The sequence below is a fragment of the Cygnus olor genome, chromosome 4 (assembly GCF_009769625.2).
Source record: "Cygnus olor isolate bCygOlo1 chromosome 4, bCygOlo1.pri.v2, whole genome shotgun sequence".
Lineage (NCBI taxonomy): Eukaryota > Metazoa > Chordata > Aves > Anseriformes > Anatidae > Cygnus > Cygnus olor.
The window spans coordinates 63,009,119-63,062,591 of record NC_049172.1 but is presented as its reverse complement, the minus strand read 5'-3'; the positions used below and the strand labels follow the sequence as shown (position 1 = coordinate 63,062,591).

At 38.2% G+C, this 53,473-nt stretch overlaps 1 long non-coding RNA gene across 1 annotated transcript; it reads right to left on the bottom strand.

Moving 5' to 3' along the window:
• Positions 1-12,022: 12,022 nt before the first annotated feature.
• Positions 12,023-43,100, bottom strand: LOC121069016. Its single transcript, XR_005819196.1, has 3 exons — positions 42,900-43,100; positions 13,545-13,674; positions 12,023-12,124 (listed from the first exon to the last, which is right to left on the bottom strand). It is a non-coding gene; the product is annotated as an uncharacterized LOC121069016 (long non-coding RNA).
• Positions 43,101-53,473: the final 10,373 nt, after the last annotated feature.

Sequence of the window (53,473 nt, the reverse complement as noted above, 5' to 3'; positions counted from 1 at the left end):
GGTAGAATAAGAATTCACATAAATGTACTTTACCTTCAATGTCGGCCTTATCCACCCAGTGCTGTTGGCACACGCTTATACTTCCTCTACCTCCTTCATCAAGTGCAATCACTGTTAAAGTTACTCTGGAGATATGCTTGGCAGCTCTCGAATCCCGATGTGAAGCAGCATTATATATTTTCCAGCAGTAACACCTAGGCTTATAGGTTGGTTCCAAAAGTGAATGTAGTGGTGATAGTCAGTTGTTTCTGTTGATGGATGCCTCTGAGACAGCCCTGCTCTTTGATTACACTCCATACTAGATTGATTCTTGAGTCACTCATTTTATATTTTTTTTAATTTTCCCTCTAACTAGAATGAGAAACTGAGAACATACATTAAAATAACCCTTCTCATCTTTTAATTTTAGAGGCATATATGGCATTTACAGGCATTTGCTCATGCTATGATACAGGCAGATAATCACCCCCAACTAGTCTCAAAAAGACTACCAGTTGTATTAGGAGTTGACATATTCTATCATCCAAAAGTGAGAAACTATGTAAAATTTTGGAATTATTCCCTAATATCTTTCCTGCTGAAAAGAACGCTAGTTGTCTTTGTAGCAAGATGTTCAAAAGTGTTAATATTTCTCCTAAGACTCTAAGGTTGCACTATTTAATCAGATTTTTCTTGACATCTAAATATACATTTGCATGATTATCTCCTGCTATGGAAACATAATTTTCATTCTAGAACCATGAATTAAACTCAAGCCTATCAAAATGCTTTATAAACATAATTTCTATGTAACTACCTGAAATAATACTGGAAAGCCTTCAATATTGAACACTGAAGTTAGAAAACAGAATTAAGTTGATTATATAATGTTTGCATTGCCACCTACTTACTTAATTGAATACTCCTTTTTTTCAGAAAACCTAAAATTCCTTAAGTACACATTTGGATGCTAGATTCAATAAGCAACAATTCAAAAATGTATTTAATCTTTTTTTTTTCTTTGCTACCCACTTTTCAAACTTAGCTCAAAGTACAGAATATTAGTTTCCTCAAATATATCCAAGGAGTTTTTTCTTATGCTATACTGAATTTTGCAAACCTAAATCCATCTTCACAGTGTCTCCAGTATTCCCTGGTAGCTCAGAACGGGGCAATCTGACATACCTGCCTCAACTGGTGTCCAAATTCCAGGTCAATTACACTAGGTCTAGCTGGGATAAAGTTAACTTTCTTCATAGAAACCTGGACAGTGCTATGTCTTGGCTTTGTAACTAAACAGTGTTGATAACACACCAGCATTTTGGCTATTGCTGACCAGTGCTTGAACAGCACCAAGGCTTTCTCTTTTCCCTACCTCCTCTATGCCCCACCCAGAAAGTATGCTGAGGGTACACAAGAGACTGAGAGCAAAAACAGCTGGGTATTCTGATCTGAATTGACCAAAGGGATAGTCCATACTGTATAATGCCATGCTCAGCAATAAAAGTGTGGCAGCAAAAGAAAAGGTGGAAGATTTTGTTTTCCAAGGCAGCCTTTGTTCAGAGACTGGTTGGCCACTGGTCTGTGTATGGGAGGAAGTGAGAGACTGCATTTGAGTCATTTGTTGTTTTGGGTTTTTGTTTGTTTTTGTTTGTTGCTTGTTTTCATTTTTCCTTCTCTTATTAAACTGCCTTTATCTCAGCTCATAAGTTTTCTCATTTCTGTTCTTCCCATTCTCACACGCATCTCACAAGCAGGTGGGGAGTAAGTGAGTGGCTGTGTGGTACTTGGCTGCTGGCTGGGGTCAACTCACCTCATAAAACTATTGGATGATGTGAGAGCTATTACAGGACCACTTTTCCACACATGCCCACATGAACTATAGTAATGTCGAACTGGTATAACATTTCTCCTACAGCATGTTCTACATTCTGTTCCTCTGCTTGACCAAATTAGTGACCCCTGTTGGCCACTCTTCTTGAGCTTCCTTTCCATGAAGTCAAGAGTTGAAGTTGTCCAGTTTTTTAAGGAACAGGACAGAATTCACTCACCAAGAGGTGGAAGCATTCTAGATTTCACAGTATAGACATCCACCAGTGAGGCCTAAAAATCTTGAGGGGGGGAGAAAGAGGTTTAATTTATTGGAAACTAAATACAATTAGCCCAAACTTGAGGACTGAATTCTACGAGCCCTTAATACTGAGAAGATCCAGATACATTCCAGTAAATACTGGAATCTAGGTCTGTAACAACCACAGAACCTGGCAATGCCAGCTACTGTGCAGCAGAGATACAGACTATTAGAGATATATATTAAAGTATTCTATACAGGTAATTTGCATCAAAACTTTTGATTTGTTTTATTTTAACCAAAGGCTTAAAAAACAAAAAAATTGTTTGCTGCTATCTAGATCTGACTGTAATTTCTGTCAGTCACCACTTCCAAATTTTCAATTTTTTTGGAAAGTCACAACAAATGTTCAAAATACACTAACAACTCCAATAGTCTGGCAGGTAGCCATTAGATCTGGCTCATATCTTCATAGTCAGGAAAAAATCCCAACTGTTTTCATTCTTAAACTATTTTAAAACGTAGACATCAATAGGTCCATTCCATATCACAGTGCTTTGCAGTATATGGGATTTTGGACATGGAAAAAAAAAAAAAAAAGTTAGAAAACAAAGACCCCCTATTTCTATCCTCTCAGTTTTAAAATATACATTACTATAACAATTTCTTCAAACTCTTTTCATGCATAAAGATTAGGCTGTACATCTGGGAGACACCTAGTAGGACATTACTGATGCACCTCCTAAAACTACTCCAATGAGTGAACAAATTAGAAAACTATGAACAGCTGAAAGAAAATATATTAGCAGAAAAAAAAGGTTAAATCCCTTAAGTACTTCTTCATACTGACTAGCTCAGCTGGTTTAATGCCAAGTGAAAGATAATAATACTAGAAAAGTAGTATAGATCTATTTATTTATTTATTTATTTTTAAATGAGGGAAACCTGTATTTATTCAAGATTCATAATTCATTTTTTGATTTGCAAGAGGAACTGGAATCAGCACCACATAAAAGTGATCTAATGAAAGTTTCTGGGTCTGTCAACTTACATAATAAAGAAGCAAGGCTTGCAAGGGAAGGTAACACCTTTTATTATGCCAATATTTCCTCCTTCTATGTGCCATACTTCTCTAACATCCTTAACTACCATAGCTACAACAATGTTTATACAACAAATGAAAGATTATTTTTTTTATTGATAACTAAGATTTACTAAGATTATTGTAGGAGCAGAGGGATAGGGACAGATTCAGTATATGTGCAACTATAATCAAATACTTTCTTTAATACAAAATTCCCCATTGATTTCTGCATGCATAGTGCCACTAGCAAGTCTGCAAACCAGACACACACAGAAAAAAAAAAAAAAAATAAAATTAAACCCTCTCATTAATAGAACCAGAGAATAGTAGAATACTTAAAATTCCCTCAGATCCAAATGCTTTCTTCTTTGACGGCTTAGAGATACCACAGGCTGGAAAGAGTACAGTTTTCTTGGCATTTAACATAGTGTATTAATTGATCTTATAAAGGATGTGAGGTATAGAAAGGCCTCCAGACCAGCAGCTCATTTCAAAAGGAATAGTTGAAATATCATATTGCTGGCTTGGAAGACTTACTTGGGAGCTGCTGTTTTGCAACAGACTGTTTTTGGTAAGTAAACCAGCTATGAAGAGGGAAAAAATAGAACTGAGAACTCAAGCTGATGTGGAACAGTATGAGTGTGAAAGTTCGGTCGGTACATACAGTGCCGCTGCTTCATTTAAAGAAGAAAACAGCACATGGGGAAACTCTCCTCTTTGCCCATCAAAGCACTTCATATATTCACAGTGTGAATTTACACAAATATTTATGTAATGAAGTACAGCAGAGCAGTAGCAGTTAATATTTGTTACATTCCAACAGAAAAAAAGAAAAGGTAGCATGGACTAAAACTAGCCTCCCATGATCAGGCCATCTCCCTGTTTTATTCCTACTTATTTTATTGCAAAGTTTTTCATAATGTCCCAGACACCTTTCACTTTTTCCTCCTTTGGAACAATCACGAAAAACAGATATAGAAAAAATGACCCAGTCTATGGTCAAAAGGTAGCCTCAGGATTTTGGTTGCTTTTTTGTATTTGTACATCTTTTTAAAGCAATGAGAAAAGATTTAAAAATGAGAATTGAATGTTCAGTGACATAAACAACTTATAAAAATCACATTAGTTAATAAATTTCTTTAAAAGAAGTGCTGTATCTTTTGTATTTGTTAAGAAATTCAGCCTGCATCATGGACCTGTAGTTCTTTTTTCATTATCAGGGGATAATATAATTGATTTTGCATGAACCTTTAAGAATTACTATTTCCTGTTCAGTGGTTTTATTTTCAATTTGATAATGAAACACCCATAAAATTTCACGTTTTATTGGGGAGAAGGGGTTTAGTACTAGCACCTGGCAACTATATGAAATGCATACTCAACTAAGGATTAAAAATCAGCATTCCTGCATTGTTTTGTTTTTTTTTTTTCCAGTCTGCCATTTATCCATGGGGTCATGGAGATCAGCCTGCAAACAGGCGGTGGAGGTGAGGGCGAGCAGAAAAAGGCTCCAGAGCAGCTGCTCGAGAAACTATCTTACAGATGGAGGTGGCTGCAGCTGAGACTTCCTACAAACCTCTTTAGCCTTGAGCTGTGGGCACTTAGGTTTGTAGCCACTTAACCTTCTGAAGAAAATCAAAAAAAAAAGAAGAAAAAAAAAATCATAAAACATGCATTCTAATAGACCAGATCTGCTGAGATGTAGTTTATTAGCATCTATTATTAATATAATTGAAGGAAGAAAAAAGAAAGAAGAGCAGTTAGAGACAGCTTCTTGTGCACGTTCATAGACAGTTCTTAAAAGCAGATATAATGAACTCTGCTCTCCATCACTCCTACCATGTGGGGCTCAATGTAACTATAAAACTGTTGACAATATATAAAAATAAACTTTATAAAGATGTCTTCTGCTTACCTGCCCTAAATATTCAACACACAAATAAATAGATTGTGCAACATTTCATATGAGCAGGGATAATAAGAAACATAAACAGGAGTGGATAATTTTTAAGGTTTCTGCTAATTGTTTGTTTGTGTTTATTTCCAGAGTTTTTTGTGTTTTTTACCTCTGCAACCCACGGTACCTATTTTCCAAGTCCTCAAGAACTCAGTTTTATTTTAATCACAGATAGAAGACTGTGTTGTTTTCAAAAACAAAGGTGTACACTGAATCTTTTATGTTATACGCCTGTCTACTCCTGTGGCCAAGTACCTTGCAGGTATTATCACTTATTTGTTCAAGTGGTGAGGAAATATTAAATATCACAAATTCTCAGCAGAGATGGACAATAATTATCAACAGATGGCTGGCAGTAGGGTTTTGAGAGAGAGAGAAAGAAATTTCTCTTCCTTCCAAAACACCTCTCTATAAGAAGACCTAAGCAGTTCATTGGTCACAGTTTGGGTTAAAATCAAATTTAAGTTAGCTACCTGTGTTCTCCCCCCAGTTTTTGTGCACCTTAGCTCCTGCTTATTTAGCTGTGATGAGCAAAGCACAAATGCTGTGCCTCCTGCCTTTCTCATGATGATGATATTTTGCATTTGGAAAACCCAATAACTTCTCGTAATTTACACTGCTATTAAAAATAATACCACTGTTGGATAAATAGACCTGTACAATTTTGCAACACTGTCTTAAGTTTCCATAACTATGCAGCTTAAAAGACTCCCCAGAAGATGTGGAAACATTCCGCAGGACAGATCGTCCACCAAAGTTACTGATGAATTTGGGATAATTTATTCCAGGCTCTCTTTACATATGATATACTTTGTTTTCATGTGAAACATGTAGCTAATCACACCACTAGGCCTTGAGCTATCTGCTTCACAAATCAACCCTTCCCTAAATGTTTTTAAGGCTTGTCTGGTTTGCAAACTTCAGGAAAAAGTAAAGATGGTAAAAATCATCTTACTACCCATCATACTCAATTTTCATTTGCCCTGTGTATATGGAGGACTCCATCTGGGTATTGCACTCCAGGCCCTTCAGTTAGAAACAGTATAGAAGACCCAGAAAATTAATTCATAAGACTAAGTCCAAGGGATCTCTCCTTGTGTTTCTGCAAAGCAAATAATAATAATAATAATAATAAAAACACAAAAATAAAAGCCACACATATGTATTTTCTCTTATTAAATCTGGTCTTTATTTGTGAGCTGCTGCAGAGAAAAGTGCATTAGAGGCCATTATAGGAAGAGGACTTCTGTCCAGGCCTGGCCTCCATCTGTCCCTCCCACAGGGAGGTGTCCCTGGAAAGCCTGGCCTGATCTGGTCCTGGCTTTGGCTGTGGCACAGGCACCGGCTTCCAGGCCTTGACCTGCCACCACAGGGAACCCTGCCACTCCTGGCCCCCTGGGAACCCAGAGCTTCCTGCAGCCCTCAGAATTATTTAGATTTAAGATCTTTGATGAACATGGGATTTGGTCCCCAAACTCGCCTTCACTCCTTCCAAAGTTTGAGATGCGCTAGGAAAAGCACAAAGGGCCTTCTCATGTACACAACTGAACAACAGAAAATGCTACTGGTAGGAGGTGGATTTGCAATAAAATCCACCAGGACTGAAGGAAGTAATGTGAATTTTCATTCCTACACACAAACAAGTAATCTCTGTAGAGCATTTTGTTCCTTGCCAATCTTGTTTCACACAGAGAAAACAGCCTGTAGATTAGCAAAAGCTGGATGCAACATGCAGGAAACAGCAGTGTGACATGAGGAAAAACATCATCACACAGTATGGACAGTACAGGTGTAATGGAATTGCTGACAAATGAAAAAAATACCATGAATGCCATCTCCAGCACTGAAACAGATAATAACAAATGAGTAAAGAAGAAAATTTCAGTTGGTACTGATATTATTTGGAATACCACGATCAAATACTCACTGTCTGGCAAATGCTTTTTCTTCTGCTTAATGTTTATAAAATTTAGACATTTACTTTCTGTTAAAAAAAAAAAAAAAAAAAAAAAAAAGGTTTTCACAGATGGTATAGGAAACAACCCTAAGTTTTGTTTGCTATCCTTAAGAAAATATTAGTAGATTATGTTATTAGAATACCTTGAGTTCTGGTATTTTTATTACGTAGTATAATTTGACATGCCAAACAGTAAAGTGTGGATGCCCATTATATCATTTAGAAAACATGGTACCATCTTTTAACAAATTTTTCTTCTTCAGAACTACCTCAGGAATAGTAAGTGCTCCAAAGCAATTTGAGACGAAAGTTTTTCATGGTGAGCGTGACAGAGCATTGGAACAGGCTGCCCAGGGGGTTTGTGGAGTTTCCTTCTCTGGAGACATTCAAAACCCGCCTGGATGCGCTCCTGTGTGATGTGATCTAAGTGTTCCGGCAGGGGGATTGGACTAGATGATCTTTCAACATCCCTTCCAATCCCCAACATTCTGTGATTCTGTGATTCTATGACCCTTATATTACTTATTTTGTATGGACAGCCCACACAACAACTCCCAAATCATTGCAGGAATTCAGCTGTACTTTTTCAAATTACTGAAAATAAGTTCCTGAAGTGCACTCTTACTTGTTGTCAACAGCTTTGCCACACAGCATCACACAAAGTATTGCTCTGAAGCTGCCTGGGAGATGGCAGCATTTTGCCTTCCCCAGCCCCAGGTGTTCAGCACTGTGCTCTACTCACACTTGCAAGTCCCTTTGCTGAGACACCCCAGAGCCATTGCTCTCCATATGGGAAGTCTGATCAGAGCAGTAGACACTTTCTAAGACATCCTGCACGCTGCAGCAGCTACCACGCCATATCCACGTGTGTATTCACAGCAAGAGCTACCACCCTTTTGTGCCAATGGTCTGGCAGAACCAAAGTGCACATGACCAGCCAGGCCTTCCAAGCCCTCACAGGTCCCCCATTTGCCTCACTTATGTTCACCACAGGGTGGGTATTGAAATTGCAGCTGACTTCCAGTCCTTGCCCACCCAGGAGCAAAGAAGAGTTGACAGCAGGAGCTGCAAGCCCTGGTAATGCATTGTAATCAGTAAAGTAGTCTGCATTACCAAGATTAGCCAGCTTTGCAGCACCAACCTCTCCCACCTGGGGCAGATCTGAGGAGCACGTCATCCAGAGCACCTCAGGTCTTCAGGAAGTCAGCCTCTGGTTTTCTTTCTCTGTTGCATTCACCTCATGCTTTGTGGAATTAGGCAACTTTATTCAACAAAACACAACAAAAAATCTGAAATTTGTATTAATCAGAGTTACAAGGAGCTTTTTACCAAGTACAATTATTCTCTTGCAGAGTCAGACTGGGGACATAAGCACTACACCTGTTAGGCTGGTAGTCTAAGGGTGACAATCATTTTAAGATACAATTTTAGACATAGTGGCTGAAATATGTGTTGATTAAAATCCACATGACATTAACATCAAAACAAAAATAAACTAAAACTCAAAGTCAAGATCAAGCTTAGGTAAAACCCTCTTCAGTTGTTTCGTGCTTTGTAAACAAGACTAACAAAAGGAGATTCCCTTCTCTCCCTCATTTTATGAGAAATCACTGAAAACGTAAAATCTACCTGCTTTTCTTGCAAAAGCATTGCATTCCCTTCTGCAAAACACTATAGATGATGTATTACTGTGGATCAATAACAGAACTGTATCAGTAAAGTTTAAGTACCTCTGAAGTTTTACAGTTAGAGCATAAGAAGTCAAAAATCAATAAGCAAGTAATATTCAACAAATGAAAAATTCAATCAACTTATGTACAGGATCAAATTTTTTTTTGAAAGATAAGATTTTTTTATATTTTTTTTGATTTGAAAGATCTCAGTAAATAATGTGCCAACACACAGTGGCTATCAAACCACACTTTGGGCAGGTCTCTGAAAAAGTCTCAATAATATTTTGTGTTAAATTTAATTTTTTTGAATGTGTCACAGAATCATTTATTCTTGCTTTCTTCTAAGTATCATAACCTCAAATGAAATGTTAACTTTTTTTTTTAATCAGCACTTTTTCCCTAGCTGATGATAAAAGGAGTTTTCATATTTTTATTTTAAAAAAAAAAAAAATCAGTTTTAAAATGTTCTTTAATCACTTAGTTTGGTATTTTTACACGTGTTTCAATAAAAAAGTTCTATCCAATGAATTCCCTTCTAAAAACACTAGTAACTTTGGAATTTGAAGGTCATATGGTTAAATGAAATGCTCGTTGCATTGACCAGGGAGGGTAGAATAAGCAGATGTGAGCAGTAGCAGATAAAAGCTGCACATTCTGGGCTTTATGCAAGCACCCTGCACACATACACACACTCAAACATGGATTTGGACTAGAAATGGCCAAAATCCCTGCCTGAGGCAAACCAGCCAGGCCTGGAAGGTTTTTCCCTTTCACATAAAAATAGTAATAATGAATAAAAATATTTGGAAGGCCTCCAATGCCTCATACAGCATAATTTCTGTTTCTCTTCCCCATGTATACCCACAGGCTTGCCCCAGCTCTATGGTCCCTGTTCTCCCTGGTTTCTCACCACTCTTCATATTTGCACCACTATGAATGAAAAGCAACGTTCTGAGTTTTAAGTGCAAAGGAAATCTGTGTTCTTAATGTCTTCTTACCTTTTCTTGGGGTGCTACATTTCATCACTCAAAGATCCCATTAAGGGCAGCAGCGTCATCCCACACTTTGGACATGAGGCTTGGAGTTAGGTCACTTTTGTATGTGTGTTTCCCCCATTGCCTCATGTGACCTTAGGCAATTAAAGCAGTATCTGGTACCTCAGTTTCTCATTGTGCTAAACCCTGGAGGAAACATTACTGTGCCAATTGCCATTGAGATCAAAGAACAGTTTGCACAAAGCAGGAATCCAGTACCTGAATCCTAAATTGCAGCTGAACAAGTTCACCTTTCTTCTAAAACTGGAGGCAACTAAATATTCCAGCTGCACCCCTAGGTGACCTGGAAGCTCTTAAAAGAGGCCCATTTCACACATTCTCCAAACTGAAGAGCTGCATAGCCGTTTCCTGCCTCAACTCGGTCAGTATTCAGATACCATCCACATAACACCTCTTGAACAGATCACCCTCCCCTGGATAGAAAACTTGTGTGGGCACCCTCCAAGGTAGAGGAGAGCACTGGGCACAGACTAGCATTTTTCTAGGCAAATGCTCCAGCATCCATTACCATCCATATTTGTATTTCAGAAGAAAGAAGGCTGCTTCTGCTGACTTTTTTTTTTTTTTTTTTTTAAAGTAGACACTAGCACTAATAAGAGGACTGGATACCTATTTGCAGCCCTAAGTAAGACTTCTGAGTGTTATAGCAAGGCAAGATTTCAGGCTACCCTTCACCTCCGTGTTCCTTATTGTATTTCCTTTGTATTTGCTGATGAGATGGAGATGTCATTCTCAGGTGTTTCATGCTGTCAAAGAGTTGAATAGAGAGTTAAATGTTAGCAGAGAGTCCAGCAGGATCCTGGGCTTTTCTGCAGAGCCGTAGGAGCACAAAAACTCCCCAGTGATGAGTCAGATTTTCCAGAACCTAACTCAATATCAACATCCAGCACGTATAACAGAAAAGTGAAACTCCCTGAATGTGGACGGAAAAACATAACCACATAACACTCTGACTTAGAATATGTGATTTTTTCCTCTACCATCTAACCCCAGTGACAATAAGGTCCTGTTGCCTCCTCACAGCTACAGTTTTATCTGTACAGCTACAGCTGAACCACAGTCATCAATACAATCATGAGTCCTAACTGAAGAGATAGACATTTGGTTTGTGGGGCTGCCATGCTGGTTCAGCTAATGTCTCAAAATATGATAATTTTCTCAACTTCATGTTGAACACAAGATAGTGCCTGAACATTGGAACTAGCCAAAGTCCAGCAACGATCTTAAAAGATGTGACAAAACTCCGAACTGAAAATAAATTAGAACTCCTTATAAAAGCATTGTAAAGTTTTAGCTAGGCCATCTGAGCCAGGCCATAGCTATCCAGCTATCAGGCAGGCAGATTTTGCTACTCTTCCATGACTCCAGTCCTATAATGGTGATCAACTACAAAAATGAAAGGCAAATTGGTGTGAGTATTAATGCCTCATGATGGATATAATCACTGTTTCTGTGTCTTATTTCTAGTATGAACTAGAGTGCCAACTAGATTGTCCTGTGTAGCTCAAATGGGGAATGAAACCAGCTGCTTTCTTCATCTATGAGAACCACAAAGGTCCATATAAACACATGACAACCTATAGGACTGTAAATGTATTATTCTTCAGGGCTTGAATAAATCTTCATGTTTAAAATAGAATTAAGCATTTTCCAAACATGCATTCATAAATGATTCCTATTTAATCAGGAAATGAACAATCAGTAGGGATTCTGTAAATTAGCAAAAAGAAAAAATAGCGTGAGAATAAACTTAATACAACAAAGCATATGTGCTGCTCTGACTCCAAAACTCTTCTATGAACGTGTGACATATTCTCTATAGATGCTTACACAAAGAAATATTGAGTGCTGTCCATGATTCTGTTTAACTACCATTAAAAAGCCATTATTGAATAACACAAACAGCTTAGTTTCACCTCCTCTAAGGTTGGCGTTGTTCTTGGTGAGGTTGTGTGTGTGGTTTTTTTTTTTTTTTTTTTTTTTTTAAGTCTGAAAAGAGGACAAGACACGGCTATACTGTGTGGCTGCTGGACAGGAGGTGCCATTGTGGCTACCAGAGTTTTATTTATACTTAACCCTAAGAAGCAGTCCTTTAACCAATAGCCTTCTCTATCGCCTTTCCACTGGAAATTTAGCACCATACTTTGCCCTATTCCCAGGACAGTTCTTAATGGCTGTTTCTTGTTACAGAGAAAAAGCTTCTTCTGAGTTGGTCATGTTCCAGTGCTACAAGTAACAGCACTTACCAGGGACTTAAACTGCAACTGTTTGATGCTCAAAGAAGATCCACTGGTACTGGCAAGTCTTTATGGCAGCTTGCTGGTGTTGCTTAGAAGAATGATTCATTTCTGAAATAGTCAAGTGGGAAAAGAAAAATATAAAAAATAATAATTAAAAAAAAAAGTTGTATGTTGGAAAAGAAAAGAGTTTTTGTCACTCGCTTTAGACATCTAATCTAATTTTCAACATATGTATACAGTAATAGTTCTAACACGATTAGCAAAGTGTCATAAAGACACAGTTCCTGAGCAGTTTTAAACGCGCGTGCACACACACACAGCTGGCAGAATCCGTTATTATCAGAGTGAATAGCATTAATCATTTTTAATGGTCAATCTGTTACAAAGAAGTTCTAACTGATTACTCGTGTAAAAGAAAATAAACATCATGCATACAAATCTTGTTTCTAAAAAACTGAATCACTTTTGTCAGGTATTTAACTTAAACCAGCAAAACAGACCATCAAGAAGGCAGCATTTAAATGGATGCCTGCAGCGATGGCCAGTCAATGGCCTCTTTATTTGTTAAAGATGGATTATTTTAAATAAATTACAGAGCACTTTCACTGAATAAACAGAGTCTCAGTGGCTGTGGCATGCTATACATGCTTAATTGAGCCACAGAAATCCTAAATGACTACTGAGCTGTGTAATCGCCTTTGATTTTGCTGATAGGACCTGATTCTTTAGGCAAAAACCAAGCCATTGAGGGCTGAAAAGCAACCCTACCTTGAGGAAAATAGAAAGTTTAATCTGGAATATATACTTATAATATTTCGGAAACCACAGGGATGGAGTGTTCCAATAACTGAACACAAGGCAGCTTCAGAAGTGAACGATCTGCGTGTCATTTTTATTTGAGCTTGATATGTTAAACGTCCCAAATGTTTATGTTGTGTAAGCCCACTTAAACATTGCAAAGTGCAACAGATTCATTGGCAAAATAAAAAGTATAGCTTTTTCAATCTTGCTTGCTGTCTTTTCGCATTGATATAGCACATAATGCTCACGTATGTACCCAGGGGTTTTCTTAAGTAATGGTGTAATTCGACTGCTTTTTGGAAACCTGTTAACGTGATTTATTTTGAGTGTTACCTATAGGATGAAGTAAAATATTAGGTCAGAAATCAGGAAAAGATACTTTAACCCTTCCTGATCATAGTGTTTATTTCAAGATTGTGTACTATTAACTCCTTAAGTCATAAGTCCTCATGTCACTTGGCCAACAAAAAATCCCATCTAAAATAAGTCTATATTTAGTGTACAAAACTTGCAGGATGGGATCCCTCCTCTGACATAAATGAATCCTGAGCTAATGACATTTTGAATTCATTTTGACACAAGTCATTACCTTAAATAGCATTATTTCCATTTGTTAGTGTCTCTGGAAAACAGTTTGACACTGAGAGTCAGTTTGAAAGCTACTTTGAACAACAAGCAACTAAAAGATAAATTATTATTGTTAGGCACTTCAGTAATGGTTGTGTACCTGGATTTTCTCTGAAGAATTTCAACACCTACAGCTTTTTTCACTAGGTAAGTGCAAAACCGCTTAGCTGTGAAATGCTTCTATTTCTAGCAGAGCACAATGAGCTGCATTTGCAGTTTCCACAATTACACTGTATATTTGGGAAAAAAAAAAAAAAAAAAAAAAAAAAAAAAAGATATATGAGTTTAACCATGCTGGTGAAGCACGTGCCAGCAAACTTCCAATTAGAACTGATAATTATAAAAAAAAATGCAAGTTTTATCCATTCATACATTAGTTTATCCAATAATCCCAGAAAATACATAATATTAGCTATTCTACAGGATTCCTATGAGCCCTGTGCCATTTTTGAAAGTAAGACCAGTCTGCTTGAGTATCCCAAACCGGACAACTAAGGACGCTCATCAGGCTGAAAAGCTTTGGGCAAAGCAACTAAGCTGCTCCTTTATGATTTCTGGAACTTGGAGAAAGATGGAGTAGAGGAGTTTGAAGACGCCCTTGGTGCAGTTGTGGTTATTTACTTGGTATTTTTCTTAACAGATGAGACAAGATCCCACTCTCATGAATGTCAGCCCTTCCTGGTGGGAAACAGCCTGGAGTTTTGTCTGCTGCCTGGGCCAGAGCAGCACAGTAGGGATGACACAGGGACCAAGCACAGCTGCCACAGCTCTGCTTAGCATCTTGGCACCACTTTCTCAGGGAGAGAGGAAAACACTTAATGCTGCTCCCCATTGAGTGGGTTTTAGTGGAATTAATGAGAAAACAGATCTGGTGCTCATAGCTGTGTTGACTTGTGAACATAACAATGGGAAAAATACCCCGAATATGAGAAAGCTTTGCAAGTGCAGAAGGCTCTGCAGGTCTTTCTCAGGCTATTCATACCAAATCGGGGCACAATTATTTCTGTTTTCTTTATCAGTATGCTTTTTTTCCTTTTGCCACAGAGACACATTCTCAGGAGGTCACAAACCATGTAGAAACTGTGTGGCAAAAGTGGGTGTAAAATTCAAATTCCTACACAACTAAGCTTAGTGCCATGCAGCCTTTCCCCATGCCATCCCAGGGATTACAGGTCCATGTGGCAGCAGATGACCAAATGTGGGAACTTTCCATCCTATGAGTCCTATGGGAATAGCATTTATGCCCGTGAAGCTGAATTGACACACTCCTATTTCCTTGGTGGCTTCAAACATAATTTAAAGTAATTTGGAATGGTTTCCCATAGGGCCTTTTAAAATATATTTTTTTTCTGTTAAATATGGCTGCATGCTAACCAGTAACCCTTTTGACTTTGCATGAAGTCAACTCATAGAGACATCTGGTGAGATTCAAACATTCAAGCACTTTTTATGGATCCCCTTGGCCAGTGAGCACAGCATCCTGTAGGGACATTCACGGAGAGAATCCCTGTGCTCTCTCCATGGGCCAGAAGGGTTCAAATAATGAAGACACTGCTGACATATCTGTTTAGGAGAGATTTGCGGAAACAGGAGAGAGAATGGTCATATCTCACATGAGAAATCTAGGCAGACCTAAAGGCAATACAAAACAGAGACCTGCAAGTGGTCCGCATACGTGTAAGGAGAAATATGATATAACTGGTTAACTGAGACTTACCTAAATCAGGAAACAGGCTTGAACATTAAAATTCTAAGGCACAGTTAATAGAAAAGACTGAATTGGACACAAGGGAAACAGCTATTATGGGTGCGGAAGTATGCTAACTCCAGGAAAAGAAATACTGTAGCCAGTTCGACTGCTACAGAAAAAGCAGCTGACACTATGAAACAATCATAAGAAACTTACAGCCCCCCAGGGACTGATGACAGAGATCACAAAATGATTCTGCAGAGGACGGCCTGTAGCAAGCTGAAATAAGGGATCAAAAGACCACTTAGGTATCAGTTATCTTTTAAGTGAGGGAACATTTGTGAAGTTGCTGCAGAGCTTGGTGGGTCCAATACCTTGGAGATAGCCCATGATTTGTCTTTTTAAAAAGTGAAAGAGTCATGAACAAAAAATTAAGTAAAGATGCTATCATTAAAAGTACTGTGCATAAAAGCAAGTGGGACAAACTCATCCATTCTTGGCATGAGCAGAAATTCTATTAAATAGATTTTTCTATTAAGTACCTAATACTCCCCGTAAGTCCTTATCCATGTTCAGATACTGGTACTGCAGCCTGAAGGCTCCAACTGTGCAAGAGAGTGCTTTACCCCTTCCACAAATCAAATCCTAGAGCAAACATTGTGAGATATATGAAGAAAGATATGCTACCTATATTTACATAGTGTCTTTTCGACCAAAACATTTGAAAGTGCTTAACAAACTAGTGATCAGCACAGATGCCCTCACAAGTGTATTCACTGAGCAAAAGGTCACAGATATCCTTACATGAGGAAGAGCTATAATTAATTCCTGGATGGAGGAGGAACGCTGATGCTTCTCAAGCTGCCTGAAGAAGAGGGACAATCGGTAAATGTTACTCTCCCCTCATGTACTTCCCTGGCCAGCGTCAGACTCCACAGTGTTATAAGTCAGTCAGGGAGTCAAACTGCATAAAAACAAACAATTCATGGAAGATATGCTGGGATGTGAAGTACAGGAGCAATGTTCTAAATAATACACCAAGCACCGAAGAAAAATATCACTTAATCATATCTTACAGTTGCTCAAGATACCTTGCAGTAGAACTTACAATAGCAAGGTCAAGCTCTTCCCTTTGTTACTGCAGAAGTCAAGCATTCAGATTTTCAAAATATAGTCAAAGTTATTTTCAGTATTGCTCATTCCAGCTCCTGTCTTCGCACATTGCCTGCCAAATCCTTTCCTTATTCTGCTGCATGGTGCTCTATGTGCCCTTTTCTGTTTGAGTCAATCTTGTAAAAGATTTGCTTTGACCTCAGAAAGAATGAAAAAAAAAAAAAAAAAAAAAAAAACCTACACAAATGAGCCATACCCAAACAAGGGCGTTTATATAAGCCTTCTCATCATTGACTTCTCAGTCTCCTGGTAAGGCCATTTTGTGTGCAATAATTATCACAGCTACTTTTAATCTTTCCCATATTTTAATGGAACATAAGTCTTTGATTGTCATTTGCTGTCATACATACATTTTATCTCCTTTATTTATCACCATTTTCTGCTAACAATGAGCAGAGCAACACTGCAGTCTGCAGGTATAAGTGAATTAATAATTAGTGCAGACCCCTTCCCTCTGTGCAGGCTGCAGGTAGCATCCTGTTTCAACCTTCAGCAATGCAAATAAGCTGATGTTGGCAATATATCACGAACTGCTCACCAGTCATTTCCTTAATGACTTGCTAATTTTCCTCCCCATATCCTCCACATAACATACTGGAACCTCGTATGCCTGTGCAGGCCAGAGCAACTGAGACTGCAGCCCATGTAGATGGCCCTATGATTTTGTTTTTATTCCAGTTCTTGTTTCTCTGTTTTCCCCTTAAGGAATCTGCTCCCAGTTTTTAATTTAATCTCTGATGGTGGCCTAAGTATAATTCTTCAGATATTTAACTTCCTTATCTACTGGTAATCTAGTTCTTCCTGCTAATCAGCAGCTGCCTGAACTTTAAGTCAAAAAATAGAGATGAGTTTTTTATTTTCTGTTCAGCATTTCATCCTTCCTTACTTGGTTTACTCAAGTAAATATTATACAGCTCCTAGACTAATATATTTTTTTAATTTTTTTTTTGTTTTTAATTCAGAATGAAAGAACTTATATCCTTGAATTTACCCCCAGAACATAACTTAATACATGCAGAATACAATGTAATCTTTCTTGGATTTGAATACTACTTTCAATGAGCTTTAGAAGCATTAATAGCTGAAAAGTACCATTGTATCCCAGGGTATGGTAATCTCCTTAAACTTCCAGAAATAACAAGAGTATTGTTTTTCTTTTGTATCATAACACTGGGATTTACCAGACTAATACAGTAGGACTCTCATTCCGAAAATCACATTCTCCTATTTATTGACTGAAACAACTATGCTGTGCAACCACAAAACTAGAAACTCGAGGATGTTTTGCCTCAGTAATACTACACGCTCTAGATAGAAAGCACTTAAGGCTGTCCTCATGGGGTGTGCATGTACAAAGCTACAAAGCAATAGCTTAGAAGCCACTTCTCTGTTGACAGCGTACTTGCTGATGGCATGGCCTCGGGTTTCAGAAAATGGAAGACGTCTGCGGTCTAACCAGCTCCAGCCTACACAAAAGTAGCTGTCAGCTGCACAGGGACTCTAGTACGTAAATCTCATACTTGAGGGCTTAATACCTACAGGGTGTTTTTTCTTGGGCTGGTGACCAAACTGAAGAATATCAGCAACAACAAATTATTAAAAAGTCAACCTGCAAGATTTGTTGCAATATTCAGGAAAGCAAAGTAGTTTATCTGTGTTTGTTTCATTTAAAAAAAAAAAAAATATTTTAAAATAAATAAATATTTTAAAATAAAATCTATGTGTCTTGATCTCCCTTCCCATACTAGGTGGTTAATATGGTCACCTGGAAAAGAAGCAAGCCAGATTCGAGCCTTCTCTATTTAAAGGCTCAGGTCTAGCCAGCTGAACTATGTGTTATTCCACATTTGCATCTGCCTAATGAAGGCGATACTTTTTGATTTTCACTGGGACTTACAAGCCTTGTGTTTGCAATGTGTTAGCATCTCATACTATGGTGTATCTGAGCCGCCTTTCATTTTGCTAGCTAAGTTACAAATTTAGCAAGAGCAGACTCAATTTAGATGGCCACTGCAAATTTTTTTCACATTATCTATGCACAGTAGTACCATCAGAGAAGGAAATGCATTCGCGCAGTATAACTATCCTGCTACAAACTTGCTTAACAAATAAATTCCCCTTAACAACTTAATTCCCCTGTGCTACTCAGATCACCCAAGTCTCTTACAAGTCTCTTACTTATTTATTTACTACTTAGTGTGCTTTTAAAGAAAGCTCATCAGTGAAACAAACCACACTAGGGTACATGTTTGAGTGCTCTATTTATTTATATATATAATTTTTTTTTGAGGTAACCTAAGGAGATGGAGCATAGCCAGGGAAAGAACTAAGAGAATGGACAAGAAACATAAGAGAAACAGAAAGAGCTGGCAAAGGTGAAGACAAAACACAAAGGAAAGGAGCTGGCAAACAATAAATGAGAGCCAGAAATACAACAAAAATTGGTAAAAAAAAAAAAAAAAAAAAAAAAAAAGACCAAAGTTTATTTTATTTTAAATTAATAGCAAAAAAGAACCTATAAATGTGGTACAAATTGCTCAGTGCCCCATACAGTGCCAATATTATGCCATTCATTATACTTGCAGGTGTATTATTTCTAGTTCCCTAGATTGAAAAAAAAAAAAAAAAGAAAAGAAAAAAAAAGTTCTTTCCATGTATTCTGTTGCATTTTACATTTTTTTCACTGCTATAGTGCCAAATGTTCTTATTCTTCCCAACTCAATAATAACTAATCATTTTCCTGGCTGCAGACTGAGAGCATGGTTACTATTTTGTGCAGGTAATTCTTCCATCTACATTAAAGGACTACTCTAAAATTTTGATCCATCTGTAGTCCAAGCTCTTTTCTAAATGTTTATTTTCCACCATAAGAAAGGTTTTCCTGTTAAACCTTATTCCTGTTCCTAATTCCAAACCTGTTTTCCTGCAACTGGGACAATAACTTTATTACGATCAATATTATGTACTTTCTTCTCAGATAAAATTGAAAAAAAAAAATCAGCACATCAAAATTAAATCTAATTCATCAACATCTTCCACATACACCCACACACCACCTCACACACACACCCCCACACACACTTTCAACCATTGCAAACATGCTGCTATTGCCTGATTTCCCTTGTGGCTACTCAACAGCAGATGTGGAGAAGGTTTAGACAGAGATACTAGTGTCCCAAGTCTAGCAGTAGAGCAAATGGTGCTGGAGCGAATTGCTCCAAGTACCCTGGTACTTCTCATCCCCACCCTTTCCTCCTCACATCCACTGACAGAGAATCCAAACAAGTGTGACTGGACTTTGGATCAAGTTTAACAAGCTGACTTTAACAAAACTTCTCAATGAAGAAAGCAGTCTAGCTCCAGATCTAACATTATCATCTTAACATCACACTCCTCTGGAACTTGTGACCAGGTTGGAATGGCAACAATGTGAAGTGGGGTGGTATGTTGAGTTAGTTCCCTAAGCAATAACTCAGGGACTGTCCCTGCTAGGCACCTGTGCTGTCCACAGCCATTCTGATCCCTAAGTGAGATCCCATGTCACACACCCTCATGTGGGGACACCAAACCATACGCACACTGACTCAAGAAATCAGCTGCCCAGAGACTCGCCTATTGCTAGAAGAGCTGCTACAAAACCATGTGAATACTGCCGAACCCAAGTTGTGATCTTGAACAGATATAGTCTATTCAAGGAAGTTCTTGTTAAAAGTGCAAGCAAGTTGCTGGCAAAACACTAATGGTAATGATAGTCTCCATTGTCAGTAGTTTACCTATTAAATTCAGAGTATTAAACAGGCACCTAACCCTTGACAAAGTATTTATTTCTGTTTTAAATCTGTGCAATCATTTAATTACTGGTTCTACCAGATGCCCAAGGGGCATTTTCTACACTAGCAGTCCAGAGTCCCTGCTTCAATGAGGCTGTCATCCCCCGGGTTTGGGATGTATTTAGCTTCTATCAGTCTAGAAATTTAAGATCATGGTGATTAATGAGGGATTACTTCTTCTTATGTCATGCTTTAATCCTCCAAACTGAAATAAATAATAAACTAATATTTTTACTGCCTTGCTTTTTCTTGCACATTTTAAAAACACACTGCCATTAGAGTGTGGAGAGGGCCAGGCTCATTTAGCCTCTTTTGCAAGTAAATGTTTTAGACAATGCTCCAAGAGAAAACCTTGTAATAAACCTCTTCTTTCTTTACCTTTTCAGGGCTAGGATAATTTATCCTCTATCAAATGAACTGCTATCATAGTCATGTCCAGGAGAGAGAGATTTTCTCAGACTCCATCCTACAAAGTACAATAGTATGTAAAGCATTTTATGAAGCAAACAAACTACATGTTAAAATTTGGCACTATGCTCTGATATAATGTAACATTTGCATCAGTAGAGAAATTACAGTTATTTCAATGATATGTTTTATCATCAGATGGACTGTAGCTCAGTGCTAAGCTTTCTTCAGTTTGGTAACATTGTACTTTCCCAACTTCTAAATTCTTTTACAAGGAGTTGGTACATTGAGGGGTGAAGTAGAATTTAAATTCAGCTTCCTCTTGCTATACTTGAATGAACATAATCATGACTAAAGATCAGCCTTGCATCTTGCCTCCATTCATCCATACTCTTGTTCTGACTGCTCAGGAGACAGAAGACCTTATTACAGCATTTTCTACTACTAGGGACTATTAGAGGGGTAGGTGGTAAGTCTGTCACCTCCTTGTGTATTAATAATTATTCTGCGGTCAATACAATAATTACTGAAGTAGTAAAATAATATCAGGAATACATATTAAATATATATATACACTGATTTTCTGGCATGTGAGGAATTTCAATATTTTCAAAAAATTCCAACCACAATAAAAAGCCAGACTTCAAAAAATCCTATCAATCAAGTCCTGTGAATTTGACCAGCCAAAACCATTGTTCCAAACTTAACTGCAGTTAGATTTGCTAATATATTTCAAATGCAATTTGCTATTGTAAACAACCTTCAAAGCCAGAAGAGCCATTTTAAATGAAAAATGAAGTTGTACCTTCCTGACCCAACACTTCATTCACATTTTTTCAAAATAAAATTTCATTGACAGTCTCATTTCTCCACCAAAATATACCAATTCAGCCAGATTAATGTTTTTTGATAAAAAGCCAGTTCTGACTGGAAGGAATGTCCACAGTTTTCAATTGCAATAAGGGTGGGATTTTTTTCACTTTTGGAAAAATATGAGCCATACAATCATTCCCTCATCTGTTGTTTTCCAAGTCTCTCACTCTTGCTTGCACAGCTATACAGATACACATGTGCATTCACTCATTCCCACAGATCACAGACATCTTTGCCCCCTTTCCTCACCCATCCTGTCTCCATGCTGTTTCAGCTGAGTCTTCTGCAATGGCAGTTTTAGCCTTTTGCTTCATCCACTTCCCTGAACAAAATTGTTTTTCCACAGCAGTTTTAGTTCTTACTGCAGGTCTGGTTATTGTCTTCTTAGTTCTTATCTTACGTACGATTGGCCCCTTGTTTCCAGATAACTTTATAACTCCAGTGAACTATTTCATTTCACAGCAAATAGACTAAAAACATTCAACAGCAGCTAGAAACTAGAAATAAATCCCACACAGATTGACCAGTCTGCTTTCTGCAGACCACCAACAAATTCTGTCTCGATTTGTGAATGTTCTGGATTTAGACCTTGTGAATTGCTGCCTAAACAACACAGGGTTTGACTTCTATTTATGTCCAGTATGAATCTTGGCATTGATTCCAAATGAAACTGGACCTGGAATCAATAAAAATAATTTAATATGGCCAAGTTTTCAGAAAAACAGAGCTTTTGAATCACAGTTGTGGTTGGCTGCTATCAGAATCAGAATAGAAGCTACACGGTCCCTGAGTCTCATCCAGTTTTGCCTTTCCTCCATTCTATGCTGTTACAATAATCAGTATCTCTGAAAATAAATTACACTCTAACTTCTTTCATCTTCCAGAGTCACCCATTCTGGCTAACAGAATTATGCAGAGCAGAAGGAAGTATCAGGTCCCTTACACAAAGTTGTTTCCTGGAAGGCAATTTTTGCATTTAATTTCAAGATCCTTCAGCACAACACTCATTTCTCCATTAAAATCACGGAAAGAGAGAGGAAAATGTTTAAGGTTTGCAAACCAATGCTATGACTTAAAATCTGGCTGTGCTAGTCTTCCTGTTTCCCAGGGGAGGATTAATTCGCTTCTTTTCATTCTTCCCTTTTTATTATTTCAATTGGAGAATATAAAAGTGCTATTGAAAGTTTTGAAGGATAAACACTATATGTGGTAACTGCTTAAAATAAGAATAAAATTTATGGAAAGCATAGACATTTTTATCACATTAATGTGACCTATTAATGATAAAGGAAATTTCCTTCATCTAATGAGCTCTATGTTTATAAATGTAACAAGAGAGGATATTTTAATTCTTACCATAAATCTAAGGAAGTTTAAATCTTAACCCCAAAGTACTTAATATGCTTGATTCTGTATTTAAGGGAAACGCTGTTAACATTTATATTGTTTTTGTTACCTACAAAATGGAGATTAGATATTTCAATATTCATTTCATTTTATAGATTGTTTCAACAGAGATTCCAGAGAAACCATCTGGTAATCAAATTGAGATAAAATCATAAATGCTGTAAAAGAAATGGTTGCAAACTTCTCTACTAACACAGCATAGGAAATACAGGGAATTACAAATGACCAGAAAATCACAGTCTTATAATATGAATATAGCTAAAACGTTTGGTTGCCTTATTCAATCCAGTTTTATATTAAAGCCAAAATATTCACCATCATTGAAAGAATGTCCACAGTCCATATGGAAAGATAGAGTGTGATTATTGGTGCTTGGATCTTCAGCACTGTCACCAAGGGCTGCCTTTCACACCCTATATTAGCCAAGAAGGAATTCTATCAGGTACATCTCAAAGTTTCCTTAAAATACTTATTTACCATTTTGCTACAGTAATGAAGGGTGCAAGGGACCTTGCCATGCTCTCATGTCTTACATGACCAGGACTGTGCCCATTAGGTGACAAAAATACAAGCAGACCCTCCCTCAGGACCTGACACATTGTCATGTGCCAGTAAGGTCCTGAGGAGCTACCACAGATGCTCCCATACATTTGGGGATTTGGCCAGGCTGAGGGAAGGAGCAGGATGAGCTGATGAAGAGATTTCCCAAGTAAATCAAGGGGAACCTCATTAAAACAAGAGACTTTGTGGCAGGGGAGAGGACTGAGATATGATCAGATATCCATTTCCACATTTCTAAAGTGAGTTTCCATCATGTGAAGCTTTTAATCATGACTTCTTAAATCTGTGAATGACTGAAAAGTATACCCTTGACAGGTCCTGAGACAGATGCTCCTAGACTGATGTTACTAGTTACCTCAACTAGATAGTTTAAAACCAGTTCCTGCACTGTTGTTGTGAGTTAAAGTTATAGTTAAGCCCCTAATGCCATCATGCCTTCCAGGAAAACCTCAGGAACTGTAGCAGAAATTTCTTCTGCCAAAAAAGAGCCTCTTCATAACCAGGAATAATGCCAGGTCATTGATGTTTGCTGCCAACGATAAAGTGTACTAGGGAATAAATAAATAAAAAAAAAAGAGTACAGAATCTGTAAAAATGCAATGTCATATGTCCTCATCCAAAATCTTTTACTGATCAGAGAACATATGCCACATTTTTATTATATTTCAGGATTCTCTCTCCACTTAAAAATGATAAGATTTCATAATTTCCCGATGCCATTTCCCACAGAGTGACCCCTTTTTCCCAAAAAGCCTGTAAGACTAAATGAATGATACATTTTACCGTCCACAGCAATTAGAGTGTATGGCCTGAAACCAAAATTTTCTGTTTTAGATGCAAATATTTGTATAATTTAAAAAATAATAATACTTAAGAGTCAAAGTTTTATAAACAACTTGAAAAAAACGATTGAAGAGGGTGTTTTATTTTTAATTCAAAGTCCAAATAAAGAATAAGTATACTTTACCTTTCTCTATATGTGTATCTCAGCCATCTGTTAAGAAAAAAAAAAATCAAGTTCAATGGTAATTGGCAGTATAAGAATCACATTCCTTCTGCCCTTTGCTCAGGCACGATGCCACATAAGTTTGATGCCATAAAATTTAATTTTTTCATTTTGAATGATTTACAGTGGAGCAGAACTTATAAATCAGAACAGTAACAGGGGTTATGAATAGGGATGTATGTTTTTCCAAAATGTCTAAATGAAATATTTTGAAACATGGTAAAAGAAGTGCACAGTTCTCCACCTGGCAGCCATAATTGAAGTTAATAACGCTTGTTTAGACATAAGGAAACTCTTTGACACCTAGACCTTTTTTTTCTTTCTTTCTTTCTTTTTTTTTTTTTTTTTAATAAAATGATCAAACAATCATCATCTAGTCTTAAGAAATCAAAGCAGTTAGTTCTGGCAACATGTTATTTGAAGGCAGTCATGCTTTCAGCTGCTTCCAACTGTACCGAATAATTCTGAAAATACATACCAATTTCTTAGCACTATCTCCTATTTTAATCACTTACAATATTGTAAATCCTCTTGCAGCACTTAGGAGCCATTACCGTCATGCCAGTGACAGGCAATATGAAACACATCATGTGAAAAGGCTTTGATAACCTCAGTATGTACTATTGATTGTGCAGCATTTCAGATGCATGTTTAGACTTTCCAGTCTCTTTCTTGTGCATGTCACAGCTGTCAGCTGATGGGATACAAGTGCTTATTTTCCCAAAGCTAACAGAAACAAGTCCTGTTTTTGTCTGTGAGGGCATTCAGAAAAAGTAACCCCATAACCAAATATAGTTCCTCTAAATTTACAACAAATTTTCTTTAAGAGAGTGAAACCAAACTGGTAGAAGTTTTGAGGACCCCTAAAAATGCCTGAACAGCAGAGCCCTGCAAAAACACTGAATCACAAAATGCAACTACTAATTCATTGTGGGCCTGAATTTCCAGTGTTCATGGTGAACTTAAGGACAAGTGTGCAGAAAAATATTTCACTTCCCATAACTCTTGTTTTCTGATCTTGAATCTTCAGCCCACCAGACTTGTTCACTCCTGAAAGCTGTGAAATACTTTTTCTTTACTGCAACTTTCTATGTCCTCTAATTGGGTTCTTGGTAGGAGATAATCTAGCTCTTTTATTAGCTGCCCTTTTACCTCTTGTATCCCCAAGGGCCAAGAAAGGACATTGGGACTTCTGAGGGTTGCCTGCTTCTAACCACCTCTGTCTCCTCAGGTAGAAATCTTCCTTACTACCAAAAAACACTGCTGAATAAAATGCCAAGGAACAGATACCTCATGAATAAAGACGGTGCAGCAATAGAAGGAATTGTCCTCATAATTAAACTTTAGGACCTTGTTTCACACAATATGGTGCACTTCTAAAGCCCTCACAGTTATGCTGGGACCACATCAACCTCTTTTTGAATGTTCCATCTTTATATTATATGGACTTAAAATTCTCACTGGGAAGAAAAATACTCGTTTTCCTAGATCTGTTAAATATTCATCACTTAAATGCTTTACGACTGCACAACTTCAACTGAAGGTGACACTTTAATCAGGATAATTTAGAATAAATGACCTACCTTGGTTAAAATCTGTCTTATTTCTAGGCAACTTCAAGCCAGTTGGGAACACAGTGAACCTAACCAGTAATAAGCCACTTGATCAGAAATGTGAATGCCCACCGAGGAATTCACATTAAACTGAGGTAGTTAAATTGCTGCAAGCTCATGTACCTGCAAAGCCTGAAGAAGCACATTCATAAGGTTGGTTTCTGCATGAATGTAGCCCATGACCATCAGCACGGATGACTTAGAACCATGATAAGCTTTTTTTAAAATGTTGCCATGGGTCTGACCCTGCATAGATTGGTCAGATAAAATTCCTGTGGCTTTCAAAGTGAGAGCAGGATCTGCAGCATCCTGGCAGCCCAAGTGGGTACTCAGAAACACGAAGAGGCAGCAGATGATGATGTCATCCGCCAGGACCTGCCCTTATAAACCCAGGAAATACCAATCAATTTATATCTCATCATCTTAACCCTGAACTTCTAGGAAATGGTTTTACCCCATATTCCCTCCTTTTCCAAAATGTTGTCCTGTTCCCTCTTAACTTGATTTACTCTACTTATTTCAGCTGCTGACTTTGGCACTTTATTCCCAGCTCTAACCAACCACAGTATAAAGACATATCTCTGAGCTGCTCTGGTGCAGAGCACTGGGGAACTCATTCACATCACCTCTAGCTTAGGTGAATAACCCTACCCTTGTGAACTGGGTTAGGCACATTTAACAAACAGACTCAGATCCTACAGGCACAGATGCCCACACCTGCTAAGCCTAGAGCAAAAAACAAGGCTAAAATACTATCAGTACTTTATTCAATGTTTGGTTTAGCTGTTTTAAGTGGAAGCAAAAACAGTCAAAGGGAAAGGCAGATTTTGCAACCTCACAAGCCAAACAAGGCACTGACGTGTGGCTGAGGGAAGCCCTGCATTTTGTTACTTGAAAGCTTTCCTTAGGTTTTATACAATTTGCACCCAAAAATAAAACACTTAGTGCATGTGCATAAAAGTCACAGTCAGATTCCTCAGCTGGGCAAGTGAAGCCTTTTTTTGTTTGTTTTTCCAATTTCAACTACAGAAAACTCCTCCTGGTATAATTCACTTCAAAGTCTAAAATTTGTTCCAGTGATAATTGCTAAATTTATGTGTATTTAGAACCCAGTACTTAAATAAAACAGCTACATTGGGTGATTATATATAAACACTGTGCCAATCTCTTTGAATAGGAATGTAGTAAATTACTACTGATTACACAAATACTGATTAAAATTTGAAAGCAAATAAATAATGAAGAGGGATGTTATTTATTTGTCCAAATGCTCTGAAGAGTGCAGTCATGCCAAGCACAACTTCCAGTGAAAGCAGAGGATGGAAATACGGCGTTATGCTCATGGATGGCCTGGACTGAATCATGAAGACAGCAGTGATCACTGGTTTAAGGTTTGCTCTGTCTCTCTGTGTCTCTGTTTTTCCTTGTTACCTCTATAACACCAAGAGCTGAGCTCATACCAGGAAAATTCTGACATTAAATTGCACTCGCAGTTCCTGTTGTACTTACTTGGGTTTTCCTTTTATACAAGTTGATAGAAAAGCAAAGATGCAATGTACTAAAGCCAATGGAAATATTCTCAAAATCTTGGGTATTTCTCCCCCATGCAGCACCTGGGGGAGCATCTTTGAACCCTTTTAAACCCTTTGATCCCAAATGCAAATCTGTCTCTGGAAATGTTTCTTGTGTCTTCTAAATATTCTTTTTGAGCTGATTTACTGGGATGGATGTTGAAATTTGTATAAGTTCTGCCTAGGACAAGGCAGATGATTTAGATACTCAAGTATAAAAAATTAAACTAACCTGATGCACAAGAAATTTGGTAATAATAGTTAACATACACGGGATAAAATTAGGCCAATGCAATCATGAATTGCCAATTTCTATGAAACTCATCTTCTAGGGTCTTAATTGGCACAAGGTCAGTATAACCACATTGAAAACAGGGACATTGTGCTGATTTGCTTGAGTTGAAGCAGTTGAATAGTCTTACAAACAAAAGCCAGTATCTTTGACCGATACACAGTCAGACACAGATGTTTTATGCTGTACCTCTACATTCAGCAATGATGTTTGCACTTGTGCATGTCACAAACAATGCTGGCTCATAGGGGTCTGCAGGGCTCAAGACAGCATTTCTGTATATCTCTCTATACCAGCATACCCTCAGATAACTCAAAGCAAGGTTTCATTGTGCTCCACATAATGGGTGTATCTCTTCTTAAGTGTATTTAGTGCTGCTATATCCTTCCTGTGTCCTTTTAAAAGCAGCTTAGAAAGGCACTCCATGTTCCGTGCCAGAAGAAATAGCTACTGGCACTTTTGTATTCATGTGTCTAACAGTTTTCTTTCTTTTATTAAATTTTGCAATTGAATAATCCGGTACACCTTTTTGCCAATTGAGAGAGAAAAGGTAAAACAGATGAGAACCTGTGGTTTAGTCACAGATACCAAATTTCATTCACAGATTTTCACACAGATTTTTATTAGAAACAGCACACATCTTAAAATAAAGGATCTGCTCCTGCCTATCAGCAATAGAACAGTCAGATTCAGCTCACGATGGAGAAACCGTCCCATTTCACATATGCTTAACATGGATATCTCTAATAAACCTGGACACATTGCAGAAACAAAATCCTCAGTAATGGTGTCACACAATACAGACTTTAATTTCAGATGTGAGCATTAAAACCTAGAATTACATATTTGCTATTGCACATGAATTACACTAGTTACTGCATAGTTTCTATATTCTGTATACTATTTTCTCATCCCACATAACCTACTAGTTCAGCAGAAGCAACCCTAGTATTCCATCAAAAGAACTAAAAAAAGCTAAAGATTTAACTGAACTAAATAAACTAAAAGAAATAGAAGATTAATCTCTATTTGTTACCCTCTCTGAAGCTATACTAGCTTCAGAGAGGTGGTATATGGATCTCTTCTGTATAGTCTGTAGGGAAAATTAGGATTAAGTCCAATTTCTGCACTATTTTACGTTTTTCAGCCCTGGAAGTACTCACCATCCCTGCTTTTTAACTACATCATTACTTAATCAAAATATTTCAAATGTAGTAGTAGGAATAAACAGAACTAAACTGAAATGTTATGGTGTCTAGCTTTTCTGTAGCTCTCTTTGTCTCTTATTTGAAAAAAATTACTGTGGTACAATGCAGATAACAAAAATATGATGTCATTGGGGAAACATATGCTTATTTTTAAAGATTCTGCTGGGAGTCCTCTGTATATGTAGAACTGCTCAAACTGAAACTCAGGTTTCGTCCAGTTGATTTCTTGCGAACCATAAAACAGATTTCACTTGTCTCTGGTGTTATTTGTAGAAATACGTATCAGTGAGATCAGAAAACTATTATACATTCTCTTTTTTAAACATGTCCCAATAAGCAGTCTGTTATATTTCTGGTAGTGCAGCATATTAAGTTACCTTTTAAGTTTCTGTCAGTTGGGAGCTCCTTCATTCACAGGAGAACCCCAGTTTAGCTTCAGGCTAGAACTTAGCAATAATCATGTTGTTTTAAGGCTCTAATTTAGACTTTCTATAAATTCAAAGTGTTGAGTTAACCATGTTCTGTTTATTTGTGGAATATTTTCTGACACCTTGTTACACAATTAATCTACAACCTCACTTATGACCCTGGTCCAAAGAATAGAGGCCTGACATACATAGCGCATGCCACCTGTAACATAATGTATTCTTTCACTCTTATCCCACTCGTAGATACTAGTTTCCTGAACAAAAATGGTCAGGCTGAAAATCAGCTCTTCAACACTGCCAGTAGAAACAAAAATGTACAGAAGTGTAAACAAGAGAAAAGAATGGATGAAAGAAATCATTAACAGCCCATATCTAAAGTCTCCAATTCCATTTCAGTGGGTAAGGATTTTGACTTGGGCTTCAAGTGGATCAGGACCCACCAACATCCAGTGGCAACTTGGGGTCTGCATCTCACCCTGCCTGAATGATTTTACCAGTAGCTCCTGCAGGCAGGGGTTAGAGACTTCTGCCACGTGCATGACCTTCAGCCCTTTCCATGTCTCAAACAACAGAAAAAATAAACAAACGGAAATCTACTCCATCCCCTCATTAACATAACAGACCCTTATTTCAGTACAGACAATGCACAAATGTAAAAAACGAAGTGGTGAATTATGGAACTGTTTGCATAATGAATAATAGTAAAAAAAAAAATCAAAATGAATTGTTCTCCATTTTTCAGGGATTTCCGTCTTTTTTCTCCCCTTCCTCCCCCCAGTAGTATATCCCATTCCAAACAGCAGAGATTAATGGTCCTATCTTTCCAGTGAGATCCAATCTCAGCTGGTGTTGTTGCAGTAAACAATGACATTAACAGATACAGAAAAAGACTTACAGTCTCCCCTCCTTTGACAGTTTCTTCTTTTCATCAGACATTTGGGCAAAACCACTTAGTACCCAGCATACTGGTTGCTCTTTGTAATTTTATCAAATGCCTACAGCTAAACTTCAATAAAGAAATAATAATTTTTGTTGTTGTAAATAGCAACTGTAAATAACAATAGAAGTTAGTGTTTATAATGTACTAGCAATAATCATACAGTGCATTAATAAACAAACAAGCTACCAGTTCTGGTATGCTTTAAGATCACCCAGAAAATTGAAAAACTCTCCAGTCAGTACTGAATCTTAATCTCTTCATCCCCTTTAGCTACTTCATTAAGCTCCATTCCCTTTTATTTTGTATTAAACTATCTAATACCTCATTCTACCAGCTAGAGCTACTGAGAGATCTGTGTGAATAAGAAAACTGTTCAAGCTAAGTAGCAGCTCAATATTTGCCCATCAGGAAAAGGAAATAATCAAAGCCATCCCCACATAAGGTACTTTAGTGCAGTACAGCAAGTGCATAATAATGTATAGCAGCTTTTGTACATGCATGACAAATGAAGCAAGACCTGATGAATTGTGCAGCAGTTCTAAAATGGCCTGTAATTTCCCTCATATGTCACTCTATTAGTTGCTAGCTCCAGAACTTGCCACATAGAAAAATTACTTGTGATTTGCTGAGTAATAAATACCCATTTATATTCAACAGAAAAGTTTCCATCTCCCAAATCTTGAAATGTGCAAAGCCTCAGATCCTATTATTGCTTCTAGATTGGGATTCTGTGTATGTAGCTTAACAATCACAAATTTTAGCAATTCAGGCATACAGAGAGAAAGCTCAGACAAATTTCCCTAGAAGACCAGTGAAGTAAAATGTGATCTCGTAAGGGTTCCTAGCTCCAAGTTCAGAGAAATCCAAGGCTGCAGACTCTGTCCTGAGCAGTTCTCAGACTTAACAGTGCTTTGCATGACACTGCTTGAAATATAAACCACAACTGTCACAGACCATGAAAAATCTGCTGAAAGGTTGCAATTTTTGTTCTAATGTGCCTAATGTGCCCTCACATGGCAGTGTCTTCATTTGAAACTAAAGCTCTCCTAATGGAGTAATGAGTAGAATCTACAAATAAATAATTAAATAATTAAAGCCACAACTTTAACACAAACATTTTTTTTTCTTAAAAAAAGACAAGGACTCCATGAAGTTTACTACCATCTTGATGGTTACTATTTCTTTCATATGAAAGATACTCGAGTGCTGCAATGGTGAATAGCAACCTACACTTGACACACCACAACATGAAGCAACTGCAAGCTGTGCCCAAGCAGGACAGTTGTACTCGGCCTCTTCTCCTGAATGCTGGAGCTCAGGCAGCGATATTTATTTGTGAAACTGTGTACGTGACCCGAACCGTGTGACATTTTAATGATCCAGCAGGTAGATTTTTGCTTGAGTTGTGAAAATGAGCTTGTTGGAGCATGGTCATAGCGGTCCAAGAGCAGCTGCTCCTCAGAGGTATAGGAAAACTTTTATTTTGCAGGCTAGTCTCCTTTCAGTGAGGCCCTCTCTTTAACCTGCAGGGATCATGCAGGAAACATAAAAGTTACTGAGGCCTTGCTGACCTTGTCAAGGCCACGTGTGGGAATTTTTGAAGTTTGCGTTGCTCCAAAATTATAGCAATTACTAGAAATATTCCAGGAAAAAAAAAAAAAAAAAGACTTTTTTTTTCTTCTGCCAGTTCAAATTTCCCAGCTGAAATTGCCATTTTCATCTGCTAGTGCCTTAAAAAAATAGAATTATAGACACTTTTTAGTCACTGGATAACAGATGTTATAAAACAGTGTGGCACTCAGTCATAATTAAGTCAGGCCTAATATGCATCTGTCAGAAACCATTGACCTTTGCCGATGATGGTAGGGAAAAGGCTTTGATACTCTATCACACATTTAAGGATTTTTGAAGGAAAAATGTCAAAGGTTTGGGTGTTCTGGCAGGAAATTACCTCTTGCGTTCCTAATGACAAATGTTTTTAGCTTAATCTAAGTAAACAATGAAATGGTGATACTTCAATTGGGATTTCTAATCCAAAATATCATCTTTCCTATGCTTTCCTTGCAAAGAATCAAGGGATTGTAGAATTTATGTAATTTTTAAGTTGACAATCTGTCAGAGCAAAGGAATAAAAGCTCCTAATACAACTGGCAACTTTCAGCTACAGAATGTGGAGATGAAGGAAAGCTTGAAAAGGGAATTAAAAAAAATAAAAATGTTTTCAAACAGCATCTAACTATGTGACATATCTTACATGTTTTGGACAGCAAGAGGGCTGACTACTCAAAGCTCCAAGTATCGGTGGCTGTCAAGTATCAGTAGCTCAGCAATAGTCAACCTATTGGAATTTGTACCACAGTTTATGCTGTTGTATTACTCTTAGTCTCTTACCTTAATTTCAGCACAAATTGAATGTTGGGTGCCTGCTAGCAATGCCTGTTTCCAAAGACTAGAATCTGAGCTAGAGCTGCCCTGAATGTACAGCAAGTTAAATGATCACACCCTGCTCATACAACATCATGATGTAGGCACACTATGAGCAAACACCTGTGAGGACTGGAAGGTGGGAAGCAAAAGTGGAGAGAGGGGCAGAAAGAAATGCTATGCCATGGCTAGAAAACTAGCCTAGCATCTCTGTGTGATCTCAGCTTCAATTTCCTGCCTGACCAAGGCTCCCAGTGTTTTCTTGGCCAAAAAATTTCTGCTCAGATCACAAAAGTCCCCAGGCATTTGTGGATACAGGCATCCAAGTCCCATAGATATCAGCATAATTGGAGGATTTACACCACAAAACTCCCTTATGAGCCCAACCCTTAATATCTCTCTGCCTCAACTCTCTACATATAAAATAGTAGTAATACTCTCTTTCTTCAGGGAAGTGTAGAAGGATTAATGAGTTAAAGACGAAGAAGAGTTAAGGGAAAACATTAAAAACTTTCAACAGAGAAGGGAAACATTATTTTTCAAGACCTACAGCTTTGAGAGAGCCACACATAGTTTTCATGTATCAAGAAATTGCAAAGAACACTTTTCAAGTCTTATTTAGATTGTCCTTTAGTTTTAAAGTCTTATTACCTTCTCCTTGAAGCTAAACAATACAGTAACCACCTTAAAAGAATCAAGCTATGACCACCTTTTTCTTGTGCATAAATTAATCCATAATCTATGATCCTATGATTTCAGTATTTTACATAAATTTATACAAATTTAACCTTTCCTCAAATTATTTTTTCTGTCTTTCAAAGGTGTATCAACTCAGCTACCACAGTCCTAAATATCTTGTGGATTAACTGGTACACAAGAAAAAGGTGGTGTTGTCATAGCTCGATTCCTTTAAGGAGGTTACTGTATTGTTTAGCTTCAAGGAGAACAGAAATTTACTTAAGCCCACACAGAAACTCCGGCTTGAAAGCTGTACAAAAGCTATGACAAACAAAGAGCTTATTTGGGAGATGAAGGAACATAATCTTTTCCCAGTACATCTGCAGAGTAGACTGCAAGACAAGTGTCAGTGAGCAAAAGATCAAATAACATCCCTCATTGCCTAAAACAAATAAATAATCTAATACCAAGGATTAAAGCTCAGAAAATTTAATATATATTTCTTCTTGGTCTTTGGAAGAAGTGTATGTGGTAGCATATAATGTTTAGCTTCATGAAAATTTGCCCCAAATGCAGGGTTCTCTGCAAAATCAGCTTTTCAGCTTCGGAATAGCTTTTGCTTTCGTATTCCAGAAAGGAAGCCAGTGCTTCCCAGCTCTGCCCTGGGAATGCCATTACTGCACCTACCTAAACAACAAAAAAACAGAACGGAAAATAAATTCACATGGAAGAGAGGGCAACAGAGAAGCAGCAGCCCCAAGACAGGAAAATAAGACCACCCCACACATTCAGAAGTAGAAGGTCTTGTGTTAAAGACACAGTGCCAGGTGATTCAGTCATCATTTACTTTCTGTGGTTTGACAGCACATAATATTACTTGTTCTATTGAATTAAGAGGACTTTAATGATATTTAAACCTCTTGCTGCTACATTGGCAACTTTAAATTTTGAAGCACATTTATAGCTTTTTTGGAAAGACAGAGAAAATCAATCCAAGTAAGGAAGTGGTGTTCAGAAGGAAACCCACGACTGTGCTCCTGATTCGGCATTTATGCAATGAAACATAGGTGTTTCCATTAATCTTTTTTCTTTTCTTGGCTGTGAAGAACTACTGTAAAATTTACACCACCTTTATTATGAAGCACCAGACCTTCCTTCTTAAAGTTATTTTCCAATTAAATTAATGGGCATGGTAATTCCATCTGATAGCAATTTTCTGCAGCTTGATTTGAAAGGGTAACAGAGATAATACTTTCTCCAGTTAAACATTACTATATTGCATTTCTTGCTAATTCTCCAATTTCCAATTTTAATTAATCATGACAATGCTCATTACCAATGTCTCATGTTTAGAGAAATCAGCCCCATCACCCAAGTATGTTCTTTACATCAGGAATATTCATATTTTATCCAACCAGACACACAAAGGACTCAAACTGGGAACTTTAGAGCTGTCCTTACGGAAGAGACTTTTGGCGGCTCACCTTGTCTTGGTGCAAGACCAGTGTCTCACAGCTGCCACACTCCCTTTCCCTCTTCCAGTCTCCAGCACCTACAGCCAGAAATTGCCAAAGAAGGCTTCAGTGATAATTTTTAACTCCAGATGAATCAAGGCTTAGTTACTTCCACTATACCATTGAAAACTGGCTGCATTTTACATTGTTTTTTATCTTCCATTGTCCCTCATCTGTCCTTTTTCTCTGTGTAGTGTTACTAAAGAACATGGGTTCCGAAGAACATGGGTGGACACCCTTTGCATTCATTCTTTATGTTTCCTGTTCACATTTCATTTCTTTATTAAATGCTCCTTTCTTTCCCCTCTACTTTTACGAGCACCAAACCTCCACACTGATCTCCAAAGACAGCAAATGGTGTGGAAATTTGGACCCAAGCCTTGTGAACAGCTTCTATTTCTCTTATGGTCCAAACTAAATGCCCTGATCTGGCAGGAGTTCAGAAATCCAAACAAGAGTGCTGATCCCGCAAAGCTCCAGCACATATCGAGCTGCGAGGAGGTGAACGGGCTGTTTTGCTGCCACGGACCTGCTCACCAATTCAAAGCTAAGTGTGCATCTAAGCTGCCAAAGGGAAATTACAGTCAGAGCTCTCTTTCACTCATGCTAATCCCTCATTTCTGGAACAACATCTTACTTTCTGCCTGAGGAGTGGGTCCACATGCAGATGTCACCATCCCTCGCCTGTCCTCTGCTCAGGGTGTACCCAGAGCCATTTGGCTGCAGACAAGGATTAAGGGCTACACACAGGACAGAGCTGTCACAGCTGACAAGGAAGCATTGGATGGAGTTGACCTTACCTCCAAAGGTTGTTTTGCTTTGTTTTGATTTTTTTTTTTCTCCTTATGGAGGGTCTAATATTTATCTGAACATTTGGGTGAACACTCAATGCTTTGTCAGGACTCTGTATGTATGCTGAATTCTGAAGGACTTCAAGTGTACCATGAAACTGGAAAAATTCAGTTGCATGCTGAGAGAGGTGGCTAGGATAGAGGGTAAGGTCACAACCAGGAGTGATAGAAACTATAAATCTTGAAAAATTGTTGTTTGACCAACAAATATTCTTCCCTTGATGTCCATTAAATTTTACAGTGCAGGCAGTGCTTGAAAACTCAGAAGTAAATGTGTTTCATCCAGCCCAGCCCTGATGGTAAGCGCTTGGGGGGGGAAAAAAAAGCCTTCAAGAAAGATGGTGAAAGGCTTAAATCTGGACTTAGATGTTTCTTCTTATTTACAATCTTGCAGATTCAGAAATAACTGACCATTTTTGAAGAGATGAAATTTTCTCCAGGGAACAAACACCAAAGCTTCTTTGTCTGAGCCTGGTGAGCACTGGGAACCCAAAACTGCCTGGAAGACTTTACTGGCCAAACTGTGGTTTATACCCCAACTCTGATGGGTAAAGAGTTAGAACTGATGGGAGAAGAGTTAGGCTGGTGAAGCTTTTAAATACCTCATTGAGGGAAGGCAGACTCGGTTTCCCACAAAGGCACTATGCTTAAGAAACCATCACTTTGTTCAGACAGTTCAAATTTCCACTGTCCACAGAAGTAGCTGTGATGGTACAACTCTCACAGGGCTGAATTCTCCATGTACTATTGTCCCTTTATAACCTGAGCAGGGCAGGAGCTATGATCTGTTCTGTTGGCACGTCTCATGGCTGTGGGTGAAGGTTGAGTGCTTTGGCTGGTATTTGCTCTGAGAGCTACAGAGCTGTTAGCTAGGTTACCAACCACAGCAAAATTGTGGAGGTCTTTTCCTTTTCCAAAAGCAGTCATGGGAAAATGTGCTTAGTGCTGAGGCTCTCACGTGAGACACGCTTTGTCTTGAGACCACTGGACATAGGTTCCCTGAAAGACTCAGAGAGCAGCTCTGCTTTCTTGTAATGTTGTCAGAAAGTAGTTCATATTGCCCCATTCCTCCACATCCTCTCAGCTTCAGTAAGCTGTTCATGACCTGCATTAGAGACATGGGTGGTAAATGAGAAGTAAGGCTCAGTGTTGATAAATCTGAGCCAATTTTGGCTGAAGGGAAGAAAGTAGCTAGCAAACAATTCGAATTAGTCATCTTTGACTGACCGCACCTATCCCCTCTGACAAGTATGCAACCTGTGGGGGCTTATATCTCCACCTGCTGCTCAAAATTTATGTAGCACCAGCTACCTTTTTTTTTTTTTTCTTTCACTGTGGCTGAGCTTTGACCCTTTCACAGATAAATGTAGAAATCTGATCAGCTTGTAGCCTATAGCCATAACTAAGAGAAAGTAGGTGTGAGTGTCACACTGGGGAGGTGAAGATGAACCCCAGTGGTACAAAGGAAAATCATTAATCGGCCAAAGAGCATAAGTTACATGCAGCTTGCCCAAGGCATTTCAAATTTTCATTAAGTCCTAAATAATAAAAAGCTTCACACAGTTCCTAATGCCATCACAACCATGTAATTGGGTTACTATGAGCAAAACATACAGTATATGAGCATATACATACATACATACAAAACATACAGAGTATATGAGCAAACATACAGCTCAGCAGATATATGTAGCCCACTGTATTAGGAGCCCTACACATGCACAGATACAGCTGCCACTTAGAGCTGTCCAGAAACTGAGTTGGCCTCCTTTAAAGTAGTATATTAGCCATGAGAAATAGTATTCCAGCAGTGGTCTAGAAACTGTGCTGACTGCTTGTCGGTTTCCAGAGGAACCAAAGTGTTGACACTGACAGGTAAAGCCCCATGAAAGTCTCATACTTACTGTCATGGCACTAGAGCTGTTGGTGGCAGAGGTAACTTAAAATTAAGTCCTAATCCATACAGAAGAGAAGGGTTATTTAGCGAGAGAGAAGTCCTTTATTTTTTTCTTGCCTTTGGGCTGGTAGGCAAATCCAGCGCCTTCACTGGTGAGAAGATGCAATATTACACTGGTGTTGCAACTGCAAATGACAGAAACGTGCAGAACAACTGGGATTCAGGTCTCAATTTCCCAATGACTTTCTGCTACAGTTTTCCAAGCTGGGCTCAGATTTCTAGGTTTCTCCTGGTTTACATGTCCCTGAAAATCTGAAAAGCAAGAACAAGCAGAAAACTGGCTGAACTCTAACAAGTAAAAAAGAGGAACTTTTATAGCCCTCTTCAGCTAAGGTGCAGACAGCAGTTAACCCTAAGTTTCCCTCCCCTTGCACACAAGGGGTCATGGATAATCACTTATGACTAATTGCACACTTGTGTCAGGGAGATGGCTTTTCACATCTGGTTCAGATAATCCCGCAGTCCTGAAATGTTCCACCAAATGTTGCAAAAAAATACAACCTGTGCAGTATAACAGCTGGTGGATGACCCGAGCCTGCAGACTGACACCTAATAACACATTTGCACCCTGCAAGAAGATCTTATTACACTATGGTCATTTTACATGATGAAGGATTATCATCTTCAGGATGAGAATTCCACCTTTAAAGCAGAGCTATAAACATTCAAGGATATGCTGACTGAAGAACTGACCAATGTGACTTGGGGAGAGGGGTCAGGACAGGAAAAAAGATCCTCTTTATAAAGTTTGAGTAGCAGCTTCCCAGTCAGGGGGCTGAACTTTCTGACACATCCACAGCTTCAACCTGCCTCACTATTTTTACTTCATAAAGTACCACCTACACACCTAAAAAGTCATCTTCCTAATCAATCTCCCCCACCACCCAAAAAAAAAAAAAAAAAAAAAAAGTCAGAAAGATTAAGAGTAGCTAGATGTGGCATTTCAAATACATGAAGATATGAAAAATATTTTTTTACTCCCAAGAAATAACTGTTGCAGGTTGTCAAATTGCTTTGCCAAGATATCCTCTACTTCATTTACAGAGGCTGACAGTTTTTCAGTCCACCCTCTCACAGTCATTGCAACTGTTCATTAATAGTGAACTAATTATCTCCCACTAAAACTTTTAAACTTTGTTTGAAAAGTTGATTACATATATGACTGTTCTGTAGGTATGGTACAAGCAATATAAGAAGTGATACACTCACCCATTGCTGACTGCTGAGTTTGAGTTCACAGCACAACTCTTATTCCTTATGTTACCTTCAGAAAAGTGGCTCTCTATACCAAATAGACTCCTCCAGGACACTAAATTTCTAATACAGATATGTCCTTCAAGAGCAGGTAGAATTATTTTCCTGATCTCCAAAGGTATGAGCAATAGGTTTAGAGCATCTGTCTCCCAAGGTAAAACTGTAATTTTGTATACAATATATCCAAACATGTCTAAAGGTTTTTGTACGGTATCATGGATAAGTGAGGAAACTGATGTGAAGAATGATGTCGGTGGGTTGTTTTTACACCTTCAAGGCCCCACATGTTCAGTCTAAAGATGTGGGGTTAGTATATTTAATGAACCATAAGCACAATGGATATCTACAGGAGAAGTATCTCCAGAAATGTTATGTACTGTTCTGTATTGCATATGATATAGTAAGCCACACAGTTCAAAGTTGCTGCGCCTTTGTAAATGTATTATAGGAGTACATTCAAACTGACCAACAAAAACAACTGTTGACAATATGGTAGGCCTCACTGCTTTAAATACATTAGGATGAGAATATAAGAACAGATACAGAAAATTTTGTACCAAAGACTAAAGGATTTTGTGGAAGTGAGTTGAAATAATGTGCAAATAGTCTTGCATATTAATAATGAGGTAATGATAATAAAGAGTGGAAATAATGTGTGCTTCTCCCGTATTGCAATATAGGGAAAGACAAAAACTAGATCTTTTATACATCTAATTTAGTAGAAAAAAATAAAATAAAATTATAGCAGAGAGGATGTAGAAATTAAATAAATCACTAAAAGTGAAACAGACATAGAATTATAGCCTTCAGTTCCCTCTAGAGTGCATTTCATGAAACAGTCCTGCTGGTTAAAAAGGTTTTGTTTGTGTTGCACATTAGGAAGGCATGTATGTAAGAAGTTACTAAAACCTAAAACACAGCCTCAGCTGGTTTTAAGTACCCAAATGGCCAATATGTTGTTCAGGGCACTGCATCCTCAGTACTGTGAGGTCTGCTATGTCACATGTTGCTTAAACATCCCATCCACCTCACTGGCTTCCTTCTAGGAGGACCCTGGCTTCACCTTATCTGCCTGACATGAACCATATGACAGTACCACAGGAGAGCTGTGATTGCAGTGCACCTGGCAGGTCCACTCTCTAGAGAGGGACAAACTCAGATCTGTACTGACACGTATCATATTCCCAAAATGCCTCATCTGGCATGCACTGAAGCTTAATTAAGGCCACACCAATTTATAGGCTTACAGTCACACAGTTTGGACAAATAACAAATTTTCGTTTGAGTGAAGGTCTGAGTCCCAAACACAAAGTGGATGTATTCAGGAGGATTCAGCACTAGAGTAAGGTAAGACCTCTTACTCAAAGCTGGATTATTAAAAATAAATAAATTATTTAAAAAAAAAAAAAAAAAAAGGAAAAACATTGGCAGAGTTCTGTCTTTTCTTTTAAACAAAGGTGGAGTCCAGGAACAACCCTGTTTTCATGAGAGGGCAAATACATTTAAATGGAAAAGGTTCCTAGTTGCCATGCCAGAAACTGTTTCATGGAACTGTAAGACCAGTCCTTCTAATTGGGGAGAGGGATCTGGTGAATGATGCTTCCTTTATAAGAGCAATAACATGACTCTCTCTCAAAAAAAAAATTATATATATATATATATACACACACACATATATACATATTTCTATTAATGTAATCAAGGATAAATTCCACTATTTCAAAGACTTTGTGTTAGAAGAGCCAAAATCTTTGCAAAAACGTTGTTCAACATGGACAAAAGTAGGTCTCCAACACACAAATGGAAACCTACATTAATGAAACCAGCTGGGAGTTCCATACATCCCCTAGCACATGGTCTGTGTGTTCCACAAATCGCGAACCACAGATGTAGGATAAGCCCTAAAAAGTTTATGTTAGGTGAGAGTCCGCTTTATGAGTAGTACTGGCAGGACTCCACAACTCAGATCAGTTTTGTGTAGTGAACTACACTCCTACAAACTAAACTCAGCCCTGAAGTATGACCCAGTTTCTTGGAACTACGCAAGATAGACTTCAAAACCAAACAGCAACCTCTTGTACATTTTATTTAGTTAAAGATATAACAAAAAAATAACTTCTAGAAATGCAATAAGGAAAAAATTATAAATAAATTATAGCAGTTATTTAAGGTAACAAATATTACTGCAGCTGGGACCATATTCATAACCTCAGCTCTTCAGTAGATCCACTGAGGCGGAACATGCCGTCAGCTACAAAGAACACACGTACTTATTCATATCATATTTTTCACTCTACCTCTTATTCATGCTAAAGTATTATAAAGTATTATACATCTCTTGGGCAAATAGAACTTGAAAGGCCATGAAAGGGGTAGCTCCTAAGGCACATTACAGCAGAAGGCTGCATGCAAACACAACAGATCCATTACCAGCTCCTGGCCATTTAGAAGAGCCCCTTTTCGTATTGAAATATATCAGAGTTATAGGTTCATCTCAGAATTACAAAATCTAAAAACCCTACATATCATAAGATTTGTTACTAAAATTTGAAACAATATTTTTGTCTGACTACCGTAAAATATTATTTGGATTTCTTCTGATCCTGGCTAGGTAACACAAGAAAAAAATACACTCCTAAAAACAATCCAGTGAAGAACCTAATAATGATTTAATACAAAATTATTACAAATGAGTGTGAAGATTGTGATTCCTGTCATTTCTGGAATTATACATGCAAATACTCCCATCACCCACAGCGGCCTCTTTATACTGCTCCAGGAGAGCAGAGGCAGCATGAATTGGCCTCTAGGCATTCCTAGAGTTCAGGAGTGGCCAGGAGCCAGCGCAGGCAGAACCGTGGTGCCCTGCTGCACCAACAGGTTGAGAAGACGCTGGAGGGAAGGTCTTGCTCTAATTTACACCCTGGAGTGGGCCAGATTCTTCTAGCCTGCATTTTTTCTGGCACACTTTGCCTCTCTGGAAGCAGAGATCCTGAAACTTAAAATGGCATCACATGCATTTTACTTGAAACTAGGAAAAACTTCTTGATCTCACTTGTTTTTCTGACTTAGAACCACAAAAGGTGGTTTTAAGAACCTTTATGAAATCCAGAGACAGTCTGGAGAACTAAAAAAAAAAAAAAAAAATAGTGCCTAAACCACAGTGCATGTTCTCTTGTGTTGTGTACAATAGTTGTGATATACAATTACATCAGTGGTAAAGTACAGCTAGGAAAACTTCTCAGCTGTGTGCTTCTTTGCTGAGCTAAGCAGATAAAACACAAAACCAGGTTCATGTTCATCCTTTGAGTTTTGTTTAGTGGTATTACTGAGCAGGTCTAACATGGTTTTCTTTCTCCCCTTCAATTCTGGGTACTCTTGGCTGGTAGACTGGGTTGCTGGGGGAATATTTGCAGTGGAAGACAGAATTTTTTCCTATATGTTCCTGTTGAGACCTTCAATAAATTAAATTGGTGGGTTTGAAGTTTTTCTGCCTACTTGCTACCATAAGTCTCTAAATAGAGCCTCTATAGTTTTTTCTATATAACCCATCTTAGTGTTTATAAGGTGGTAGAAGTTGTGGAACTTACCTGCAGGCTTGCCAAGGTCAGTGTATGAGCATAGCCCTGCTTTATTAGACTTTGGATACATTCCCATTTGGAGGTTCATTTTCAAATGTATAAATCTCAGTTGGTAAAATACCATGACCTTCTAGCAACTTCTAAGCAAAAAATCTACGCTCACCTCATACATCAGCATAAATCTAACTCATATCACCTTTTATTCTTCCTTCTTCCACAGCTGGTCCAGCACTCAGTGGGAAACTGCTGAGTTTCACATCTCAGGGGAGCACTTTGCTTTGCAGTGGTTGCCACTGCGCCAGCGCAGCAAGAGCCATTTTTATCTCTGCAGGTTTTGCTAGAGAAAAATATATAAATAAATAGAAAACAACTAAAATGACTTTGAACTCCCAGAAACAATTGCCATAGTAAATAACCCCGAATTAGATAATGTTAAAAATAATTCTTCCTGCTGCTTCCCTTTGCAACTGAAGGCAACAAGAGTTTCATTTTCCTACATGATTTCTACAGAGTTGCTACAGAAACATTAAAAGCAACTTTAAAAGAGCATCTCAAGCCAGTTTTACTCTCGCAGGTGCAGGGAGATGGGGTTTGCATGATCGAGGGCTATTGTTCTCTGCGAGGACTCCTCTCTCTGCTCAAGGAAGAGCGCACAGAGCTTCCACCTCTTTTCCATGCTCCCCTGAACACAGCCATCCCCAAACAAACTCCAGGACAAGAATTTCCTTGGGGGGTGCACTGAATGAGCCTTGTATATTGGCAGCAGACAGCTTGTTTTAGATGACCCTTAGCAAAGCTAACTCCATCTTTGGATTGTGGCAGCTGCCCAGAGGAGGAAAGGTTACGGTCACCTGTGTACTTACTCAAAAAGATACTTATCATAGCAGTCCATGTTGTTGGGTGTTCTTCTCAGGGATGTGCACAGCCAGTTCACATCAAATGCAATCGATTTTATGGAAATTACCACATTACCTCTTGGGCTTGGGCTTTTTTTCCTCCTAGTTTCTTGAGGATGACGCTAGATCCCTTCCTTAAATTACTGATTCTTTTTCACAATCAGCTAAAAATATTGTCCAAAACCATGGAAGAGAGCTTGCATCTGATCCACGGAAGGAAGGAAGGAAGGAAGGAAGGAAGGAAGACAGTCAACCCAACAAGAGTTTCAATCATTGTGACTGAATCTACTCACAATATCTTTTAGGCTACATTAATTCAGAACATTGTTCAGTGTAAAATACATACATTTTTTTTTTAAATAAAAACAACCATGAAAGAGAGGTTGAACATGAGCTCAGGGAAAGGTCAAATAAGTCTAAGTCTCTAATGCAGAAACCATTTTATTATATTTTTCCACAGTACTCAAAGTCCACACCTGCAACAGTATTATAAAGAAAAAATATTGGGGAATAAAAGAGGGAGACAGGAGAAAAATAAACTTTTTTTTTTTTTTTAAGAAAAGATACTGAAATTACAGAAAACTAAGAAAAATTGGAAACCAAGGTCAGAAAAGCAAGAGGGTAAGGGAGCAGATTTTTTATTTGTTTATTTATTTTTATGCACAGGAACAGTTAGAGACAGTTTAAAAGACTGGTTTGTAAATCTCTGCAGGTGCAGAGAGAATAGCAGCAGTAAAAGTGATGATGAGATGGGAGGAGGTGTTGCAGATGGTGGTGTAGCTGGGAGAAGGGGCTCCTCCAGCCCCAAACGAAGGCAGGCAGGAGCAGCTCCACCCCGCAGCAGCCACCAGCTCGCTGCCTGCCCACCAGCCCCATGCTGAGCAGTCAGTGCTGAAGGCGAGAGAAGCCCTGTGCTCACAGGCACACGTGCATGCAAGCAGAGAGCAAAACCTGCAGCCAGGGCTGTTCAAAGCATTCTTTTCTAAAAAGACTTTTCATTTTAGAAATCCAAGCCTCCCACACCATTATATTTCTTCTGCCTCCCGTGAATGCCAGCATATACTCAGGCAGTGTTGTGCTGAGGAACACACTCCTACCACCTTGAAGGAAAAGATTAATTTAAAGCCTCCCAGAATTCCCTAAAATCAAAATACTCCCTGGCTATTACCCTGTCTGAAACATTACAGTCAACTTCTCACAAGCTGTATTACAGAAATAAAATAAGCAATAGCATACGCTATTAATTAATTTGTTTAGAAAATGCCATGCACATTCTAGATGTTCAAAAAAAAAAAAAAAAGAATCCAGTTCATGGCGTAATGACAGCACACTGGATAGAAATGAAAGCAAACGGGGAAAGCAAACAGCAAGAGAGGCACCATTAAAACACAAGGGAGACTTTCTGCATTGGCCAGTAGTAAAGTGGAAGATGGAATAATAGCCCTTCTAGCACTGAATCTATACAGCTATGAAAAGAAATGTTTTAATTTAAGATTAGTTCAATTCACCGTAGTTAAATCTAGCTGAATTACAGAATCATACAAGTCAGATATTTGTGTGTGTGCTGCTGCTTGTGTAATTTACACTCCAGCCCTAAGTGATTACTGGATCAGCCAGCTGACATATGGGAAATATTTGCACAGAGCTGTGACACGGGGAAGTTTGTGGTTTTTTTTTTTTAAAAAAAGAGGGGGGGGAGGATTGGGGAGGGTGCTGTTAGTATGGAGACTGTGCCACTCCAGCTGAGTGAAGCCAAAGTTTCACTTGGAAGTTTTCCCACCAGAACTTCCATCCTCTCAACAGTGTTAGCAAGAAAAGTCTTTTGCATTCATAATACTTCGCTTTCACAGGAAGAGAGACCTATAGCTGCAGAGCAGCAAACGCATCTCCCTCTAAGAATCTGCCCATTGAAAGAACTCTGACAAATGGAAATATTACAAAACGAATATAGGGCTGATGTAGCAACTCAGGTGTTGAGCTCTACTTGTGTCTGCTGGGCCTACTTAGAGGAGAAAACTCCACTGCTCTTGCTAGTGGTGCTGGCAACAATTTCTAAATTTCTTTCCCTCTTCAGCCCGCAACAACAAACTGCAGCAGTATGGGTCTGCAGTGTTAGCAGTCCACTAAGCAAGACTCAGGATTGAGCTCATCACGACCACTGGTCACTAACTATCCCAGGTAATGTTTCCCACAAGTGGCCTCAGGTCGCAGATCCTACCTAACACACACTGTGCAATGTAAATTCTCCCACCCGAGGCTCTGGGGGCTGTTTCAGCTGGAGATGTTTTCTGTGCTTGCTGCCTGCCATGCTGCCGCTTGCTGCTACATGCTGTTGAACCGATGCCATGATTCAGTTCATAAGTGGCTGGCTTTCAGTGGCGGGAGAAGTAACACACATTAACACATTGTATAAATGAGCTGGGCTGTAAAGCCCTTTTAAATCCACCTGAATGATAATTGCTTGTATAGCCAACAAGGGAGAGTCCACGTTCCATTTGTCCTTTCTGGGGTTATTACCCAAGATGCCGGGTTGTTTTGCAGAAGATGCAAAATCTTGTAGCGTGAATTATTGGCTCATGTACATGCTTTGGGCCTGATCCTGTCCATTTAGTCAGCTTACCTTGCCAGGACAGCCACAGAGGAGGGTGCTACCAACCTCTCAAGCTAAGCCTGTGCCTGACTGATTTTGTGTTATTGAATTGGTTATATGAAATTGCTTCTCCTCATACAACCAACTTCTAATATTGAGAAGAAAAGAAAAAAAAAAGAAAAAAAAAGCGCTCAAAAGACTTTCAGTGTCCTTTATGCATTCAAAAAAAAAAAAAAAAAAAAAGGATTCATGATTCAGGTTAAAAAAAAAAAAAAAAAAGATTTGACACTTCATATATGAGATGAACCAAACCAATTCATGGAAATGTACATCCTCTAACTAGGGAAAGTATTTTGTTACCATTGGTGTTACCAGCTTATGAGAACTGACAAGATCACAGCCCGTGGTGGTGTGGCTAAATGCCTGCAGAAAGAAAAAGGCTTTTGTAAGTCTGCTGGAAAGAACCTACTTGCAGCTCTGACTTCTGACTGCAATGGAAGAAATAGTCTACTTTCAAATGGGAATCAAAAAATATTGCTAGCATATTTCTCCCCATCAGCCAAACAATTTGTCTTATAAATATGCTTTTTTGCTAATTCCTCAGAGGATGACAGCTGGGTGGTAGATTTATACAGCTAAGAAAAAATTTTTGAGAGGAATCCAAGCATTTTGAGGCATCTGAACTTTTCCAAACTTCCAGACCTTTAGAGCTTCATTCCTCACTACTGAACACACAGTAGTTCTTCTAACAGTGTGTCATTAGAGCTCACCGTCAAAAATAAAAACAATAATAATTAAAAAAAAAAAAAAGTAGGAATGGAAATAAATAATATCTTACAATTTTATCTGAGGTAACAGTACAAAACGTATTCTTAAACTTCAGTGACAGAGAATTCATTATCAAGGATATTTCAGGACTCAGGGAAAATAAAAGCAGGGCCGAGGGTGGGGAAGAGACCACTCAGTCTTTGACACTCTTCCCCCTCTTTCTTAAAGAATAAAAGAAAGGTAAAGTTTATTAGACTTTTTCCGTACATTTCTTAAAAATAAAGGAGGAGCCAATGGAGAAAATGGTGGTGAGGCAACTCAGTACGAGAAATCAAAAAGTACTTGCATTCAAATTCCTCATGCAGGATTTCAGAGAATTTAGGAGGAGCTGTTAGTACTAGCAAGAAAGTTTTGAAAAACATTTTTCTATAAACTGAATAACTGGGACAGATATGCACTCACACACACATGAAAAAGAGAAATAAAAGCTAATGAGTTTTTAGTCTGGCCTCACTGAGAAGAAATACTAAGATAAATGTGGAAGAACCAAAAGATACTAAGATTTTTCAAGTAAAAACAAAAACATCTGCATTTAGTCCAATCAAATGCAAGCAAACACATTTGGATCAGACAACATACTGAATAAGAGTTTTTAAGTGGTAGCTCCAAGCTCACTAGAAAAGGGCTGACAGCTTAACATCCATAGAGTTCAGTGCTATGTGAAACATAGAAAATTACCATACAAGGGTTGTGCTGTACACTCACAAGCATGATCACAGCACGGAGGCATGCCCGCTGCTCTGACTCAGGTACCTCTGTTCCTCTGCTCTTGGTACCCAGCTGGACAGGTAAAATTGACCAATATGGCCAACAACACTGGGATCACATCTCTGGCTTCATCAGGCTCAGCTATTGGTATGAAGGAGACTGTAGATATGAACAGTGTGAGCACTTCAGTACTAGAAATGAATAAATAAATAAATAAATATATATATATATATATATATTTTAAAAGGTATTCACAGAAGAGCAAGAGAATTTCCTTGGCTAAGTGACTACACATTGATAATATAGCCATTTCCTTCAGTTTTCTTTTCACGTTCTGAAGCCAGTCAGCAAAGACAGACATATATCAGAAAAGACAGACATATTCTGCATTTGATAACTCCAACATGTTGCATAATTATAAATGCCCTGCCATTTTTAGAGTGAGTTCCAATTTCTGCCCTAAGCGCTGCGTAGTTTTGCTGTGTGCCGTTAAATGGCAGCCATGTTTTGACACAGGATTGCTGTATTCCAGGAGTGAGAAAAATCAATGCGCTACTGTGTGAGTGGTCTGTGGAGCGCTTTGAGAACCAACCAGCCAAAGTGCTCTACATTTATTTCATTATTTATTGTTATTGTGGAGGGGTGGCTATAAAGTCTGCTGGAATTAACTCCCCATGTGTGTTTGATCGCAGCGCCTGTGTGTGGACAGAGGGCAGCTCTGTCCCATCAGGAGCCTTCCGAGAGAACACAGCAAGACGTATCCCCCCCAGGGACTTTTTTTTATTTACTTTACATCTTAAACAGAAATATCAACCAATTTTCCAATGCTACACCGGTGCTCATCATGTGGGAAGGCAAAAGAAGGTGTCTTTTGTTTGTTTGTTTGTTTTAATATACACTATACTAAGAACTGAAATAACTGAAAGCTCTTCTTTATCAACAATGGCAATACACTTATTAAGTAACCACAGGAGCAATATGCATTTCATTAAAATAGCTATTTACTTAGTTTCCCTAACAAAGACATATTTTTCAGTTAGATCCAGGAAGGGATGCATGATGCTGAGAACTTCTCAGATCTCCTGGATTTCTTCAGTTACTGAACTACCCACAAATGAGAGGTTCCAAATCTAGACTGAAACAGAAACTCTACAATGCACAGAGATGTGTGACAGCACATTTCCTGTGACTTACCCAAGTTCTTTGCTGGATTTAAGGAGTTTTACCTCTAGCACAAACATGCATTACTATTAAATTGTGATCACTCGTGTAGTACAGATTTTTAAGCAAGCACATGCCTAAACAATAAGCCTTAAGAAAACTGTAAAGTGAACATATGACTCATCCTTCCCTGGTGTTAATAAACACCAGGTAGTAGCAAGCAAGCAAATTCTCTATGCCTCTAGCAGGAAATCAACAACATTAATAATAATAATATGAAATTTTAATAATATTTATATATATATATATAAATCGTTATTATCCATTAAAAATATTTAATAGAATTGACAAATCTACATAAAGAAGTCTGACATGATAACTCAGCCTGTTTGAAAATGAAACTTACTTTTTTATTCATTGGGTGATCTCAGAGTTTGGAACATTGTATTGAATATGTTTTGTTACTTCATAAAAGTTTTCCAACATTTTGAACTCTTTTGCATCCCTAACTGGAACAAAAATTCAGATCAACAAATTTTGTACCAAGCAGTGCACATTAAAATTTCGTAATAAAAAGTTTTCTGAAAAAAAGGAATTTGTTATCTTTCAGAAAAGTCAGAAAGATATTTCAATAATCCCAAAACTCTTTTTTAAAAAAGTTTGCATTAGGAAATTTAGCTAAACCATGATTTTCTCACAGATAGCTTCTGTTTCCACAAGCTAAATTTTTTGATACACTGTGTTTCACCCCAAAATTCCTGTCTGTCTTGATTTAGTGTATTTAGTGTATGCATACAGTAACAGCATATCAAATTCCATAGGAAATTATTTTCATTTAAAAATTGTCTCCTGCAATTTTAATTCCTGGAGATAGATTCTCATTTGTGCCAAGGGCTGCACAAGCTAAAGATGTTACCTTAAAATGTACATTCAAAGCAGTCAAGAATAAAGGAATTCTTTTGTGTGTATGTGTGCGTGCGCGTGCTTTACTACTATATGATTGGCTTTGAGTAATTTGCCCAAAGTGACATATTTTCTCTGTTCTAGAGCCAGATGTTAAAAATAAATAAATAAATAAAAATAGACCTCCCAAATTAAACTTGGATATTTTACTAACCTGCTAAGTTTTCTCTTCCAGTGATAAACAAGAAAAAAAAAAAAAAAAGTGGGTTTCACCCCTGTGAAACCATTTAAAAGATCAAATTTTACATTTTCACTTTTCTTTTTTCTCTTTGCAAAATGCAGCTGAGAACAGTTCATACACCTGTGTTTTCTCATGGACTACTACCCCAGACAGTAATGACCACTCCAGTGAAAAACTACTGTCATCTGACTGTCATCACTATCCTCTAGTTTCTAGCTATTAGCAAGTGTCCCAGGAACTTGCCAAGAGATGCACCAGGTGCCAGAGGTAGAAACACTTGTGTGAAAGACTCACTGATTGCCTACTTGATATTACAGACCCCTTTAAAATGTACATTTCTGGAAAAAAACTCCTGAACTCTGCTTTCAGGCTGGAAAAAAATGCAACCTGTAAGCCCTCTGAGAGAAAGAGAGAGGCAGCAACAGATAAACAGGGCTAGGGAATTTCAGGATATTTTAAATCTTTTCCTGACCTTTTTTTCCTCAAGAAAGAGCCTTATGTCTGACTACTTTCATGGATACAGATTTAAAAATAGCTGGGTGACTTCCTGGCTGAGGGAAACAGAAAGATATAATTCAAGTTTATTGGCTGCCTAGCAGACATTACATTCTGTTTTCCTCCGCACATTCACACAAGTAATTGCCTGTACATACACAGCCCTAGATGTGAAAGTTACATTCAAATTCATAACATGCTTGTTCAGTTATTTGGGTGCCTGGTGCCTTCAGGAAGCTGCTGCATATTCCATCAATTAATATCCAGGTCTTCAGATAAAATACTACTGTAAATAATCAGATACTTTACCATTCAAGCAGAGACTGAATTCTCTGGTTTCCATTGCATCAGCATCCATTCATTTCCAAATCAACAAACATTTCCAAACAGCATTTGTAAAGAAAACAGTAGTTCCTCTCGGGTTTTTTATTTCATAATTCCATTACTAGAGGTCTTGGGAAACTGTTGAGTTATGTCTTGTTCAATACTATGCAAAGGAAATTAATGTATCTTCCAAGTGTACTGGAAGAACACAACTGTAGAAAACCCAGAAGAGCAGCCTATCTGAAACAGGCTAGGAAGCTCAAACCTGCACTGCATCACACCCTGTACAATGCTCACACTTGTCCATAAAGGTGATTCTCCTACTGCAACATGTGGCCATGCTGGTGATAGTTGAGGTGTCATGCATAATATATGCAAAATACCACCAAGAGCAGAGCCCAAAGAGTCTTATCCTGTCTCTTCTTGTGTTGTTTAGGTTTATTTACTTGGCTTGAAATTAAACAGATTCTTCATCTCTGCCTCTGTGTTAACTCTTCACTCCCAAGCTATGGCCAAAGACTATTATGTAGGACTGTGTAAGTATCCCTGTTTGTATAAAAACAATGTCACTGCATGTTGTTTATTTTTATAAACATTTAACTGCTAAGAATCACAAGAGAAATCACAAGAAAAAACATCTTCCTCAAACATCCTCAAGTACAAAAACCTCTCATACGAAGGCATCAGCAAAAAGATGGTAAAGAGTAAAATCTAGATGAGTCACAACACTCACAAGGAAATAGGTTTGATTAAATGTGACCTACTCAATGCTTACAACCCTTACATTCTCAAAGAAGCACTGTAATTAGTAGGAAATAATTCTAAAAGGGAACATCCAGGAAAAAAAAAAAATAATAATAAAAAATTCTGGGAACAGTGGAGCTTTTTTTGGTTACTAAACATCCTTCTTGAATTTCTGATTTCCCAATTTTAACTCAAACAAAAGCAAGTCTTCACTCAATTTTTGTCATGAATTATTCAAGAAAGATTTTCTGCAATAGACTCTGAGTGTTTTGAGAGACCTTTCACAATCCTTTTTTCCTCTTCTACCTCTGGAGGGAGGCACCTCAAGTAATATCCCAAAGGCAGTGGAAACAAGAAGCTAGGCTGAATGGATTTCACTTCTGACACTACATGCATTGCAGCAGGACTTACAGGGGAAGCATGTGTGAGGTCCCCCATAGCGAGGAAAGAAAATAGAAAATCTCAAACTGGAAGGCTCTACGTGGGCTCTCAGATCTCACATCCCAGTGAACGTGTCCAAGTGACCAAACAAACTCACAGCTAGAAATAGTAACTTAATCTCCTCTTCCAAACACATTTTAGCAACATGTGGAAGCCACTAAGTGGGTCGCAACAGATAAGTGACCGCACAGGACAAAATGAGACTCATCAAAATAGTTGTAACTGCTTGAGGGGAAAAAAAATAAAAGGAAAAAAAAAAAGGAATAAAGAAAACTGCACACTGAAAGCAAGCATACTAGTGCAGCTCTGGTAGATCTGAGTGTAGATGAATTTACCCTACTTATATAAAATGTGATTTGAGAAAGGGTGTGTGATTTCAGCAGAGCCTTCAGATTTACTGAGCATGAAAAGGGTTAATAAGGAACAAGTGGCAGCATTGCATGGAGCTGGTATCAGAGAGCACAGCATCAGCTTTCAGCTGGCAGGGTCAGAGGGGGAGTAAGCCCTTGAATGAGTGATCTACCTGCTTTGTATGAATATGAGTTAGCACAAGAAAGGAGAGAATCAGGTCCACACCTTTCTGAAACCAAATGGCTTTCAATAGAAACACACCACACAAAAATTTACAGAAGTGAAAGGGTGACTCACCACTTGCACATTGAGTTTATTTAAGAAATGCTTGTCTTACTTGCAGGGTTACATTTTAAGTAGGTGGTCTCCCCTTTTTGAATGAATATTTGCTTCCTTTTTTCAAGCAGCTACAGAGCTTATAAAACGTTAGGATTTGTTTCAAAGTCTTGCCATTCTGCACTGTTTAAATAGCACAGCTCAAGAAACCTACACATTTTGAACACATTACCCACCCACATTACTGGCCATTAAATGAGCAGCTGTGTCCCAGTGCTCCGTGCAGACCGGAGGAGCTTGGAGGATCCCAACCCCAGTGTGGGATCTACTGACCCACACCGCTCCTCATCTGGTGCTCTTGCACAGGAGATGAGGCCACTGTTTCGAGCACACCTCATCACCTTGATTTGCTTCATTCTTTGTGCTTTTCACCGGGTGACCTTTTCAGTCACCTGCACATTTTAGTTTAGAGGTCTTTGTTTGTTTTCTGAATAGCTCATATTTGTGGCTCTCAAGCATGTGCCCTTTGACTCTGTCTTCCCAAAGGACAGTCATTTTGGTCATACCTACTTGCTTTTCTAAACCACAAAACAACACTCTGAGTCTCTTGATAAGGCGGTTACTTCTGCTGCTAAGCTCCAGACACACAGCTCTTTACATCTGTTGCTATTGTGTTAATTCTCTTTGGAGATGTTTTACTTCCCAATGCTCATTTCAGTTTGAGCATAACTGAGATAGATTTCTTCCATATTTGGTCAAATCAAAAGGGGTTTTGCTTTTTCCTCTCTTCAGGAATGAGTTCCCTGGGAGAG